Genomic DNA, 62335 nt, shown 5'->3' on the forward strand with positions numbered 1-62335 from the left:
CTAAATATTTTTTGACACATAATAGGGAGTATTCACTCATATGTAGAAAAAGCGTTCAAGTCGGTATTTTACACGAACACGGTAAATACCTTTAACAGAACATATTGCCTCATAACCATGAATTAGAAAATCAAGCATTCGTATTTTGAACTGACTTTTACATGCCGAAGTAACAAATAAATTGCAGAAGTTAATGAAAACAAAACTTAATCTGAGTTTATCTTCAAATCCCTCAACTGACCACAAAGCAACAGCGCTTAATATTGGCTCTACAGGTGACTGATGATCAAGACTTGGAAATGTTCTTGCAACATTTCTTGAACTATTTCCAGTCACATATATGTGATAAAGTCAAGTCTGACCACAATTCCCATTCATACATACCAACACACAAAGCTATCCATGTCCAGATTTTGTCACATTTCCCAATGCCAACCCCTACAGGGTAAAACATGGTGACATTTATTTTTTGCCGTAACAGTATTAGAAAGGTAGGAGGAAAGAATAAAGCGGCAATTTTATGGTGTAACTAAAAACATTTTGTCAGCTTATCTCAAAGCGAAAGAGGAGGAAGCTTGTCGGAGTGTTTCCTCCGCCAAAACAAATAAGTGTAGTATTTTACGCCGTCTTTATAGTTTAATGTGTTGAACAGCATATTGCAAACATTAAATTAAAATTGAGAAGAAAAAACAAACACATGCGGGAGGTCGCGGGCTGGAACCCCGGCCGAGTCATACCAGAGACTTACAAAAATAGTGCTAGCATCTGATTTGCTTAGCGCTCAGCATTAGGAGGTTAGTGTTAGGACTGGTTGATCTGGTGTCAAGATATTGTGACCGGGTGGGACATGATGCTACATGTCTGCAGCATAATGCCGAATACTAGGTAGTCACTATAAACTGTCACACTGTGGCCATCGTAGCGATATGACTGAAACATTGATAAAGCAACGTTAAATGTCCAAAGCACACACACACACACACACACACACACACGATTTTAGGAGAACAGTCTGAAGCCTGTAATGTCTGCTGTCTGCTGTCTGCCGTCTGCGGATATTTTTTCATTATCCATGTTTTGTATAAACAGGGTGCAACGCCATTTTTCAGCACAAGATAGGCTATACATGGCGGCCAGTATAACTGGTGGAGGAAGAACCCTGGAAAACCCGGGAACAACCACAGACCCACGAGAAGCTACTGGCAGGCTTTCCCACGTACCCACGCTAGCCGAGCCTTGGACTCGAACCCACGCAGAAGTGAGATGACAGTGATCCGGAACGATGAGCGCTTTAGACCACTCGGCCACTCGGGGACCTATAAACAGAAGGTGTTGTTCACATGACAGATTCAGTTTATATATATTGTGGCTTGTATTTTGCAAAAGATTTGTCCTCAGAGCATAACAATGATGGCGTGGACACCAAACTCATTCATGGAGGTGTACTCATACTCAGTAGTTATTTGCCTTGTTTATCCCACTCCTTCTGGTTAAATATTCCACGTAACGTCTCGTACATTCGTCTCGCATTTAAATTAGTTTAATAATGGATACTGCTTGATTTGCTTTGGTTAATTCCAACAATAATTGTATCACTAAATATACGATAAGACATGAGCTCTAATGAGAGAGAGAGAGAGAGAGAGAGAGAGAGAGAGAGATTTTGTATGTGTGTACTTACCATCCATATCAAAATATTTGAATATAGCGGGCATATCGTCTTTCGTAATGACTCCATCGCCATTGGTGTCTGCTCTCTGGAACAATCCCTGGGCTTCTGCAGGACCGCCTATTTTGTACACGTCGGTCCAGTCGCTTAAAAACTCTCCTTGTGTTACAGTGCTGTCATCTGAATTCGAAATATAATGTGAGAATTGGAACATTATATATTTCCCTTTTCTATGTTGATATAGGAGGAATGTGAAAACATGAAATCTTTAACTGAAAATGTAGCGATAATATCAATACTATCATCTCTTTTCCAATACAAGGCATAGCTTATTCGTATGCCAAACAATGTTCCGCAAGATACTGTCATAAGGGATTCTAAAAATATAAAAGAAGTAACAAACAGAGAATACACAGGGATAACATGAATTGTGTATGGAAGGATTAGATATTAAATGGTGACTTTCACATTGCAGAACATCAACCCTTTTGCTTGCATTCCAGTATTGTTCATTTCTGAGTGTGTTTCGTACAAAACAAACACTTTATATCAATTCAATATTTTCATATGACATCTATTTCTAACTACAATCACTTTAAGAAAATGGAGACGGATAGCCGATACATATACCGTGATAGATGCGTTCAAATAACTATATAAGTTAATGGATACATTTAAAAACTTTATACTTCGCATTTAAATCAACAGTGCAATAAGCCTATTAAACCAAAAGGGGAAGGCTTGAAATGTAAATTTGCTTTAAATGGTGGTGATAAAATTTGAGCACCAACTTATATTTCAATTCATTATATCATATTGTGGCTAGTTGGTGAGAAACGCATGTCCATCCCCATTCCCCCCCCCCCCCAAATACACACACACAGCCACTCACGCACTCACACGCAATTCGAGTCACAGTTGAACAGGCGCAAAAGCTTCAATGACTGTATCGAATGCTCATTTTGCAATCGCTACAGTCGAGTTGATTTGTACCTAAACGAAAATGATTGGCTGGTTGCTCTTTCTAACAAATGACATGATTGATTGAATGATTGATTGACTGACTGACTGACTGACTGACTGACGGACTGATTGATTGATTGATTGATCGATCGATTGACTGACTGACTAACTGATTGATTGATTTATCGATAGTTTGATCAATTGATTGATTGATCTCCTCCGCATTGCAAAGACTACAACTCAGTCACACAAATGCTTCAAGGATGATCAAAAGAAATCGTAGCGGCTGCTTGAAGAAAAAAAACCTAGAAAATATTCAACTTAGAATCCAGCTGTCAACAAGATTATGTGAACGCTGCGCATCATGCACAGAGGTAAAGTAACAAACAAATCTGGCGTTTAGGCAAATATGAATAAATACTCTGAGTATGTAAAATAGGAGTACAAGATTGGAGTACAGAAGCTGGCATCATATCAATAAGTATGCATTATAAATGAGTAATTGGAGTATGGAACATATTGGATATCAAGGTGGTGCCTTGTCAAACGTTTCATGTCGACATGTCGCACAGGAAAGCAACACATATGATGCACAGAGGATGACTATGCATAATTTGACCATTGCTGATAAGAGATAGTAAGTCTCGCGACATCATTCCTAGAAGAGTATTGACATAATCAATTTCAGACGTGTAAATGTGTATCCCGAGTCGATCAATAATTTGGCACCAAAAACCTATCCCGGTTGGGACAAGAAAGCAACATGCTCATATGAAATGATCAACAACAGAAGTACACAAGGTGTGAGAGTGAATATAAACATCATCTTTCACATGTGAAGACAATTTTTACACGATATTGGCAACAACTCGATATGATTCAAGAGAAACTAGAAACTTCCTAGGAACTTCTAAAATCTATTGAGAAATGCGTGTCAGCTATTGTACATTGCTAAGCAGTTTCATTTGTAGTACAGACTATGTATTTAAAAAAAATATGTTTCGAGTCATTTTTGGGGGCTGGGAATCGACTTTGAATCATGAATGATTCAGTGAAACTATTTAAGTCAATTTTTTCAAGTACTCTATACGTGTCAGGAATAAAACCACATTGCTTCGTGTTGTAAACTTGGTTTTGATAGTTGAAGAGACGGAGTAGATATAATGTTTTGTTGCAACATACATAGTTGTTCCAGGAAAAACAGCTTATTTATATATATATATATATATATATATATATATATATATATATATATATATATATATATATATATATATATATATATATATAGCTTCCATGGATAAAACACATACAAACCTAGTGCAATGTCAGTTCGTTTTTATCTAGATAGCCATTGCATGTGATTAAAGCAAAAGCGATGACGTATCTCTAGTGTAAGTATGTGCTGTGGGCTGGGGTTGCATCAGGTTTCACAACCATACAATAAACAGTGTAATGCAATAATGTGATACAGAATGCTCGCTGTGACTGGATTAAAGCCGTACTCATTAACTGTAATATCAGTAAAGCTGAACATTGAACTTACTATCTTGTCTTGCCTCTTTTATCTTAGTAACAATGTTACAGTACTTGGATGCATTGATGCCAAAATGTCTACATTATTCTGTTTCTAGAACAAACTCAGGTTCCAGGAAAAAAAAACCTGTGCTTTATTTTGTAGTCATATATGGTTTCATTAAAATAATATTATTACTTTTATTGAGATTGTATCTGAATACCGACTTTATAAAATACTGAAAAGTTATCTTCAGTAAATAATTCGTTCCTGGTTTTGAAAGACTCAGATGACGCATTTCGTCAGCTGCAGTCAGACATGGACGCGGAATGTCGAGTAATAAAAAACAAATGCTGATATTTATTAAATATGATGCAGTTCATTGGAAAAGACAACGATGAACCAAGGGTATATTCTTCCACCTTGTCTTTTAATATCGGATGTCTGTTAAAAATTCTTATTGAATTGAAAAATCTGCCTATCACAATACATAGTCGTTGAAGCATACCGATATGTAACAATTAACAGAATAAGCCAGCATGCCACACAGCGCCAAAAGCTTCACGAAATCAAGGAAAGCTGCGTACAATTGCTTTCCTTTCATTATCATAACTAATTAGTTTGTTAATCAAAAATAGAGTCATATTACATCCTAAACCCTCTTCAAAGTCTCCCTGTAGTGAGATAATTGAGAATTTAGTAAGTCTTAAATCGGTTTTCAACCTATTTAATAAAGTCTTTTCAAACCTTTTAATATTAATCATGAGAATCGCTATCGCCTTATAACAGCTCGGATCTCTTTTAGTCATTCTTCCTTACTTGAAAATGAAAAGTATTAGACCTTCTTTCACTTTGTCCGGATTGTGCCCACATTTCATCATGGACAGTAATCAAGACTAATCTGATTGCAGTGTCATCATGCTTAAGGTGTTCATAGTTTATATTATCATAACTGCTGGCCTTTGCAGACAGAACACCTGAAAGCACAGGTGTAAGTTCTTCAAGCGTGATAGGATCAATATCCCCATTTACAGTAGTTTCGTTGTACAATTTAGCATACTCACTATTATTTTCATTAAGCATCTTATATTTGCTCTCCAAATTCGGCGGGATATACAAAGTATCAAAATGTGATGACCACTGAACACTTATATCTGTAGGATCACGATAAACACTATCATTAAATAAAACTCTAGCGGCTGTTGACTTGTCTGTCTGCGTGAATTAAAAGTCTGCTAATATAGACTATGGAGGACCTCGGCGTACTTATCAATGTTTTAGTGTTCTTTCTTTTGATAGTCTGAAACACATTTTCTGTGACGTCTTCGAAAAGCTGACTTAGCAACTTTATAAGTGATGAAAAATACATTGTCCTGACAACTATATTTCCCTTGCTATATTAACTCGTGCTTTTTTGCCATGATTTAGTCCAGATTATTTAGCTCATGATTCTAAAATAGCTTTAAATTGGATTTGAGTTTTTAAATAGAAAGGGCTTTTTTGTTTGCAGTATGTATAGCATTAAACAATTTGTTATGCAGTAGGTTCCACTCTTATTTGGGATAAAGGACTCAAGAAGTTCTAATTTACTATCTAATGTCTCCACGTATTCTTTTCGTATACGAGAGTCAACCTTTCCCCAACTGGAATTTAAACGATTGACATTCGATCGACTTGTGTAAAATTCAAATTCTATGGATCCAAGTTTGGGTCTGTGATTCGAAAAATTTGATTCATTATTACCAATGATCAATATCAATTAAAGACATACACCATCATAAGAAACACAGATAAAGGGAACCTAGACAAAGTTCAACATTGTACAACGAAATTAGATTGCTACGAACGAATATGGCCCGCAGCAAATTATTTCTTGTGTCACTTAAAGGGATTCTGAGATTAGCGTTAAAGTCGCGAATACAAATGGTGGTACCATGCTCTGCACACACGCTGTAAATTATATGCAGGTTGTCAATGTACCCAGCTGAGTGCCCATGACATGGTAAATAAACATTCATGAAGAGAAAAAACGTATCATAATATAATCTTAGTCAAATACCGACAATGCGGTCGTCGTCAATCTAATGTATGCGTACCGCGTGATGCCTGCTGTTCTGTGTCAATCCGGCCCGTTTACCTATTCGGTTTTCAAATATTGACAGTGACATGAAAATCGAAGTAAGCCTTGATATTATACATCTCCACCAATCAACATACTTCTACTCGTTCATAAAAATTAAAAAATTCTCCAGAAAATGCTAAGAAGAGACAAAAACGGATTTGAATTTATCTCGGACTTGTTGAGAAGCGTACATCCTTTGAGAGAGGTGTAACACTATAGGCTAATATCGTAGAATATGGAAAATGCATAAAAGGGACTAAGTATGACTTACTGTTGGCATCGAAAAGTCCGAAGATGGCCTCCAGTTCATTATATGTCAAATGATCAGTATGGTCAACATCCACTTTGTCAAACAAGACCACAGCTCTCTCACCTTCGTCGCCTCTGCAAAAGGACAAACTTAACACTTCAGCTCTGTGCAAGATGCAAATTTGTTACTTTGTATTCTGTTTGTATATGTCAGATAAAATGATTGGTTCCTAAATCACTCTCTTGGCGATATATCCAGATTTCAAAATTCTAGGAAAATTATTCCATTTGGCCAATCTGCAGTGCGGCTGTAATTTCTTTTGTCTCTTCCCTCTGTCCTTTCTTTCTTTCCTTCGTTTTGTTTCACTGCGTTTTTTATGTATAAATAGTTGGAAGACATTGAACAGATTTGATCCTGGAAGTTTACACACAAATTCAACTCTAAACTTATATTGGTTAGACAATAAATAAATTCTCTCCATTACAGTACATTATTTATAACTGGGTTTTTTTCAATCTCAAGATTTTGTTTTAGCTACTTAATCTTTTATAACCTTGACTCAGCTTCTAAAATAATCAATAACGGTATATGCTTCAAACAAAAACCCAAAGCAAAGACATCAGAATTAGATGTGGTTCATCTGCATAAACATTGCTCTATTCCATATTTAAAAATGGTGCGTTTGATTTGATTTTATCCATGTGTTAGACATTTCACATTTAATAGCCAATGGGTGACCGATATTCGAGTTAACCGTCACTGGTCTGTGTCAATTTATTCAATAGGCACAACAGTCCCATTTCAACCATGCCCCAGCTTGATACAGATAATTGAAGATAATAAAAAAGATGGCGTCTTACAACTTTTTATATGATCTTTGCTAATTAGAGTATCATAAACGAGCGTTCAATGGATATGTCTGTTATAAAGGGTGTCAAATAACATGATCTGTGAGGAACTGCTTTCAGTGTGTTATAATTTAGTATTCAGAGAGTTTCATAAATTTAAGATTAAAGGAACGCGTAATAAATATTAAGAATTTGACAATACACATTGATGTTGATGTTTTCCGTGCCAATGTTTCCACGGAATCTTAAAAGAAACAAACCTCAGTGTACGAAATGGTAATCTGTGGCTTCATTATTTCTTTATTTGTATGCTGACTACTTTCCTAGTTGCTGCAAGGAATTATGTATGTATCCCATTTCTGAGTCGGTCGGATGGAGTGGTGAAGGCTATTAGCGGCTGCTTAATCTCTATTTATACTAACTATACTGATGTGTGATATGCCGGTAACCCTTTACCTACCTACCTACCCCCCCCCCACACACACACACACACATACATACATACAAAATAAAATAAGATCTTTTAAATATAAAGTCAAATGTTTTACATGAACCAAACATCATCGTGTGAATCATTACAGGGCAACAATGTTGCCTCCGTTAATCGACTCTTACGATATCAATTACATCACATCTGACATATTATGCTTGCCCACAGGAGGAAGTAGATTAAGTAGATATAAATGTATATACATGACGTTTATAAGACAATATGTTCCAAGCAATTTTGCCTTCAACTAATTTATAGAGTTGCCTCGAGTAACTTTATGATTCGTTTCCCAATTATATCCCCTTAAACCTCGTTAATTTTTAGACTCAATATCGTCAACTAGTTGTCAAGGTAAATATACAGGAATGCACTTCTTAGTCTGGTTCCTACCTGATGCCTACTATCAGACAGAGAAGAATGACCAATGGGACCTAAAGAAAAAAAATTAAAGTACAGTAATATAGTACAAATACGAGGAAACAATACATCGTTAAAATATGCGACAAATCAGCATTATGTATGCGTATGATTCAAAGTTAAATCAATATAACAATGGATAGAAATGATCTGAGGAAATGGCTGTTTTACGTCTATTAAAGATAACTTCATTAAAAGCGAGTTGACAAGATTTGAATTATCCCTTTAAATGATGATAAAATGCAAAAAATGAAATTATCCTGACGACGAATCTAATACACCAACTTAGAAGGATTAAATATCTTTAGATTCCATTAAATTTATCGTAATGTTTTTAGCACTGGTCTTTATTATCCTTACTGTTGCTGCAATCGTTTGAGGGTAATTATCATTGTCTGCTTCAGGGTGGTAATGGATCTTCAACACTGTGAATCACATTGACCATAAAATGTACTAATTGTTGGCTATACATGACATATTTTTGTACTTATACTATAATTATAGAACTGATTTGTTTGCATGAGCGGTAAAGAAATTGCCCGCGGTATTAATTTGACCCACGGGCCAGTAGTTGAACAACTCTGGTCTATTTGACATAATGTTTTCTTCAAAATAATTAAGTATTTTTAAGGATACACAGTAATAATTGAAATGATATAGGACATTCAACTGTATTTTAGATACGGCGTCATTGCAACCAATGAAGAAATATGACATTTTATTGCAGTGCAAACAAAACAGCGGAACAGTTAAGAGCTTGTAATTGACATGTTTTCGATATGTTTCGGCTGAAGAAAATTTTATTTCGTGGTTTAAGAACTCTTTGCACATTATTGATGCTTCAAAAAGCAACGCTTTACGTGAACGATATTAGTTTTACATGCAATAAATAAGAATTACACTCCTTTATTAAAACTTTCACATATTTTTACTATTTTATTTTCTCCCTCAAATATTTATTACACAGCTAGTGAGATAACAATGTTCATTTTTCTTTTTTATATTTACTAGCCATAATCCAAATGTGCAACTTAAAGATGATTTTTCCCTAATAAAGAAAATATGTTCCGGACTTTTCTGCTAGTTCTGAAAACAGAAATATATGCTTTCCTCCATTTGTATATCGTTGGAATATTTTGTCCTCAAACTGACTTCTAACTGACCTACAAATATACCGATACACAAAGTAGTTTCACGTCTCTAATGGACAACAGTTATGCAAACATAAAATACACACAGCTTTCACATAACTGATTTTAATTGAAATCAGGAAGTTGAAATCATTAAATTACACGTATTAAATGGAAACTTTCATTATTTTTCACGTATGTTCAATATACTTACCATGATGCTTCTTGTCAGTCAGAGGTTAGAGGTTAGCTATCGACATATGTGGTATATAGCGTGGCTTATCTTTTACTCCATGGACAGCTGTTTGATAACCTCGCTTTTAATCTGGAGGCATCATGTACTCTTCTGCCCACGGGATCTTTAAACTCCATGTCATGAATTTAATAACTTTACAAATACGTCCCTGGGTACCCGGGGTTGCTGATACTACGGTCGTTCTTAGTCAGCTTCCCATCTTCTTCGAACTTTTCTGGCTTTAGCATTCGTGACATTCTGACTAAGCGCTGGGTTCGCACACCTAATCTTCTAATCCCCTTGACTGTCGGTACTGTTAAATTGGCGAACTCGGTTTCACATCGTGTGCGTTGTTATACTTGTAACGGCATATTATAAGCAGGAAACATTGGTTTTTTTGTGTGATTTGGTTTTATAACTTAGCTTTAACAATTTTTCAGTCATATCGCTACGATGTATGCAGTGTAGCACTTAATAGTGATGTCTAGTACTGGGATATCATGCCGCAGACATGTAGCATGATTTCCCACCCAGTCACATTATCCTGACACCATGCTGACCGGTCCTAACACAAAGCTCTTAATGTTGAGAGCCTAGCTAGGTAGCTGTTATTAACATGTTTATATGTCTTTTTTATGACTCGGCTAAGGTTCGAACCCACGACCTCCTAGATCCCAAGCGGACTCTCTATTCACTAAGCCACCTGATCGATCGCCAGGAAACATTGAAAGTGTAAATCATAATTCGTCTGTGTAATATGTACGCTTATGTTTCCACAGTTTAATATTATACTATGAAATTTTTTGCAACTAAAATGTTTAACTAATAGTGTAGTGAACAATATTGTAGTCCGTAAAACCGACAATGCTCACACCACTCTGAAACTGGACTTCTGCGGACTCTTTTGGCTGACTACGCGCGCAGTGCAATGAAGCTGCACTTCTGATGATATTTTTGGTATTAATACGTAATAAATCGAAACCTCTCGTTCCAGTTAATAAGGTATCGATTTATTTAATCCACAGGCATAGATGTATACATATTATGTGACATTATATAGAACTATGAGCTGGGATATGTCAGAATTAGATGTCTGAAAATGTTGTGCAATCGCAATTAAACGTTATTTGCATATCACAAAAATTCTGAGTATTTTATTTCGAAGCATATTCCATGTCAATTAATGCCAATGTGTTGATGCATGCTGATAACTTCAAGAAAAGTGGCTTTAAAATGATGAAGTTATGACGATTTCGGTTTGGGGACCAGGAATATCGTTTGGGGTAGCGGGATTAAAGGAATCGAGAAAGAGTTTATTGGATGGAACTCCTGCTGCAGTTTAAGTGTTTCTAGGGAATAATGTAGCCATCTAACTGTAAAGACAATTTACTCTAAGAATAATTCCGGTGTTTTCGAGCTCCATTTTTCTTTTCTTATTTTTTGGTAGGGGTGTGGGTGGTGGCTAGCGTGAAGGGATGTGTATATGACTTATAGTGGCATACATTTGGTTCTAATCTCTGATAAATTTTTGGACACATCACATGACGCCACACACATTAGTTGCCGACCACATGTAATCGGCACCTGCTGAGTTTGACTAACATCTGGCGAAACGTTAATTATCGTTATGTTCGCTATTGCTTAATAATTCCATGCCAGTTGCGTTCTTGATTTTATCTTCTTGATAAATATATACTGAACTTGCATATTTTGTCTGCTTCCTGAAGTTTGAGCCTATCACATGAAGTATGCACTCTCGTATTTCGTACTCAAATCATAGGTCAGATCTTATGTCTAGGTCACGTTCACATTTCAAGGTTATCAATCGAAGGTCATCTGTAAGGTATTCCTTTAGAATTATTCAATCCTATATACTCCACCGCAGAAGCAGTTGTATCGCACCTTAAGGAATTTGTTGTATATTGTTGTAATTTTCTCAGTTGTTCTCATACAGTGTGATTTCTGCTTCAAAGGTAAAGCATGTCACTCGATATACATTGGAAAGACACCCCACCCACCCACCCTCATTCAATATGTTCGTACTAGTTTTGCAAGGTGCCGTGTTTAATCAGTTGACTTGGGCTCATTTGTGGCGCTGCCTATTCTAGCATGCACATTGCTTGGACAGATATTAATATTCTGTCTTAACCTTCAATCTCTGAATAATACTTTCTTTCAGTACACGGTTCAATTTTATGTTTACAACGCCTTTGTTCACGTTATGAACTGACAATTGTACGTATTCACAAGAATGCTATGTCAGCTTAAAGACGCGATATTTTCCGTAAGGGTTCGTAAGAGACTGGATGAATGCAAAAAAAGTCTCGTGTATCCCCCCCCACACACACACACACACTGTGGATAGCTTCCATGTACAATGTTTACATAGATCCAGGGCCGTCTTAACAACATTGTAGGCTATGGGCAAAGCAATGCACTGGGGTCCCCTACCGGCCCTACCCACCTCACAGGAATTCCGCTAGATGTCACTACTTTTTAAAATTGGGAAACGTGCTTACCACTGCACTTTTAAAGCAAATTAAATTGCAAAAAGATCTTTCAATATTCATTAACAATATGGGCAACATGATGCCCCTAGAAGCCTGAGGCTCTGGGCAACTGCCCAGTGTGCCCATGCCATAAGACGGTACTGCATAGAGCTATCTTTCAGTGAATATTCTAACTATAAAACATCAATCATCCGGTCGCGTTTCTAAACTGATCAGTTAGGTTTAAAAGGGTAAGTAAAATAGCTTACCCATAAGTTCCATTTGATCAAGGAAGAGGAATTTCGCCACTAACAAGATGTTGAAAGCATTGCACCTCGATTAATAGCTAGCCTATATCATCTATACATAGGTTTAGAATGTAGATATTTATGTTGTTTTAAGCATTTCCTTAAATTATGTACTTGTGTAACTTTGAAATTCACGAGGTTTACGCGCCGAGACGATCTGGCAAAGAATCGGATACATACATACAGAGAGAGAGAGAGAAGAATAGACGAGTCATTTAGTGTCAAAGATAGGTGAGATATATTTGCATACAATATATACATATATTTATTCGTCATTTAATTTCACTGAACATTAAAAAAAACTAAGTGACTTAAAATAACTTCCAAGTTGAACTTCTCACATGACCTGCAAAATAATTATAAAAAACCGATTATAAATGTATACCACGCAAGAAAGTAATCCGAAAGAATATATGTATGGGTATATATATATATATATATATATATATATATATATATATATATATATATATATATACGTGTGTCCGGGTGTGTGGAGAGAGAAACAGAGACAGAGTGTACTAGTGGGACAGATAGCGACAAGGAGCACTTTACATTCCTTAAGAAAATTGTGTGCGCGAAAATATTTTAAACCCCGTATTGATACAGCTACGTATTTGAGTCAAGTTTTCTGTCTCTGAATACTGACATCATGAAACGCGGTCAAGTGCACAAAATTACAAATTCGAGATCTCTACATACTGACATCATGAAACGCGGTCAACTGTACAAAATTACAAATTCAACTGTACAAAATTACAAATTCGAGATCTCTACATACTGACATCATGAAGTTCAGGCTAATAAGCAAACAAATCTGCGATCTCTAGCTACTGGTTACAAGAAACTCAACAATCAACACAGACTGACATATCTGAGATCTTAAGCCAATTACATTTAGTTTCTTAACAAACTATACGTAACGACACTTTTGAAATCTCTGGCTAGGGACAAATAAAACTAACTAAACAAATTGTTAATTTTGAGACCAACGAATAAAGACAATAGAAGGAAAAAAAAAAGCACATTGAAAAATTTGATTGTCTTAGATCTCTATCCATTGATAATTGTAAGCTCAACCAGCCGTACAAATTGAAATTCTGCGAGCTCTAGCTAGTGAAAATAGGAAGCTCAACCAGCTGTAAAAACTGAAATTGTGCGATCTCTAGCTAGTGACAATAGGAAGCTCAACCAGCTGTACAAATTGAAATTGTGCGATCTCTAGCTAGTGACAATAGGAAGCTCAACCAGCTGTACAAAGTGAAATTGTGCGATCTCTAGGTAGGGACAATAGGAAGCTCAACCAGCTGTACAAACTGAAATTGTGCGATCTCTAGCTAGTTACAATAGGAAACTCAACCACCTGTACAAATTGAAATTGTGCGATTTCTAGCTAGTGACAATAGGAAACTCAACCAGTGGTACAAATTGAAATTGTGCAATCTCTAGCTAGTGACAATAGCAAGCTCAACCAGCTGAACAAATCGAAATTGTGCAATCTCTAGCTAGTTACAATAGGAACCTCAACCAGCTGTACAAATCGAAATTGTGCGATTTCTAGCTAGTGACAATATGGAACTCAACCAGCTGTAAAAATTGAAATTGTGCGATCTCTAGCTAGTGACAATAGGAAGCTCAACCAGCTGTACAAATCGAAATTGTGCGATCTCTAGCTAGTGACAATAGGAAACTCGACCAGTTGTACAAATTGAAATTGTGCGATCTCTAGCTAGTGACAATAGGAAGCTCAACCAGCTGTACAAATTGAAATTGTGCGATCTCTAGCTAGTGCCAATAGGAAACTTAACCAGCTGTACAAATTGAAATTGTGCGCTCTCTAGCTAGTGACAATAGGAAGCTCAACCAGCTGTAAAAATTGAAATTGTGGGATTTCTAGCTAGTGACAATAGGAAACTCAACCAGTTGTACAAACTGAAATTGTGCAATCTCTAGCTAGTGACGATAGGAAGCTCAACCAGCTGTACAAATCGGTATTGTGCGATCTCTAGCTAGTGACAATAGGAAACACGGCCGGCTATACAAACTGAAAGTGTGCAATCTCTAGCTAGTGACAATAGCAAGCTCAACCAGCTGTAAAAATTGAAATTGTGCGATTTCTAGCTAGTGCCAGTAGGAAACTCAACCAGCTGTACAAATTGAAATTGTGCGATCTCTAGCTAGTGACAATAGGAAGCTCAACCAGCTGTACAAATTAGAATTGTGCGATCTCTAGCTAGTGACAATAGGAATCTCAACCAGCTGTACAAATCGAAATTGTGCGATCTCCAGCTAGTGACAATATAACACTCAAGCAGCTGTACAAATTGAACTTGTGCAATCTCTAGCTAGTGACAATAGGAAATTCAACTAACTGTACAAAATGGCAAATATGAGATCATTAAGATAGTTACAATAGGACATTAAACCAACAATACAAACTGAAAATAAAGAAGTAAAACATCACACGTGTTGATTAAAAATATATTTGTGTCATGCAGTGGTCTTTATTTAAAGATTATTCATCTACAATATTGCAAATACTGAGAAAGTTTTGAAAACTATCCTCCGGCTTATAACAGTCTATCCAAATTACACTGATTCACGTAGATCTTCTGGTCATTGCTAATATTTTTCTTCATCTCTTTACAATTGCAATACACGTCCTCGTAGATTTATAGCTATATCATTAAAGACCCAGAGGAAATTATTAATGAAGTAATAACATCGGTCAAATGGAAAATGGGCTTAGGATGCAGAATAACAGTGCAGTGTGTGTGTGTGTGTGTGTGTGTGTGTGTGTGTGTGTGATTTCAATTTTTAACGTAGCTTTAACAATTTTTCAGTCATATCGCTACGATATTTGCAGTGAGGCAGTTTAAAGTGTAGTCTATCACGGTGACATCATACCGCAGACATGTAGCATAATGGACAACCCAATCACATCCTGACACCAGGCCGACCAGTCATAACACTAGCCTCTTAATGCTGAGAGCCAAGCGAGGCAGCTGTTAGTACCATTTTGTAAGTCTTTGGTATGACTCGTCCGGGGATCGAACCCACGACCTCCCGCATCTGAGGCGGACGCTCTAACCACTGGGCCGCCGAAGCGGTCACAGTGCAGAGAGGTAGGTGAAAATTAGTATAATGTGTTATGAATGCAACCACATATAAATAAAGTTTAAACACTCTGAATGACAGATAAAACTTCCAGAAATCTTCAGGTTATGGGTTTATAAGAGTGATTTGTCACATGTAACCAGCTAATACATTGTGAAGAGCGCAACAGACAAGTGTCTTCGCTAGAAAAGGTGAAATATGGCGGGGTGGACTGGGGCTCATTTTTTTCGTACCTATTAAATGCCTGAAGAAAGAGATGTTTCTTATACATTGACTTTGATAAAAGGAATATTTTTACATCTCAAATATTTGTTTTTATACCAAGAAAGATAATATTGACTCTCCGTCTTAAAATAGTAATCATTTTCTTCAGCTCTTTTTATATAGGAATATCTAATGATAATTTCTGAAACATATAGTTGCATGATTCACTTTGACATCATATTTAAATTAAAAAAATATATAACCAACGTCCACATAATGTAACTGGGTATTCTTTTCAAGGTTTTGTAAATAGTCATTATTTTTTATTACATAATATTAAATAAACGTAAAAATAGAAGTACCATTACATAAGGCAATTTAAAATTATACATGTAAATAATTATAATTAAACTTCTAAAAGTTTGGTTCATATAATTCAAATGATTTTCAAAAATGCAAAGGTCTGACATGCGCACATAACGGTTTCCTCCAACTCGACATCATGCTTTACATTTGCTAATAAATGTCCGTCATAATGTAACGTATTATGTGTTTTAATTCAAGTTTATGTTGTTTCCTTCTTGAAGTGCAATACTCGGGATGCAGAAATCGTTGACATATTAATACACTAAATATTTATGACAGTTGAAAGTACATACATTTTCATTTCTATGACACCACATGCTCGAACTTAACGGAAACGGAGTATCAGAAATATGAACTGGTAGACAGCACAGTATGTCTTCCGAAATAATTGTAACTACGCAAAATATGAAAACTATCCGAATGTTTCAAATTCGTCATTTTTATCTCCATTAAAATAATTCCGTAAAAGTATGGATTGTTTCTAGTTCTGAATATTATTTACCTTTAACCCATTTTTTACATTTCATCTCAAACACTAAGTTATACGTGATTCAAGAATAACGTCGTGGGAATACACACATACTAAAGGTTGAACATTTTCATATAACCTTTTGGGGTTGTGATCCCTGGTTGCGAAGCTATCATAGTCGTTTGGGCAGACATATATATGCATGGTCATGTTAATAATTATTTGTCAAATGTGTTGAGCATGAGCCTATTTGAGTCCAAATTATCAATAATGCACGGTTATTTTGGTTGATGATCAAACATCCACAAGGACATGAAGGAGCACTTTAACCCCAGTACTGTTAAGGGCATGATTTATATTAGTTTGATAAGTAGGTCATTACAAAGTTTAGTCTGCAAGCACACACATGTCTGTGGTTGCAATGAGGGTTTCAAGACAGACACTACGAATCACGAATCGGTCTGGCTGGGACCTTGTTGGTCGTTGAAAAAGAGCGATAAGATGCGGTCCACTTTCACCTTTAAAGAGTCCATCAATACCACATATGTGTGCTAGATTTCCAGTATGGTTGCCCATATGATATGAACTAATTAAGCAATTTAATTTGAAGTCATATTGTCATGTTCTCCTCAAACATTGTGGATACATTTTTGTAAATACAAATATAGAGAATAAAATGGATTTAGACTGAAATACTTTTTATAAGAAATATACCATAGGCACCATTAATCCATGCAATTACAGAGTTCAGATAGGAACCGAAATCAAAATATGCCATATCCACATGCTCTAGAAATACAATGAACAGAAAAGGGTTGAACAATCTGAGCATGTCAACATTTGGTTTCGATCAAGAGGGATAATCGTTCAGAACACTAATGCATTCTCTCGCTGCCCAGAAGAAAATAAATAAATCAAACTCTATGTCAATGCCAATTATTACATTTTCACTCATGTCACCTATATTTTATTTAATTTATGTTTGATTTAATTTGTGTTTGATTTGATTTGATTGTTTGTGGGTTTTGGAATCTTGTTTATTTTCTTTTCATGTCAACGTAATGTAATTTTGTTGACTAGGAATTTGTAATTTTTCAGATACTTCAGTTTGACCTGAATCCTACCATAAATATCTAATAATAGAAACACTTATTTCTATTTTTGACTGAGTTCCTGACCTTGATTGAGGGTCAAGTAAACAACTTTTATTCGGGAGTAAAATGATTGGTTCTTGTCAAGGACATACAGGGTCTACGTGGTTTTATTTGATATGTAAGCATGATCACGTGATCCTTTTTTTCGCAATAAGGCATTTCCGAAATTGCGAAATACTTAGTATCAATAGTGATAATTATAGAAGGAGATCTCAGAGTCCGAGCTTTTAAAGACTTGATGTCAAGTTGTTTTCTTCTGTTTTGGCCAGTATTGAAGTTTTGATGTGATGTGATGTGATGTGATGTGATTTTGATTTTTAACGTAGCTTTAACAATTTTCCAGTCATATCGCTACGATGTCTGCAATGTGGCAGTTTATAGTGATGTCTAGCACTGGGGCATCATGCCGCAGACATGTAGCACGATGTCACACCCAGTCACATTATCCTGACACCAGGCCGACCAGTCCTACCACTAACCTCTTAATGCTGAACGCCAAGCGAGGCAGCTGTTAGTACCATTTTTCAAGTCTCTGGTATGACTCGGCCGGGGATCGAACCCACGACCTCCCGCATCTAGGCTTTTGAGTTATATGTTAATTTTTCTTCAGATTATTTGCACTCTAAAAGATTAATTCGTTTCCCTGAAAATATTGTTGTATTTATAAGGAATTCTTGAACAATGACATTTCTTGAAGTTTTATTTGGATTTCCAAGACCGGAGAATTAATTATTGTGTTATTACATGGAACTGTAGACTTTAACACAGTACACGTTACAGCATACGTCATCGCCTTCCATCTTGGATTTTTCGTCGGGACTGGAACGTGGAATCATTAGAACATTTCAATATTTGGACTTCAAAACGTTATTCGTGGATTATTCTTGGATTATTTTTGGATTTGATCCTTGGAATCGTATGTTCATATATTTTCATTTTTTGCAGAATTTTTCCAGGGAATTAAATTATTTGTTATATTTTTCAAAGCTTGTTGGTTTCACTCTTTCTTGTGTTACTGTTATTCGAGCCAAAACACGTAACACTCAGCATTGAAAGTTTAGTTCTGGTGTTAATGTAGCTTGTAAGCATATTTTTTTTTTGGGGGGGGACGACTGCATTCTGTCTCAAAGAGCTAGAAAACACAATTCTCATCGATTTTTTAAAATGTTATAATGGTTATTTTTGTGTACTAATGTTACCTGTATGCATATGAAAGAAAGTACGAATATATATCATTTAAATTATTTAACATGCGTAACTCACTATGAACGTAGACATACAAGATTATTCGAGCTCTCAAACTGACAAGGGAACTCTCTACAAAACAGAACTATTTCAAAGATATATAAGTTATTCGGTGTGACAGTGAATTCTCTCTGGATGAGGATAAATTTCGTATAAATGTGCAATACGGTTTGTGTCAACTGCTCCAGTGACACCAAACTGGACCCATTGTTGTCTTAAAGTGGGAAGAACTGTCACACAAACCCGTAAAATTAGAAGTTTAGGCGAAATTTGTTGCGAAGAGTGAACATAGATTATGCTCCTGAGTATACAAAGTCGTTGCGATTTTAAGGAGAAATATTTGCTCTTGCATGATACCAGTGCTCCGTGGAAAACAAGCTGTCATACATATGCTGATGTATTTTGAGAATATAAAGCAGTCAAGATATAGATAACACGTATCCATAGAAACCAACCGAGCGTTTAGGCCGGTGGAGTAAAAGTGGAAATATAAGGTTGAGTGATTATCTCCTGCCCTAAACATTCACCCTCCCCAACCTAAAGTATCTGATGAAGTGTATGGAACTTCGTGACTATATATATATATATATATATATATATATATATATATATATATATATATATATATACATACATATATATATATATATATATATATATATATATATATATATATATATATATATATATATATATATATATATATATATATATATATTAGTGCAATGGCAAATTAAAGGTGAATGCCTACTAATATGCCTTGTTCTTGGGGTCATTACAAATTATATAGTATTCGGCTGAATAATTTATATGTAAACAGTGCAGTACGAAATTTTGAAGGTATTCAATTTTATATAATTTCCGAAGAAGTTTTATTTATATCTCTCTGATATCAGTGTAACTCGAGTTGGTAACACTATTCTTTATCTCTAAATGATACGTCAGACTGTTTCTGTTTTGCACTTCACGAAATTATTTGAAACAGAATTTCAGTATGAGGGATGTAATAAGTGTTACATTTGAATACTTTAACAATGAATCCGTACAAATAATTTTATTAAGTGAGACCATATATTTCATGATTACCTCCCTTCAATTGGTTGGCAACTACATGAAATTAACTGATTACTCAAGAACATGAAATGATTTCTGATGCATCGGGTGTATTTTGCTTTATTATTACTTTACAAATTCTACAAGTCTGTGAAAAAGATGCTTAATATTGACGTATAAAGGTGGTGAACACAATCGCCATGGCATTTTAATGTGTCTGTAACTGAAAGTTATACATTTTGTACTCTGTTAATTAGCGTGTATCAGTACTGGCTAAGACTAGGATTGCATCTGGGATTTTTGTTACAATTTGATCAGACATACTTATATATACTGTGAACACTAATTCTTTCAGAAAGATAGTGAAAACAATAATTCCTTGTAACATATACCGAAAAGAGATAGTGTGCAAAGACTGAAAACATTAATTGACGGTAATACATTGTGCAACAATGTAGCATATACTGAAAAAAGTATGCATTGTAACCAATAGCGAAACAATTTATTGTAACAGTTATTGGAAACAGTAATTCATTGTAAAATATATTTATTGTGAAAAATACTGTAAACAATAATTCTAGCAGATCTTGAAAACAATCCATTTTAACAGATACTGAGAACAGTAAATCATGGTGACATACACTAAAACGATAATTCATTGTAACAGGTACTGAAAACAATAATTCATTGTAACATATACTGAAAACAATAATGCATTGTAACAGATACTGAAAACAATAATTCATTGTAACAGATACTGAAAACAATAATTTATTGTAACATATACTGAAAACAATATTTCATTGTAACAGATAATGAAAACAATAATTCTCTGTACCAGATACTGAAAACAATAATTCGTTGCGACATGCGCTAAAAACAATAATTTACTCTAGCAGATCTTGAAAACAACAATTCATTGTAGCATATAATGAAAACATTAATTCATGGTGACATACACTAAAACAATAATTCACTCTAGCAGATACCGAAAACAAAGATACTGGAAACAATGCTCTACTGTACCAGATACTGATTGCTATTATTCATTGCAACATATACTCTAAACAATAATCCATTGTGACAGTCACTAAAATCAATAATTCACACTAGTAGATACCGAAAACACAGATACTGGAAACAATACTCTACTGTACCAGATACTGATTGCTATTATTCATTGCAACATATACTCTAAACTATAATCCATTGTGACAGTCACTAAAAACAATAATTCACTCTAGCCGATACTGAGAACCATATTTCATTGCAACAAATACTGAAAACACTAATTCATTGTAACCGATTACGCAAACAATAATTCATAGTAACAGATACTGAAAACAATAACTCATTGTAACATATACTGAAAACAATAATGCATTGTACAGATACTAAAGAAAATAATTCATTTTAACAGACACTGAACACAATAATTAATTGTGACATATACTGAAAACAACAATTCATTGCAACAGACCCTAAAAACTATAATTCACTCTAGCGGGTACTGAAAACAATAATTCATTGGAACAATTTATGCAAATAATAATTCATTGTAACAAATACTCAAAGCAATAATTCATTGTAACATATACTCAAAGCAATAATTCATTGCAACAGACATTAATCGACAGATCGCGGTCCTTTAGGTTTTAAATGTTATATTACTAAAACTACCAGTACTATTACTACTACTAGCCCGTCAGTGAATAGCATCACTGGTCATGGCCAACTATCCCGTCAGTGTAGAGCATCACTGGTCATGGTCAGCTAGCCCGTTAGTGAATATAATCACTGGTCATGGTCAACTAGCCCATCAGTGAATATCGTCACTGGTCATGGTCAGCTAGCCCGTTAATGAATAGAATCACTGGTCATGGTCAGCTAGCCCGTTAGTGAATATCATCACTGGTCATGGTCAACTAGCCCGTCAGTGAATAGCATCACTGGTCATGGTCAGATAGCCCGTTAGTGAATAGACTCACTGATCATGGTCAGCTAGCCCGTTAGTGAATAGAAGCACTGGTCATGGTCAACTAGCCCGACAGTGAATAGCATCAATGGTTATGGTCAACTGGCACGTCAGTAAATAGCATGACTGGTCATGGCCTGCTAGCCTGTTAGTGAATAGAATCACTGGTCATGGTCAACTAGCCCGTTAGTGAATAGCATCACTGGTCATGGTCAACTAGCCCGTCAGTGAATAGCATCACTGGTCATGGCCAACTAGCCCGTTAGTGAATAGAATCACTGGTCCTTGTCAACTAGCCCGTTAGTGAATAGAATCACTGGTCATGGTCAACTAGCCCATCAGTGTATAGCATCACTGGTCATGGTCATCTAGCCCGTCAGTGAATATAATAACTGGTCATGGTCAACTATCCCATCAGTGAATAGCATCACTGGTCATGTTCAGCTAGCCCGTTAGTGAATAGAATCACTGGTCATGGTCAACTAGTCCGTCAGTGAATAGCATCGCTGGTCATGGTCAACTAGCTCATCAGTGAATATCATCACTGGTCATGGTCAGCTAGCCCGTTAGTGAACAGAATCACTGGTCATGGTCAACTAGCCAGTCAGTGAATAGCACCACTGGTCATGGTAAACTAGCCCGTCATGAATAACATCACTGGTCATAGTCAACTAGCCCGTCAGTGAATAGCATCACTGGTCATGGTCAGCTAGCCCGTTAGTGAATATAATCACAGGTCATGGTCAACTAGCCCTTCAGTGAATATAATAACTGGTCATGGTCAACTAGCCCGTTAGTGAATATCATCACTGGTCATGGTCATCTAGCCCGTCAGTGAATATAATAATTGGACATGGTCAACTAGCCCGTCAGTGAATAGCATCACTGGTCATGGTCATCTAGCCCGTCAGTGAATATAATAACTGGTCATGGTCAACTAGCCCGTCAGTGAATAGCATCACTGGTCATGGTCAGATAGCCCGTTAGTGAATAGAATCACTGGTCATGGTCAGCTAGCCCGTGAGTGAATAGAATCACTGTTCATGGTCAACTAGCCCGTTAGTGAATAGAATCACAGGCCATGGTCAACTAGCCCGTCATTGAATAGCATCACTGGTCATGGTCAGCTAGCCCGTGAGTGAATAGAATCACTGTTCATGGTCAACTAGCCCGTTAGTGAATAGAATCACGGGTCATGGTCAGCTAGCCCGTTAGTGAATAGAATCACTGGTCATGAGCTTGTTTAGGTCAACATGATGAACTCCTACAAGGAGAATAAAGAAGATACATTTTGTATATCACGCTGTTTTCTTTTCTTTTAAGACCACACTTTAAGCTACTAATATATCTCAATATGTATGTATGTATGTATGTATGGATGGATGGATGGATGGATGGATGTTTAAGGACCATTAACTTGGGTGTTATTTATGCTTCGAGAACAATGTTTTGTGCGAACGAATTCTTTTATACATGCACTAAATAAGAAATACATTCCTTTCATAAAGATACAACATATCACTTACAACAAACTATAAAAACCATTTTTTTCACAGCCGTTATTCTTTGTCTCATATGTATGGAGTCAAAAACTAAATATCTAACACAAATAATCATTTTTATCGATATAATGAAACTATCTTAATTTTGGTAACTGTTTAAAATAGAACTTCATGCTTTCGTTCAAAATCATATCGTTGGAACAATATGTCCTCAAATGACCTTCTAACTGATCTAAAATACGTATATTGCAGGTAGTATCACGCCCTTAAGAAATTCTATCTCTTAGAAACAGTTAACCAAACATAAAATACACTCCATCTTCACATAACTTAATGTTGCTAAAATAAGTAAGCTATAATCATTTAAATGGAAACGTGCGTCTTTACACATAGGTTGAATATGCGTACCACGTATTAACGGTTAGCTATCGACAAATATGGTACATAGCCGCCTGGTTTATCTGTCACACCTTGAACAGCTGTTTGATAACCTCGTTTTCAATCAGGAGATGTGTTCTCTCCCGCTCAGTGGATTTGTAAGCTCAACGTCATCAATTTAGTAACTGTACAGTTATGTCCTTGAGATACCGTTAGTTTTTTTTTTAAAAATAATTTTCTACAGAGCAAGTCTGTGAGTACCAGGAGTTGCTGATAGTATGGCCATTTTTAGCCCAATTATATCCCCTTAAACTATGTTAACTCAGCATTGTAATATTGTTGTTCATGTCTTATAATTCAGTTTTTCTTGCTTTAGCACTGGGTTTATATCTGTGACAGCCGGACGAAGAACTGGCTTCGCACACCCAATTTTCTGATATCTTCGACTATCGGTATTTACGCTTTACAGGTAATATATTTTTGCTGCTGACGAGGCCAGCAATGATGCACAGCTTAACATTCCACTTTGAAAACTTTGTGCAACGATTTTTATAACAAATATGGAACAATTCCGTAAAACCGACAGTACACACGGAATTCCGTAATCCGTAAAACCGACAGTACACACGGAATTCCGTAATCCGTAAAACCGACAGTACACACGGAATTCCGTAATCCGTAAAACCGACAGTACACACGGTGCTCTTAAACAAAACTTATACGGATGTTTTGACTGACTGCACTCTAGGTGCGAGGAAGCTGTACCTCTGTATATATTTTTCTGTAACAAAACGTAGTAAATCGAAACCTCTCGCTTATCTCCCTAAAGTATCGGTGTACCATATTAATAGAGCATTTCCTCCTCAAATGCAGACCCAGTATAAACCAAACTTTTTCTTTCTAACTACCCTCTATATAAAGGATTTCAGTGCCCTACTGTAGTTTTACAAATTGCACCTGTCTGCACATAACACTGAAGAACGTTGAAACTTCTTTCTTATCGTGCAACAGGCCACATTTTCATGATAAATGTCAAAGGTCAATGTTTAGCTTATAATGGATCACATTATATAAAACTTGAACATATATTAATACCTTAAATCAGTATATAATACTTTCTTTCAGTACTCAGTTCGATTTTGTTTTAACAAAACCTTTGTTTTAGTTACTAAAATATAATCTTACGCATTTGCACGAGTATTATGTCATATATTGTCAATAAGGGTTGATAAGACACTGGATGAATCCAAATGAACCAGCCGACCCCACACACACACACACATACGCACAATATTTGTATTAGGACAGAATGTTTTAGTACAAGTAACAAGATTGAAAAATTCCTCTAAATTGTATTATGAGTAAGTTTTGATTAAATTGTATTAGAAGTAAATTGATAAATCATATTGGAAGCAATTTTCTACTAAAATATATTGAGATTGAATCCATTTATTCGTGTACTACTATTCAACAATGATTACGCTATTATGATCAAGTACGAACCGTCTTATACAAAACATTACTTGTATCTCAGACTCAGCACAAAAAGGGTACATTCATTAGGTTACGTAAATAGTGAACTAGACAGATTCCAAAGATTCCTATAGAGGGCAAATGTGCTGATCTTGCAGAAGTACCTACGTAATAATGTACATAGACCTAGACAATAATCTGTAAGAGACTACGAAGCCTCGCTTTGAGGTTCTGGCCAACGCAAGGAGCTAGGAACGTGCCATATTTGGCGTTGTCTTAAGAAAGCGGGTATAAAAAGTCCCAGCCACGGGCCGACACCAGTTTTGCTGGCCAGAACCTCAAACAGGCTTTGTCTTTGCAGGTAAGATAACCGTCTATGTACAATTTTTCATAGTATAAGACTTTTTAGTGTTATAAGAATTTTTAGTGTTAAGATGTTAACCTAACATCAGTATGTTTAAACATTAGATCATTTTAATATTTCTTTGCTATTATTTAACCTAATGTATTAGAAAGTTTAACTGTTTGAAGAACTTGTATTTGCTTCTAATTATATTATTGATTATAGTAAAAGCAACGTTCGCTACCAACTTCATACTCAGTAATAGTTAATTTAGAAATAAAATACTCTTTATATAATAGAGTGTAATATGTTGACATTTTAGAATTAATTCAGTAAAATATATTTTAATTTTGGTATTAGTCTGAAATATTGAATTTTAGATTCTTTTGCTATCGTGAATTTATTCGATATTTAATTATCTGTATTACATTCTAAAACGGCAGTAATTATACAAGTATGATGTCGGTAAATGAAAGAATATCGTAGTTTTATATGTATTTCTTATATCCGTAAATTGAGCTTGTTGTAGTTTGATATTGAAATGTAAGTTTATATGTTGAGCATTTCAATAAAGTTTTGCTGGCCAGAACCTCAAACAAGCTTTGTCTTTGCAGCTCGATCCCGAGTACCTTCAATTCCCCAAGAATGTAGTCACGTCTTCATCATCGAGTGACACTTACATTAAATGACTTGAACTTCCTTCCTTTCTTCTCTCTCTCTCTCTCGGAATTGAGAAACGGATTGACTTAGAGTTTACGAAGCAAATCTTCACATAAAACCCGAAAGAACAAACTCCTTCGTAAAATTTGTATCGAGCTCTGTTTCAATTATTATATTTACATACATAAAATCTTTAATTATCATTCACACAACATCATTGGATCGAGTTTCTAAACTGGTCAGTTGGATTAGAAGGGGTTAATAAAACATCGTAGAGAGAAGTTGGGATTAGTCAAGTAGGCGGAAAGTTGGCGTCAAATTAGGTATTGTAAGCCTTAAACCTCGATCATATATATATATATATATATATATATATATATATATATATATATATATATATATATATATATATATATAAACAATACAAATCATATGACGAATAACAGTCCTTTCAAGTGCATTGGATCCAGCAAGGGATCACGTTTGTCAGGGATTGATTAAGATAAATGTGATAACTGACTACGAACAGTGCACAACTAATATCGTGCTAGCCTAAGCGCTTTTCATTCTTAATGCGTCTTTTTGAAAGGCAAATACAAAACATCGATTTCTAGGTCAATATAAAATATCTTTCAGCATCCGCAACAAGTCATAGTCATGTAAAGTTTTACAAAGATAACGGTTTGTCTGTTTTATTTGTTTGTCTTGTCTATATTTTGTATTTGCCTTTGCAAAAGACTCATTAAAAGCGCTTAGGCTAGCTAGATACTAGTTTTACACTGTCGTAGTAAGTTTATTACATTTGAAATGTACAGGCCTATTTGTCAAAAGCATTTTTTTAATTATGTTGGTAAATCTTTGTCCATATATGAAATTAACGAGATTTACATGACGAGTCGACTTGTAGATAGCTGGAGAGAGAGAGAGAGAGAGAGAGAGAGAGAGAGAGACTTATTGTTGACGATGTTGATATTTAAATGCATTCGTTTGACACAGTACACACATATTTATTAGTCATTTTATTACACTGAACATTTTCAAAAATATGAAGTTGAAAAATAACTTCCACGTCGGGCTTCTCTCATGACCTGCAAAATAAAGATGCTAATTGTATAGCAACTGTATAGCAAGTAAATGTGTATTATTAAAATATATTGGTATGGCTACATCAAAGTATACAGCATGGAAATATGTATGGAGAGAGAGAGAGAGAGAGAGAGAGAGCGATGTGTTGATATGTATGTATGGATGGATTGATGGATGGATGTATGTATGCACAGAGAGAGAACCAGATAAAAACAGACACACAGTACTTAACATTTCTCAAACAATGCTGAGGTTCCAGATGAGAAATTAAATTTTGCGGTTTGTCACCCATTTGTAAACCTGTCAACGGGGCAGTAGTCAAGTCTCAGATCTCTAGTTACGGCCAACATGAATCTCGGCTAACTGTACACAATTCTACTTTTGAAATCTGCTACTGACCACATGAAACTCGGTGAAAACTGACAATAGGAAACTCAGTCACCAGTCCAAACTTAAATTTTGCAATCTCCAGCTATTGACAATAGAAACTTAACTAACCAGTCAAAATTACAAATTTAAGACCTCAAGACAGTTATAATTTTAAATTCAACCAACATTACAAACTGATAATAAAGAAGGATAAAACGCACCTGTTTATTATAAATATGTCTGTCTTTTACATTGCGTTTAAAAAGACACCTCTTTACTATAGCTAAGTATGTATTATACAGTTGGTTTAAAACACCTATTTACTATTGTAACGCATGTGTGGTGTACTCTGTGTTAAAGAAGACACGTCTGTTTACTGTAGTGTTATGCAATGCGTTTAAAACACACATATTTATTGTACATACGTCTTTGTTATGAGGTGGGTTTAAAACGCACCTGTTTACTTTATGTACGTTTGTATTATACCATGAGTTTAAAGACACCTGGTTAATATAGTAAGATCTGCATGATGCAGTGGGTTTTAAAACACACCTGTATGCTATTCATACGTCTGTATCATGCAGTGGGTTTTAAAACACATTTCTATACTATACATACGTCTGTATCATGCAGTGGGTTTAAAAACACACCCGTATACAATACGAACGTCTATATCATGCAGTTGGTTTAAAAACACACCTGTATACTATACATACGTTTGTATCATGCAGTGGGTTTAAAAACACACCTGTATAATATACATACGTCTGTATCATGATGTTGGCTTTAAAACACACCTGTATATTATACATACGTCTTTGTTATGATGTGGGTTTAAAACGCACCTGTTTACATTATGTACCTTTGTATTATACCATGAGTTTAAAGACACACCTGGTTAATATAGTAAGATCTGCATGATGCAGTGGGTTTTAAAACACATTTCTATACTATACATACGTCTGTATCATGCAGTGGGTTTAGAAACACACCTGTATACAATACGAACGTTTATATCATGCAGTGGGTTTTAAAACACGCCTGTTTATTATACATACGTCTGTATCATGCTGTGGGTTTAAAAACACACAAGTATACTATACATACATCTGTATCATGCTGTGGGTTTAAAAACACACCAGTATACAATACATACGTCTGTATCATGCTGTGGATTTAAAAACACACCAGTATACTATACATACGTCTGTATCATGCTGTGGGTTTAAAAACACACCAGTATACTATACATACGCATGTATCATGCTGTGGGCTTTGATTCAAGAGTCTTCATCTGAAATATAGAAAATGTATAAAAAATTTTAAAAATAATATCATGCAGTAAAGAAACGTCTATCCAGATTGTACATAAACATAAATTTCGAACTGGACCTAGTTCATATTTTCTTTTCATTTCTCTTACGTAATTACGTTTTTAGAATTCAACGTCCTCACATATTTACAGCTACAACATCGCAGACAAAACTACCAGGAGGAAATTATCTTTGTTTTAAAAAATGAAGAATAACGGGCCAGGACAGGAATGGAGAAAGCCTGTCTTTCTGTGCCCACTAAGTGCGAAGAGAGAGAGAGAGAGAGAGAAAGAGAGAGAGAGAGAGTTGTTCTTTATACACTGACCTTGATACAAGCAATCTACATTTCACCTTTATACCTTTGAATAGTTTGTATACTAAGAAAGTTATTATTGACTCTCCCTAATAATTTCTCTTCAGATATAAATATATCCGCATGCAACCTGTCGGCATGTATTGAAACGTCAACAGCTTATGCATTTATTATTATTATTAGTAGTAGTAGTAGTAGTAGTATACAAGTTATCTATATTATCTAATGATAATTTCTAGAAAATAGTTTTGCATGTTTGGCGTTGACATCACAGTTAAATAATAATTTATGGATAAGGAAAATATGGAGAAAAAAAAAAACGGTAGTATAAGAAACGAAGGATTACTTATATAAACTTTGGATCCAAGTCCTAACTGTGTTCAATACTTGTGTGCAATGTATCACGCATAACGCGCACTTGACTGTGAACAGCGAGGAACCTGTCTTCCGACACATATTACACAGGCAAAGAAGTCTCTACGTTCTTCTATCACATTTTGGTTTCAGGCTATCTCATTGTACTCTCTTATATTCTTGCACATTTCGGCTTCTATACTGTGCGCTAGGATTGAAGCGAATCTCGCATTAGTCTCGTTTAATTGGATTTGTGTTACTATGTGAGATCTCGGCTATGCGAGGTCCCTCGTTTGGCAGAGATCTCACATAAACTGGATTAACATGACTTACATTTTACACCTGTATGTGTATTATGTGATTCTAGATCTGGTTCTACGCCGAATTCAGTTGGAAGTCAGTTGTGGGGAGTCATAGAGTATAAAAACCTACCTGTGTCACTTCCAACATGGCAAGTTTATGGTCATCTGCAAAATAGAAAGGATCTCTTTATATAACGTTGCCCATCTTTCATAGTATGCAATTGTTTTTATTTTAATTCCTGTATACGATTCGACAACCTAGCTAAACAAGACCAAACCCAACAAAGCTACAGAAGCATCACTGAACTTAGTTTGTATTGGATGTCTAATGGGAAAAAAGCCAAAATTAAATTCTTTCCGTCACTGTTGTTTCTTTTACCTGCAATGTATTTATTGAATCTATAGCAATGTGTTCTTTATGTCAACTTCGTCATATTCTGTTCACGTTAAGGGCCAATCTTTAGTCAAATTCACCTTAGGGTTCCAATTTTATTCAAACCCACTTTAAGGGGAACATTTTAGTCTAACCGATCCCCATAAAAAGGATGCATTTGGCAACATAGTTGTTCAGTTTCATGCATTTCAATCTAGCTAGTTAAACACTATTGGAACATTTAATTTCCTTAACATTATGGTAAGATATATACTTTTTAAATAGGCACAAAACATAGATATCATTTTTGTTAGGACAGTTGAGATCATATCTTTCAAGATGATGACAACAACGTCGCTCATTTATTTCATAAATGATATTTGTACGTGTCTTTACTAACGTTTTAAGATAATCAAAGGACCTTCTTCTTCCTCGTGTGGGCCATTGTTAAATTATAAACTTCCAAATTTTATCCCACCAGTGCAACATTCGGAAATAAACATTCTAGACTACTCGGCCATCGGCCCTTATACTTCGCATCTACAAAATTTGACACTGTATGCGCATGTGTGTGAATTGTACACTAGCTTAAATCACAGCAATTAAACTTACGGTTGGTGTCATATTTTGTGAACAATGTCGGCATCTCAATGGTAGGGCTGATGTAACCGTTGTGGTCGGTATCTAGTTTAGCAAACACGATATCCGCATCCCTGGATAATCCGAAATCAGACGAATGCCAGCCATTTTCAAATTCAGTCTGTGAGACGAGGCCGTCTTCTGCAGTGGAAAAAGCAGATTTAACGGTCTGATTGTTAGTTTTGGTCCTCTAAAGCAGAGAAGGACTATAAAGCTATATCCAGACAAATAACCGTTTCCGAGTAGAAAGTATGCTGGGAAATCTCATAATGAATATCACGTGGCATCGATTCAAAAAGTGCTGAGACATAAATTATGATTCTGAGATGAACAAGATTATGTGTTTGTACATAAATTGAAAATTGTTTTAGAAAGTGTCATATTGGCACGCAATATTGAAAGCAGACATATAAATAGTATCTATCGACTCAAGGTATGTTACTATTGTTGATGTTATATTTCTTGAACTAACTACCGATCTCGACAACTTCAAATGCTAGTAACATCGATTAATTTTAGAAGCCGCCAACCTTATTCGTTTTGTATTAATAATAATAATAATAATAATAATAACAATAATAAAACTCTTTTTAACAAGGAAAACACATTTTGTCACGAAGGACCCATCTGTCAATTAGCCTCCAATGTTTGTATGTGTGTGCGACTTGGATTTTTAACGTAGTTCTAACAATGTTTCAGTCATATCGCTACGATGTATGCAGTGTGGCAGTTTATAGTGATGTCTACACTGGGGCATGATGCCGCAGAAATGTAGCATGATATCCCACCCAGTCACATTATCCTGACACCAGGCCGACCAGTCCTGACACTAGTCTCTTAATGCTGATCGCCAAGCGAGGCAGCTGTTACTACCATTTTTGTAAGTCTTTCATATGACTCGGCCGGGGATCGAACCCACGACCTCCCATATCCGAGGCGGACGCCCTAACCACTAGGCCACCGAAGCGGTCTCAATGTTTGTCACCGGTTATGTTAAACAAATCATATGCATACTCATGTATCCTAACACAGATATTCACGCAGCAATATCTTGACACGGCCAAGTGGTTTAAAGCGCTCTCCGTTACGGATCACTGCCATCTCACCTCTGCGTGGGTTCGAGTCTATGATTCGGTCAATGTGGGTATGTGAGAAAGCTTGCCAGTAGCGTTTCGTGGGTCGGTGGTTCTTCCCGGGGTTTTCCCGGGTTCTTCATCTGCCATTAATACTGGCCGCCATGCATAGCATACCGTGTGCTGAAAAATATCGTTAAACCCCACAACACAACAATAGTTTTGCCTAATTTTGCATCCAGTGCTAGCAATATATTTAATTAAACGCCAGCAATATCTTTACCTAACTCTGAATATAATGCTTACCTAATTAATTTCAATCACATTAAAAGGGAAAGCAGCATAATTAGACACGTCACATCCTAAAATAGGCTTGCAATTCTGGACTGTTTCTCTTTGTGTGTACGTGATTTGCCAAAAGGAAACTCTATAAAACTAGCTTATATGGAGTTAGAGACAGATAAGTCAGTTTTTATTGTTGTGGGGTTTAAAACCATTTTTCAGCACAAGGCAGGCCATACAAAATAACTAGTGGAGGAAGAACCAGGGAGGAACCATGGACCCACGAGAAGCTACTGGCAGGCTTTCTCACGTACCAATGTTAGCTGGCCCGGAGACTATAACCCACACAGACAGGGATGAGATGACCGAGATAAATCAATTATGCGATACATACTGTTTGAGTCGAAGGAAGAGAAATACAGCGAGAATTCATGCTGAGACAAAAACTCATCTCTGTTTGAATCAGCTCTCTCGAAGAGGACAGCGAAAGGGGACTCCATAATAATCTGTCGGATTAAAATAGAATATGAACATAATGTTAGAATACGCCGTTAGAAGAATTGTTAACACACGATATTAGAAATATTATTACAATAGATTAGAAAGATTGTTTACGTGAATTATTAAAAGGATTGTTAACATACAACATTGGAATGATTGTTTACATGCAATTTAAAAGAACTGTTAGTACACACTATTTGCAGGATTGTTAACATACAACATTGGAATGATTGTTTACATGCAATTTAAAAGAACTGTTAGTACACACTATTTGCAGGATTGTTAACATACAACATTGGAAGTACTTTTAAAACACAATATGAAAAGGATTGTTTACACACAATATTATAAAATTTGTTTACTTTCGATATTAGAAGGAACGTTAGCATACGCTGAAAGAATGATTATTTCGATTAAGTACAATAAGAATTTTTTGGATTAAGTACCAGAACGATTATTGGATTACATACCAAAAGGATTATTGTTATAAAACATGGGGATGTGAAAATACATTGTTAGAAGGATTGTTTGCATACGTAATGGCAAGTGTTAACGTAAGACAATACGGTGCTATAATAAGACTTTACTAGTGTTCGCATAAAACATAATATATTACTAGTGCTTAAAAAAGACGTTACGAGTGTTCACATAAAACACAAGGCATTATGAGTGTTAACGTAAGACATTGCTAGTGTTAACGTAAGACATCACGAGCGTAACAAGTGGTAATATAAACATTATGTTACGAGTGCTATTATAAGACATCACGTGTTACGAGTGCTACCATTAGACATCAAGAGTGTTAAGAATGTTAACATTATACATTGAGAGTGTTGACATAAGACATTATGAGTGTTAATGTAAGACATTACTAGTGTTAACGTAAGACATCACGAGTGTTACGACTGTTAACATAACGAATTATGAGTATTACGAGTGTTAATATAAGGCATCACTAGAGTTACGAGTGCTACCATAATACATCAAGAGTGTAAAAAGTGTTAAAATACGACATTGGGAGTGTTGAGATTAGGCATTGGGAGTGTTGAGATTAGACATTGGGAGTGTTAACATGAGACATTAAGAGAGTGTTATGAGTGTTAACATAAGACATTAGGAGTGTTACGAATGTTAACATACAACATCAAGAGTGTTACGAGTGTTAACATTAGACATCAAATGTTACGAGTGTTACCATAAAAAGTCAAAAATATTACGAGTGTTAAAATAAAACATCACGAGTGTTATGTGTGCTATCATAATATATAATCATTTATTAATACTTCAAAACGCTAATGAGCATAATGACTCTGTGTATCGTAAATTATACCGCATGAAATACATATCCGTGATCAGATGTATATACCCAATAAATTATATGATAGTATAAAGACATGCATGCACGTTCAGCGAATTCATAGCCCAATAGAACTCTAATTTACTAAATAAATAGATCTCAACTTTGAAAACTATATACATTACACTTAGCCATTCTCTAAAGAAATGTTTAAATGTATGTAGGTTGGGTAACAATTGAAAATAAGCATGCAGTTAACCTTTCGTCTGTTTGATATTATATCGATTTGTCAAGTGACTGATAAACGTGCATTTTCTAAAAGTGTGAATGAGCAAATAAAATAATGTTCTGGAAGAACTTTGAATCCAGGAACGTGTACCGAACCGTATCACTACGGTTACCACGTACCGCTACATACAGAGAAACGACTAATACATAATTTTAATCTGAAACAACATTAACCTACTTACATCCACCCACTTATCCCTGAATTCATTTGGTGTCACAGAACCGTCACCTTTAAATAATAAACGGTACAGTTCATTTATATACTCAGAATAAACAGATATTTATCTTCTACACATTTAGTGAAAAATCGTCTTTCCATACTTTTTCAACACTATAAATATTTTCATTTTCTAGGTTTTAAAAGCTTCAATAACCAAAAGCATCTGGTTCAATTAAAAAGCTGAACTTTTATATTTTACTGAATTCATGACGAATTGTTGAAGCTTGAAAACCGATTAAGCACTGCATGAATAGCAAAAGTGGATGCCTTAATTTTAGTCTATAATTGATTTTTCATGATTCATGGCTTCATGAATCCGAGCAAAAATGATAATTAATTCTTCCATTTACATATAGTTTTAAAATATTATAATACAACACATCAGGAACGAAATAAAATATATTGAATGCAATGTTTACTGGCATATAGTAATACTTAAAAAGTTTTTATTATTGGCTTATGGGTATACGTAAAAGTAGCTATTATTTCCTTTTAGTAACACTAAAAAGTGTCTATTGATAGCATGTAGTAATATTTACAAGTGTCTATTATTGTCATGTGGTAATACATAAAAGTGTCCATTACTGGCATGTAGTAATGCTTAAAACTGTCTCGTATTTGCATGTAGCAATACTTACAATGGTCTATTTTTAGCATGTAGTAATACATAAAAGTACCTATTCTTGTCATATAGTAAAACTTAATAGTCTCTATTATTTGCATGTAGTAATAGTTACAAGCGTCTACCATTGGCATGTCGTAATACATAAAAGCGTCTAGTATAAGAATATCATTGCAGTGAATATAGACTAGTAAACCTAACTTTTGAAGATTATCATATTTGGTTTTAGAGCTAATTCATAATAATAATAATGTACCATTCAGATCAAAAACATGGTACAATGGTCGAAGGTCCTTATTATCAATGACTGCGTCATCAGTCAGGTCAGCAAGATGGAAGAAAGCCATAGCAAGCTCCATGGGTTGTTTCGTCAGAAGGACCCATAAACCGGTGAACTCTGTTTCATTGACAGTACCATCGCCTGGAATTATACGACATACAATTTAAAATGCATTCATAGTGTGTTCTTTGTAAAACCGAGTTCGTTGTGATTTTATAAGTTAATTTCATCACTAGGAATAAGCAGTTTTTAAGATAGATAAAACCGGGAAGCATGGGAATGCTGCCAATCCTGCCAAGGTCTGCCTCACTCACAGCACAAGCCAAACAAATATATAAAATTTAACGAACTCTGGTTCCAAGCAGCAAACAACTTGTAAAACTTTTTCTGATCTAACATTGCACACGATCAATCTAAACAACTTATCCATAAGAACACAAAAAGACATCTGTCATCGCAAAATTAACTCGACTAAAATCACACAATGTTTATAGCCGATGGGAGCAGTTCAATCGGATTTTAATCACGGAGAAACAATTATTTCCCCACCCATTTAATTTATATCGCCGGTTATGTCGGCTAGGGCAAGTGTGCCCGACCTAAAATTTTAATGTTTTCACGCTCAGCGCCTTGCAATAAATAGTGTTTTTTTAAAAATTAAATCAGACTCAATATATATGTCTTTTTTTCAAACTGGATCAGTGTTTTGCCCTTCTTCCTTAAGTCACACACCTCAAATATTCAGGAAAAAATGCACCGAGAGCACAAGCATTTTTTTAAAAACAAATTGGCACTGTCGCCAAGCACAAGTCACAAGGGACTGATAATCTGTATCCATTTCGGAGAGTTTTTCTATGCTTCCAGGCAAAACATTTTATGGCGACACGATTTGCCCTTTGCAACTAATTGTACTGATGTACCCATTTCAACGCACTTTGCGCCATTACGCCACAACCACCAATAGTCATTATAATAACTAGGCGAGCCATAAAATAAAGCCCTGGATTATATTCTACCTATCAGTCTCAACATCAAATAATTATTCAAATCATGTGCAAATACATATTGAGATATCTTTATTGATATTGTTATTATTATTCTTATTGCCAAATCTTTTATGGGATTTCCATAAATTCAGTATAACACTTATGAACTTAACACCGTATAGTGGGAGAAGGGGTGTTGTCAAAAAATATTTGTCAATGGTCGCTATTCACAAATGCACAGATTTATGTATGAAGTTTTCAACCCGCTGTGAAAGGAGTGCGTCCGTCCAAACTATAATTATGGGATTTTAATAGTTAAACAGAGTAGGGTGAACGAGGGTCTTGGTCAAATCTGTATCAATATAATTTATGCAACGTTAATCGGCTTTTATGTGTGTCAAACACACATACTTTTATAACGGTTCTTCTCTACTTAATTAAAAACTATACAGCCAAATTAATAAACCTGGTATGCAAAGAATTTCATGGCCAGCAATCCTAACTATTTTAGTTCATTCGAACTTAGTTGTTTGGGGCAAATCAATCATCTTGCCCAGTTCTATCTACCATGTGTCAAAAATGTAACACGCTGCTTCAATGACCGACATTCTGTCGAATCCCAGCGCCCTCAAAACAATGTACTTTTTCCTGTATCATTGCTGCATTACATCCGAGATAAAATGTCTAGCCTTGACTGAACATTTGAAACCAAATAAAGCATTTTTCTTAAGAGCAAATAAATATATCTGCTTTCTCACACAAAATATAGCGAACCAAAAATGAATATTTTAAAGGAGCTCTATCTTTGTTATAACTTTTTCAAAATTTTATTTTATATGGCACGTTTGTCTTTCTAGTGCGATCGAATAGTCTGTATCAAACCAAATCACTTACAACTATCACAGAACCTTTCAAGCATCCCACCGCTGCCACCATACATTTTTTCAAACATGTATAAATATGTATTAATATTACGTTTACAGTCGAGTTGGTTTTTGTGAAGTTGAACAGGACCTTAACTTGTGATATGTCACATTTATTATTTGACGTTTCCGTTCCTTGCACTAAGGGACCGGCCATTTAATTTTCTGAGGTGGGAGTCATGGATCCCATTAAGGAAAACATAAAAACACCTGCCCTCCAGTCGATGCTAAATACATTGCTGGCTTTTATTTATAGGGGAAAACCTATTATATCCATTACATGAGTTGAAATTCATAAATCATCTTGAGATAAATGTGAAACAAAATATGGGCTAGACCGAAAATACAACCCCGCCCCCCCCCCCACCCCCACCGCGAGTTAAATGGTCTGTCTCTTGACTGGGACGAAAAATTCGCTCTAACTCAGATGTAATCGACTTTTAATTCACAAAGAACTGTCTTAATGTTGGTCAGTCTTAAAACAGGGCATGAATAGGTCAATGAAGTGTGGTTGGTGTTAAAGGTTTGTTTCTAAAAGGTTATGCGTGTGCATGCTGGTGTGTGTGTGTGGGGGGGGGGGGGAAGGTAGCCTTGAGGAATGCTTATATAATCAGGCATAGATGATAAAAACGTTTTATACGTTTTTTATTTTGCCTCGAAAAACGCGTTTTTTTTTACGTTTTTTTATTTTTTTTTTGCGTTTTTTTTATATTTGGTACTTTCAAACAAGTTTCGGTTAGGGTCTTAGCACAGGTGACGTCCGCCTCCGCCTGCGAGAGAAACTGGTCAACATTTGACTTCCTTCACACGAAAAAGCGAAACCGTTTGCAGTGAAAGAGAGTGTGACATGTAGTGTTTGTGCATGCAAATCTTCGCCTAGAGTGGTCAGATCAGTCAGATGGTGATAACGACATTGAGTGAAAAAAAATTCAATGTTATCTGGACTACGGTTTAAAACTTTTGACATTTTTTCATATTTGTATCATTGAAACTTAAAAACTGGTATGTATCGTGTAAATAAGGAAAATATTGACTTTTGTGTTGCCTAAAAACTACTGGAAAGTTTTTATTCGTTTTTTATTTATTGAGAAAAAATGCGTTGTTTTACGTTTTTTATTGTAATTTTAACGTTTTTAACATATATGTAATCATGGCAGCAAAACGTTCCAACATAGTCATACTGACCGCCAGAATACCTAAATCGTTATCAAACATTTATGTTCTGGTGAGACTTAGGGCTAAGCTTGTTAATTTTAGCCTCTGTACACCCGTAATCACCCGTAATCGCCCGTGTATGAAATTATTTGGTCAGATAGTATTGTAGCCTTTACATTCATTTGGCACTTAGATGATAAAAACGTTTTTTTTTCGTTTTTTATTTTACCTCGAAAAACGCGTTTACGTTTTTTATTATTTTGCGTTTTTTATATTTGGTACTTCCAAACAAGTTGCGGTTAGAGTCTTAGCACAAGTGACGTCCGCCTCCGCCTGCGAGAGAAACTGGTCAACATTTGGCTTCATTCACACGAAAAAGCGAAAGCGTATGCAGTGCAAAAGAGTGCGAGATGTAGTGTTTTTGCATGCAAATCTTCGCCTAACTGAAAAGCTGGACAATAAAAAGTATATGGAGGAAACCATAGAGTGGTCAGATCAGTCAGATGGTGATAACGACGTTCAGTTCAAAATTTCAATGTTATCTGGACTACGGTTTAAAACTTTTGACATTTTTTCATATTTGTATCACTGAAACTTAAAAACTGGTATGTAGCGTGTAAATAAGTAAAATATTGATTTTTGTGCTGCCTAAAAACTACTGGAACGTTTGTTTGTTTTTTTTCGCTTTTATTTATTGAGAAAAAAATGCGGTTTTTTTACGTTTTTTATTTTAATTTTAACGTTTTTAACATCTATGTTTGGCAGATATGTTTTCTGTTTTACCTTGCCGATCTTCATTGCTGTGAGTATTTAGTTGTGTTTATATTTCGAGTATATATAAATGGAAAACAGAGTAAAAAGGAAATAAATGTGTTTTAATCACTGAAACAGTAAATTCTAAATTCTCAAGACTTTGATTTGATTTAGTGTCGTTAGCGCCATATTTAGTCATCGCTTTCTTTATGAAACTTAAACAGTAAATTAAATGTGAACAGGGAGTAGATCCAAACGCCAATTTATTTATCCGCATGGAGCTGGAGAATGGCTTGAGGGAGAAGGGAGGGGGGTATGTACCAATATGACATTGTCATGCATTTCTTACCGTTCTGGTCAAATCCATGGAAGACATCATCAAGTTCTGGCTCAGTTATCTGTCCATCAAAGTTTCTATCCGCCTTCAGGTACAGAATGTTGATCAAGCCATACATATCAGGTGCTCCACTTGGTAATAAACCAAAGAGAAAGTTAATTGTGTACACAGCAATCTTCAAGGTGATACTTAACATTTAGTAGAAATGACTAACATTGTTAGTACGCATTCACACACATATTACATACGAAAATGTAATGTTTTCATTGAAATCAATCAGATAATTTTGACCGTTAATCTCAATGAACAATGTAGTATATTCCACAACGAAATCTTGGCTATGAAATTTGACGAGGAAAAGTCCATTCTGTGGGTCAATGTGCATTTCGATTTCGACATTTTTAAGGTTTTAAATTGAGATTCATTTGATTGTATTCTACATTTAAGGACGATTAACAAAACAACGTAAACTGTTTTTTATATATATTTCTCATGTATTCCATGGATATAGGAAGTGAGAAAATATTACAAACCGTAATTGATCTTCACCGGGAATTCCAGCTGCAGTCTTGTAGATGTAAGTAATGTTATTATATACATCAGTTCATTTGTTTTAGTACCTCGTTAATTATCAAGTGACTTTATAACAGGATACGAGTATAAACATGGCAAACTTACATCTTATTTTGTGTTGAAAAATCTTTTGAAAAAGGTATAAATAAACAGTGAGACATTTAATATAAGAGGGGTTACAAGAGAGACAACCAAGCAGCAGCAGAGGGGTCGAATCGGACATTTTGTCCAAACGTCATTTGGTTTAATTAATACCTTCTGCACTCAGCGGATCCGGTGTCGTCAGCGCCCGGTAAAAAAAAACGACGACGTCGTCGGGGGGTAAATCGAACGTCATTTAGTTTAATATACTTTCTGCGCGCCGATCCCAGTGTCGTCAGCGTCCGGTAAAAAAGCGCGACGACCGCGTCGATGTCATCGCCCCCTCTGCTGCTAAGTGGCTATTTACAATGATCTTACAATTTAACCGAATATTTGGTCAAGTCCGATACGATATCGTGTCCGAGGGTCATGTAAATTTATCGTTACAAATCCATGTGGGGTCGATTGAGCATGACTAAAAAAGTTTCGAAAAACATTAAAGTCCATGTCACCGCCGCACCATGTCTGCCAAATAGTTCGTAGCGTGTGTGTATCAACGCCGTTGAATACAGCAAGAATATTGCAGTTGTCTCTGATTACTTTTGGAATCTGAGTGTATCGTTGAGTGACATATATCACGTCAGTGTTTTTATGCCTGCCTCTGGAAAATATCCTAGCTGGGTTTTTTTGATTGTCTAACATAACATCATCGTACACGACTAGATTGTTAACGTCGCCATCAATATCATCGATACCTGGTGCATCATTGATATCTGTAATAAACTCAATAACATTTTTTTCAGCGATCGCTGATGCATTCTCGTTAAAATCTTTCAACACCTCGTAGCATCGTTGATCATCTACGCTAGGGGCAATTAAATACAACTTGTCCCACTTCATCCATCTCATTATTAAATTAAGTAACAATTGCGTCTTGCCGGATCCAGATGGTCCGATGATAATCATCCGGATCGAGTTTGGTAACGCTGCAACATGCTTAACTGGTTCTCTTGTTTTAGTCGCCGAAAAATCAATTATATTCATATCTCTATACATAAATTATGGATTTATATTGTGTGAAGTGTAGAGTGCGTACTGGCACAAATGATATGACAACCGTTACAACAAAAAATAACAGATCGGCACTTACTGGTAAGTGTGTACAATGCGGTATAAAGAAATTTAGATTTATTTCTATTAGACCCGGGGACGCTTTAAAAAAAAGTGAGGAGGTGATATTACAGCCAAGTTATCAAAACTCCCCGGAACACCGTGGGCAAAGTATCCAGGAGAAAAGCACCTCCCAGGATACAGCTACTGTGGCCCCGGAACACGATTAGATATCAGACTCGATGATCAAAATCAGCCCAAACCCGGTGAGTATCCAATAAACGCTATCGATAAGGCGTGTCATGCTCATGATGTTGCTTACTACAAAAGTAGCGATCTGCAACAGCGTCATATCACGGACGTAAAATTAATTCACCCGTTAAATGCTATTCCTGATAAATCCTTCAAAGAAAAATTGGCTTCATGGTTGGTAAAATCGGCTATGAAAGGTAAATTAATGATGGGCGCTGGTAATTAATAACAACATGGAATCCATCTATTATTCTCCGAGAGGATACTGGAAGGGGAAGGCCGCAATTGGTAAGCTTGCAAGCGCTGCAAAAGTAACGAGGGCCACTGCGGCTAATTGGTTATCCAGACAGGCTATATGGCAAATCTATCTACCACCGCCTAAACAAATCAACTTCTCGCGCTTTGATGTCAGCGTACCTAATGAAGTTCATCAGGCTGATATACTATTTTTGCCGCATGACAACGGTTACAAATACGCGCTAACCGTAGTTGATGTTGCGAGTCGATACAAACAAGCGGAGCCGTTAAAAACAAAGTCAGCAACTGAAGTAGCCGATGCGTTTGGGCGAATTTATCGAAGAGGTCCTCTGCGCTGGCCAAATCTATTACAAGTTGATCCTGGCAATGAATTTCGCGGCGCTGTTTTATCAGCGTTGAAACATCATAGCGTCGCGATACGACGAGGTCATACTGCGCTACATCGTGATCAGGCAATTGTTGAACGATTCAATCGGACTGTTGCTGAACGGTTATTTGGATATCAGTACGCAAAAGAATTCATCCAAGAAAAACGATCTCGTGAATGGGTCAAAAGGTTGCCGGGCGTAATTGCCGCGTTAAATAACGAGATTACCCGAGCAATCAACATGAAGCCCAGCGACGCGATTAAAAAAAAGTATATACCCGGAAGATCAAAAATAGATAGCGTTTCCAAGCCGATTCTCGGCGATGTCACCGTGAGATATCTGTATGAACCAGGAGAGCTTGAAGGCGGTAAAAAAAGAGCTACTGATCCTATTTGGAGTGTTACCACACATAACATATCAACGATAACACGATCAACTGGTAGACCACCGATCTATAGACTGGATTCAACTGCCCCACAGCGGGGGTTTACACGCGAGCAACTACAAGTGATACCTGACGATACTCAATTACCCCCGCGTGGTCTTAACTAGCGCCGTTGCGTCTATTGCACTCAAGACAGGTTAACCTCACATTGTTTTTGACATGACCGAGACTGTTATCGATCCTGTCCACGGTAAATTGGCGGGCGTCTTTATCCGAATAACGCCAGCGCATTACACAATTACAACTCGCGCAGTGATTATTCTGTTGTTGTCGTAACGCAATTATTAATTCGGCATCAATATCAAAATGCCGCTGTTTTTTTTATCCTGTTGCCGGTAACCCGAGAGTTTTCTATCGATGACGCTTGCATCGATGATGTCGTTGGTGACTTTGTCGGTGACTCCGTCACTGGCTTCGTCAATAACAATTCTTCGAAGCTGATTTATCCTCCGTACTCGGGACACTGCAAGATAGACTAGATTTGACCATTCGATGCGATTATCAACTATCCAAACAATTGTGTCCGTGATGGTTAGTCCCTGCGAGGAATGTATTGTTGTTGCGTATCCTAGCGTCCACGGGGATTTATCAGCACGTAGCGCGTCCTCGACGACGCTGATATCAACGAGCACGATATCATTCAGCACGAGAACTTGTTTTTTTGTCCCTGACGCCGTCGGGCCCGGGATTTCAACTTCAATGTTCTGCCGCCGTGTGTCCGCGGGTCTATAGCATAACGGCACTGGGCGCGTTGGAAACTTTTCCTTATGCAACGTAAACAACTTTTGCTGAAGTGTGTCTCTGACTATCTTTCTACTCGCTACAATCAAATCGTTTGGTCTCCATGTTTCCCAGAATTCATTTAACGGCGTTTCCGGAATCACCTCGCGAATTATTTCACATTGAATTCTATCCGGCTGTAATCTGATTAATTTTTTAACCTCGCGCAGTTGTTCATCAAGTGCTCGGTAATCAGTATCGGTTTCTTCATAATAGTCCACAAAACCCTTTAACCAATCATGTGGACCCTCGCCGACAAATGGTGGTGGTTGGCCATGGTCGCCACACATTATCACCGCTGTATTCGCGCGCACCAACCACTCAAGAAACATTTGTAAAACATCTAACGAAACAGTACATATCTCATCCCAGATGATAACCTCAGGAATAAATTTTTCCCCCATTCGATCAGGAGTCCACTCACCACCGCTGTATCGAAAAAAGCTGTGATAAGTAACGGCGTCAACATTTCGTTGTTTTATCTCTCGCGCTAGTCTATGGGTTGGTGTAAGCACGATTATACTTGCCCGCGTTCGAAATAATTCAATTGCCCGGGTCGTCTTTCCTGACCCGCCACAGCCGCTTAAATAAACAGTTTTGTGTCTACAAATTGGATCAGAACACGGTGATGCATTAGACCATTCTGATAAATTATCACCGCGTAAGTAGTTGTTCTCAACGGTGACATCTGCTGATGGTGAATAATCGCGTCGTATTTCATTTTTAATTCTCCATGTGCCCCAACTCTCGTCCGGACTAGTAAACTCGGCTATGTTTCCCTTATACTTTACGTCAATATAAAATGAATCAATCGCAACTCTAACTGAGGTGTCGGGAAATCTATTTATCATCGAGAATAAATTTATGCAAGCATAACCCAGCATAGACGCCCTCAAATGCGGGTATGCTGGGCTGTCTCCATCGCTGTAAGTAACAACTGTACCCAACCTTGTTCCATTGGACAAGAAAGCTGTTTTACAGTTCACGTATTTATTTTTCGCCACTGCGTCCTTAATTACGAAATCATATTCTGCGTCATCTATAATCAGCCGTGAGCAATATCGTTTGCAATCGCAGTTTTTTCCACCTTGTGTGAACTTACCAATTATTCTTCTACCGAGATCTTTTGCCTCTCTGTTTCGTTGGTTGAATATCTTTTTGGACCATTCGACGATATATTCCTCGTCGGCATCAATCTGTTTTCTGGATTCGTCAATTATACTATCTAGACGCTCCGGTTCCGGTAACCAGACTTCAGTCTGCGCCCGGTATGATATAATCGCGTCACTGACAATCAACGAAACTAGCATTTTACAATCAATCATATACCGTAGCAGCGCTATTGGCAGCCACTTCTTTTCAGACATGTGTCTACCGATCCAAATATAACAACAGCGATGAAGTCCTGCTGCGAATTCAAATGATACTATGCGAGCGAATCCGGTTAAATCAAAATCAGGCAGTGGTCCATTAATAGCAACACGAGTCATTTCATGTCTGGGGTGTCCAAATCGTTTAAAGTACTCAGCGGCGGATCCATACCCGAGAAAACTCGCTGGATAACAGGCAACCATATCAACGGAAATCATAGCGTCGCGGTTGTATTCAGTGTTCCATAGTCCACCTGATAGTATTCCAAAAAACTGGATTGCACATCCGGTAGAAATTCCTTGCGTGTTGGACTCCACGCATTTTTCTTTGCTGCAACATGAGCCGCAACCGATGGAATCGTAAAACAATTTGTTAGCAGTTGTTCATCATGCTCTTCAAATTCCATGGCGGTTTTTTTCATCTTGTTGTGAAACGCTTCAGTGCGATATAATTCACCGTTTGGTCTTATAAACTGATCAAAGGTATCCGCATCGTTTTCAGCGCTGCGAAGTAACCACACTGATACAGGGTCGTTTTTACACAAGCAGGCAATAGCATAAAATAGTTTCCTCTCCGCGAGAAAACCGTCCTTGGAGAATTGTTCTCCCAGGAATTCTTCAGGTATATACTTTACTGTTCTATCCCGTGGAAATACTGTGATCGCGGACGTCCATGCGTGTTCGTTATGATTAATAATTTTGATTGGGGCTCCCTTTGATTTATGCTTTGATTCGTATAATACTTCACCGGTTATCGTTGTAACGGTTATTGGAAATCTCAGCGACGTTTCTAATCTCGCTACGTCGCTGATGGTTGCTCCACGCTCGCGCACTGTCTCCTCCCACTGGTTGATTTTGCTACGTCGTAAATCGGTCAGTTTATTTCCTCGACATGCATTTGTAAAATGCTCTATTACTCGTTCTGCTACACAATTTATCCCCGTTGACTGTTTCATCGGCGCTAGTTTTCCGATATCAGGTTTCTTATTTAACGGGTATATTCCATAAACAACTGCTGTTTCAGGATACGCTCGTTCATAGTATGGTCTGTCAATTCCGGTTAACAACCCCGGCTTGGAGTCGCGGCTAACAATAACTGTTTTCTTGTCGCTGAGAACTGGTTCAAATTTATCACGTATGATCCAATTACCTGATTCCACCCGGACAATGAATTTTACTCTGAAGAAATACTCGCTGGAGCCAAGTTGTGATGTTATCGTTGCCGCGCGTTTCTCGTTCATGGTAGCATCAACAACACCATCAATTCGAAATGTTGACCAACTATGAGATGCACCATCACTCTTGAATTCATTGATACAATCACGGATTTTATTCAACAGGGTTCTATCGTTTATTAACGCTTTTGGTGTGTCCTTGAGGACTCTATCGAGATTGAATTTAATATTTTTCCAGGGCTTAATTGCTGCTAATTTCTTGAACTCCTCCTCCATATCATTAAAACAAGTATTTAAATGAAAGAATATAGTATAATGAATCACTGCAAATGGTTGATGATTGGGTCGACAACCCCGTGCAATAAATAATGTAGAGGTGAATTCTGCGGGTATCATTTACAAAGCGTTCGTAATGGTTCTCTTGGCCCCCTCCCGTGCTTGGTTTGCCACGTTGGTGTAAGAGTAAAATCGCAGTTGTGTATCAATTGTGGCGGCAAACGATACAGGGAACTAAAACGCTATTATGACAAGCGAATTAAAAACGCCGTCATTGACCCCACCGCTGACTTCGTCAAGGACAAAATCATCAAAACTCCTCAAGACTACATTGAAAGGTTTATAATTAAACCAAATAATGACTTAGACAAGTAGTATTATTATACAAATGGACCAAGAGTTCAGACCTCACCCTGTGTTTGTTAATTACGAGGCATCTCGCGACGGCGTTGTTAGAAACCGCAGACTGAAGAAGCCGGTTGGTACCGTAAATAATCACGGATACTTGCGATTTAATGCTGGGAAAAAAATCTGTCTTATTCACAGGATGGTATATGAAGCGTTTAACGGACTGATCAACGACGGTCTCGTTATTGATCACATTGATGGATTTCCTCAAAATAACAGACTGTGTAATCTAAGAGCTGTAACACCGAGTCAAAATTCCAAATTTGGAAAAACAGGAGGGATGAGAAAGGCAAAACCCGTAAAGTCATTTGATACAATAACGCACGAAGAAAAAATATTTCGCTCTATGAATGCGGCTGGTAAATACTTCGATATTTGTAGTAAATCAGTTCGAGATGTTGCAGAGAATATAACTAAACCAGCGATCTCAAAAAAGACCGGACACAAAATTCGATTTTCATATTATCTGAATGGGCATCAAGGGAGATAACTCGTTTTGTGATAGCGTCGCATGACAAGAGTTACGTCCCTTGAAGTCCAATTAATGTTACGATTAATTAATCATTTTACGATGAAAACTAATGAAATACACGCTGTTATCTAACAGCTGTATTCTTTTTTTTAATGTTTTATTCAAATATTTGGTTTCACTTAAACGCTGTGAAACACCATTAATAAGTATTTAAGGACTTAACGATTCAAGGGAATTCAAATTAACACACACCTTGTGACTGACGCGGTTGTACTAGTCACCTTATATATAAGATGACTCGTTATAAGCCTGGGGCTTTCGAAAGCCAATTCAACTAATCAAAACTAACCCACGCTCTTGACCCGGGCGTGTGGTTGTCTTTTGTTCACAATCATGCAACCGGGTTAATTTAATTGGGTTGCTTTTGATTGGTTGAATTGGCCGTAGAGTTCCGCCCCGCCGTTTTATGTTTGTGCTGTCTTGTGCCGTCCCATCATCCATCAATCATTTCATTGTAAATATATCCATCCTTAATTAAGTACATGTAGTGATGTCCCCCCAAGCATATCTTCTGGGCGGTCTACGATGACGTTTGTCACCCTAGGCCTCCCTCCCGGAGATGTATGTTTTGGGGTTCCCTTGGGCTCAGATGGATGCGAAGGCACCCAAGGGGTTCCAAGATGTGTTGTTGATGAATGTCCTTAATTAAGTAACCGATGGGCCTCTCTGACGTCATAGGGCGCCAGCGGGGTTGCCAAACGGGTCTTTTATGTATGTGCCGTCCAATCATAATACTCTCTGTTAACACGAAGATGCGGTGGCAACTTTATGTTATGTTATACTCTCTGTTAACACGAAGATGCGGTGGCAACTTTATGTTATACGAGTCCATAATCACGCACATATTTCTCTAGGCAGTAAAGATGTTAACAGCACCTTTATGTGTCTAGAGTTCATTTTGTAAAACATTTTTTTATATTAGAAATAAAGATGTTTATAAGAATATGAATATCGAAGACATCAATAACATTTTAACTGAAATTTCAAAATTAAAAAATCAAGGAATTGTATTATCTGATAAGCTTGATAACCAAAAAATATTGTCCGATTATGAAATTATTAACGAGCAATCAAAACAAGGTCGATATACCTTGCCACGTGAGTATTCTTTTATAAAGCGATTACAATATACGATCAATGAAAACCTGTATGGCAATGACGTAAATGCATTTATTGGATTGTTTACTACCGTTGAAAAAATACGACGAAAACTCGGACAGGCTTTTGAACGGCGTCGAGAAATCTCTAATAAAATTAAAAACATCAGGAAGATTCTAGACGAAGACGCTGCGGAGGAGAGAACTCTCTCAATTGAAATCACCGATTATACTCATTGAAGTTACTTGTGTGTACAAGTAAAAAAAAAATAAAACGTTAAAACAACATTTTTTTTTTGCCATCAGCGAAGTCATATACGTGTGCAGGTATATTTCTACATAGGATTTTCTCCTCCAAGAATTCTTATCAATCTGGATTTTCCTATACAACTATGTGCGTACTGAATTAACTGTTTGTGGTCGCAGATAATTACTGCGACACCGCCGTTTTCACGTAGTCGCTGATATTGCTGTGGTGTTAGCAAGAATCTATCATCACCGTGTTCAGCAACCACTAGTTTAAAACCCTCCCCGTGATTATTTTTGAAGCATTCCCGGATTGCGTCGTATAGTTTGACTTTGTCGTTGATGGATACTTTGACCTGGTAGTACATTATTAAATAACTTAGTACTTAATTGCAATGACGTGTTGGGGGTTTGTATTATAAAATTAGAAGAATTTTATTTATAATAAATGGTAGGTGAATCACTTACAACGAGATTAGCACGTGAAAGACTAGCAGCGCTTAAAAAGTTTATACCGTTACGAGACAGAGTGAGAGAGAAACTTCAAACGCGGCAACAAATGCAAACTGATTTTACTGTTGGAAGTGAACAGTTATTTGTCCCGGTAACTAAAGCGACTAAGGATGTTACAGCGGCAACAGAACGAGCAATATATGGAGATATTCCTAAGGAGGGCGAGCGACGAGAAGTGCCTCTTCTTCCTGTACTTGAAAAGATAGCAGCAGAGACCGAACAAACAAAAAAGTCTCTGGAAACACTTCCCGTGGATATAACAACTACTGGACAGCAACAACGACAAAAAGAACGAGTACTAGAAGAACTACGACGACAAGGTGATACTGAAGAAGAGGAAGAAGACGTTACTATAAAAAAATGTATTCACCACAAAGTATATTTACACACGATGTATACAATAAAATTAAAAGTTTAGATGTCACTGAATTAGCTAAATTCACCGCGCTGAATTTTTCACATGATCTAAGAGAAAACGCTGTAAACAAAATGTATAAAGAGTATATAAAAAATGACAAGAATTGGATAAAAAAAGTATACCTGGCAAAACGTGACAAATTTAAAATCACAAAAAATATCCGCAATGATTTCGAGGATTTTAAAGAGATGGTATTGAGTAGAGTGGATAAAGAAAAGTCAACTGGATTTCTTGGTAAATGGGACACAACTAAAGAAACAACTGGAGATGGATATTTAGGCAGCGGCTTAGTTGGAAACGCTAGTGTTACTTGTCCTGGTAATGTTCTCAGTGATATATCACGGTTAGAAGTACTTATCGGAGGGAAACGAGCCGGAAATAATTCCAGAGAAATTATTAATGAAGCCGCTGATATTTGCAGGCGGCTATTTGCCGGCGGTGTAATGGGTATTAATATATATCGAATGCTCATAAACGAACTCGTGGATGGTTTTGATGACCACGGTCATCACAGCGATTGATCAATCACTGGTGATCACAATTACTAATTGGAAAACATTAACATGATAATAATAAGATGATCATACACTACAACCATGATAAACCAGTACTCGTCTACGTGGTAAACTCGCGATTGCCTGTTTACCGCGCGTACTATGGAGATGGTCTCGGTAATACCATTGCGGGGTTATTTACAAGAATGGCTCCAAAAGTAGCGCCGTTAGCCAAACAATTAGGAATGAAGGCTATTGATGTTATTCGTGATAGGGGTATTAGTGCTATTGGAGATGTTGCCGGAAAGGCGTTTTCTGCCGCACGAGATAAACTAATGTCGTTGGTGAGAAAAAGAAAACAGAAACCACCGGTGATGCCATCAACGACAGTGATGCCGGCAAATGTCAGTAAAGTAATAAATAACGCCGTGGAAGAAAAACTAGAGTCATTGGCGGCTCAGTCATTGATGACGACTCCGTCGTTGGCGGCTCAGTCATCCACCGATGCAACAACCAATGCGCTCATGAACGCGATAGCGGGAAGTGGCCTTAAACAGAATTCAAAGAATTTACGACGAAAACGACGTTGATGGATTTCAATTGAAAACACCAACATGAATAATAATAAAAATGTTTGCGCGAACCGCTGATCCCGCTTTTGATATGGATGCCCCAGTGCGCAGGGATGATTCTGTCCGTGATTATCAATTTTATTCCTATCAACCACCACAAGCCGACCTACGATCGCGAATTGAACTTCAAGTCCAAGATACCAGTAAATACTTTTTGCCGTGTGAAGCGTTTATCGAAATTGAGGGAGAACTCGTGACAAATGTTGCCGCTAATACACCGTACGCAGATGACGATCGTGTTCGAGTTGGTTTTGTCAACAACGGTATCATGGCGTTATTTGAGAGCGCCAGATATCTTATTGACGGGCGAGAAATTGAATCAATAGAACGCGAGGTTGATATTGCAACAACGATAATTGGGTTAGCGAGATACTCGGATGATTATACAAAATCGGCGGGCCCATCTATGATGTTCGCAAAGGACGCCACTGATAACGCTGATCATCTTCAGTACATTAACGTGCTGACACCACAAGATACTTCAGTTGCTAATCAAGCTGAAGCAGCTAACCCAGACCGCAGGGCAAGACCAGGCGCTGATTTCAATATTATAAAAAGTGCTAACAATAATTACAATTTAGGATTCGCAACACGAGTAGGGATGTTGCAAAGACCACGCCGACAGTTTTCATGCGCGATTCCACTCCATCACATATTCGGATTCTGTAGAAATGTCAGAAAAGTTATCTATGGGGCTAAGCATACAATCGCGCTAACGCGAAGGGGCGATGATAACAATGCAATATGGCGTGCTGCTGGCGTCGATAACGGTAAAGTCGTTTTAACTAAAATAGCATTGTGAATGCCGGTGTTGACTCCATCAGTTACCACGGAAGCACGATTGTTATCATTTATGGAACAGGGAGGGAAATCATTATTGAGTTGGCTAGCGGTAACAACTGATGCTAAAGAGGATAATGTCGCTGATACATTTACATGGCACTTGGCATCAAAACAGGGTGTTTCAGCCCCGCGTCATATATTCATAGCGCTACAGAATAGGGAACGATTGGGTAATCAAGAACGCAGCCATATGATATTTGATCAATTAGGAGTCAGGGATGTTTCGCTGAGAATAAACGGACAACAGGAACCATCCGAGGATATACAGCTTAATTACGGCGACAACCATATCGCACGTGTGTATCATCGATTGCTGTCATACATGGGTCGTGATCAAAACGTCGACACTGGTTTGCAAATATCACAACTTGATTTTAAAAAACTGTATCCGATTTATTACTTTTCGTTGGAACATCTTGATTTAACGAGACAATCCGTCGTTGATATACACTTCCGAGCTCGTATAGCCCCGGGTGGTGCCGATTATAGAGCGGTTGCTGTCATTCTCAGCGATAAATCAATGCTGCTAGAAGGTGTTGGTGGACGAATGAGAATCGTTGATGCGCCAGTGGAAAACATGTAATTGAAAACACAAACGCGTTTACAATAAAATGTCGTATAGTGTTGTCAGTGTAGAGTTGACTGATGGTCAAGTCAAGAAATTACGATCAAAGTCGGCTAAACAATGCGGGACCACAATAACGCTAAAGCCGTCGCAGATGGTAGGTGGTAATCATAAGATATCGTTGACGGCGCGTCAAATAAAACATTTCAATGATGCAATGAAGAATAAAAAGGGTATTCAAATAGATTTCTCGGCCGCAGCGATTAAAAACATGGAAAAGACCGGTGGGATATTTCCGCTGTTAGCTGCGATTCCAGCGTTGATTGCCGCGGCCGCACCAGCAGTGGCTAAGGCGGCGGCGTTGGGGGCCGTTGGTACCGCGGCGGGGATGGCATTGAAGAAGGCAACCGGAAGAGGCTATAAAAAAAAGAAACAAGGACGATCCGTGGCCGGAAAGGGTCTAAGACTACCGGGAACCCCGTATTCATGGTATTCGGGAAAGGGTCTAAGACTACCGGGAACCGTTTATTAACGCAAGAGTCAATGACTGCTATGTCTAATTTTGATTTAATAGATGCCGCCGACGTGTTAGCGATAAAAAACTTCAGAGGTGTTTTTTATGAGGGATCAATTACCGGCGGCACCAAGGAATATTGAAACTGGCATAATTAACCTCGATAAATCCTCCGGAGCGGGAACTCATTGGGTTGCGTACGCGATTGATCCGCGCGCGATCGTCTATTTTGATTCATACGGGTTAGCCCCGCCGAACGAGTTCATGCGGTATATCCGGGCGTGTTCAGCCCCGGTTTTTTATTCCACGCTGCCAACACAGCAATTAAGCGACCCACCGATATGTGGCCGTGAGGTATTGAACGTACTCGCGGCGATTTCATCATCGCGAAAACCACCTCATGTGGTTGTAAACGAATACACTAGTGGGGTCGTAGAGGCCCGGCGGGTTAATTAAAAACACCGTTTTTTTTACAATAACGATGATTGATATTTGGGGACGACCTATTTCGGCGCTGAAAGAATCCACGGAAACGCCCGCCACCGATGACATAAAAAAACTAATCGAGGATGAAATCGCTGAGACGTTGAACCTAACAAGTGTTGACCCGGGCGAAATAGTTGTATTTCAAGACCGCCAGGGTAAATTGAAATCCAGTAATGTGTCGCTGGATGACGTTTTAACACGACAGCGTGATGCCGCCGAGAACGCTATCGCGCTGTATATCAGCGACGGACGACTCAAACCGGGTGAACATCTACTGACGATAACGAATAGGGTAACATTAATCCAAGACGGTTTTATAAGGTTGGATAGATTGGTGACCGAACTTGACACGCAGGTGAAAAAATCTGTCACCGAGGTGAAAAAATCTGTCACCGATATACAACTCACTACCGCTAGTTTTTTTGGGACCCCGACGGTAACCGAACCGAATATTACAACAATAAAAAATACTATTTCGGAGTTTACAACGCTGTCGGGCCAATTTTACACGTTAGGAAAAAATGTTAACAGGATCGATGACAACTTTGATAAATTTTTTGGTAAAAAAAATATCAAGCTGGATGAGATTACAACAACTATAAATGATATCACTGCGTATGGACAGGAAATAAAAACAATCAAAACTGATGTTGCAGCGAACAAGAATAATGTAGACGCAAATGGACAGGAAATAAAAACAATCAAAACTGATGTTGAAGCGAACAAAAAAAATGTAGACGGGCATACACAGGAAATAGGAACGATCAAAACTGATGTTGCAGCGAACAAAAAAAGTATAGACGCGTATGGAGGGGAAATAAAAACAATCAAAACTGATGTTGAAGCGAACAAAAAAAGTATAGACGCGAATGGACAGGAAATAAAAACAATCAAAACTGATGTTGAAGCGAACAAAAAAAATGTAGACGCGTATAGAGGGGAAATAAGAACAATCAAAACTGATGTTGCAGCGAACAAAAAAAGTACAGACGCGTATGGAGGGGAAATAAAAACAATCAAAACTGATGTTGCAGCGAACAAGAATAATGTAGGCGCGTATGGAGGGGAAATAAAAACAATCAAAACTGATGTTGCAGCGAACAAAAAAAGTATAGACGTGTATGGAGGGGAAATAAAAACAATCAAAACTGATGTTGCAGCGAACAAAAAAAGTATAGACGCGTATGGAGGGGAAATAGGAACGATCAAAACTGATATTACAGCGATCAGAACTAGTATAGACGTGCATGAACGGAGAATAGGAACGATCAAAACTGATATTGTAGCGAACAAGAATAATATAGACGCGCATGGATGGAGAATAGAAACAATCAAAACTGATGTTGTAGCGAACAAAAGGAATATAGACGCGTATGGAGGGGAAATAGGAACGATCAAAACTGATATTACAGCGATCAGAACTAGTATAGACGTGCATGGAGGGGAAATAGGAACGATCAAAACTGATGTTGCAGCGAACAAAAAAAGTATAGACGCGCATACAGTGGAAATAGAAACAGTCAAAACTGATGTTGAAGCGAACAAAAGGAATATAGACGCGCATGGAGGGGAAATAGGAACGATCAAAACTGATGTTGCAGCGAACAAAAAAAGTATAGACGCGAATGGACGGGAAATAGGAACGATCAAAACTGATGTTGCAGCGAACAAAAAAAGTATAGACGTGCATGGAGGGGAAATAAAAACAATCAAAACTGATGTTGCAGCGAACAGAAAAAGTATAGACGCGCATACAGGGGAATTAAAAGCAGTCGACAATAATATTACAGCGATCAGAACTAATATAGACGTGCATGAACCGGGGATAAAAGCGGTCAAAACTGATATTACAGAGATTAAAGACAGACTACCTGGAATGACAGAGCAACTCGAAAAAATGAAAACACCTCATGGGAGCATCGGCAATAGCGTATACACGGTTCAACACGGATCATTCGATTGGACTCCTACGCATGATACAGTAAATATCACCGCAACTGTTAAGGGCATTTATCGATTGACATTGATTTCAGCGATGCAGTTCAGTATATCATCATCGAGTTCATCCGGGTTTAACAATACAATATCAACAATCGTTGACAAAAATGCAACCGAACGGTTTATAATTAGAGCCGTTGATAGCGGTCTATTTAGGACAAACATCACATGGTATGTGGAATTTGTAGTGGATCTAAGTAAGTAATTGAAAACACTAGTTTTTTTAAAATAAAATGACCACCAGGGTAATTGAATCAGAGGTATCACCGACGTCACATCAATATCGATTCGATACCGCAAAAGAATTCTCTGCGAACTTGAAAACGCTTTCCGAACAATACCGCGCAAAAATAAAAAAAATACCGTCGTAAAATAACCGCCATCGACGTGGCCGTGTACTCGGTGTCCGGTATAGTAGCCGGTACCGGTGTCATTTTATCCACGGTGACCATGATAGCCCCGATCGCTGTTCCAATCGCTATCTCCGCGGCGACAACAATTGCTGGAGTCGCCAACGCAATCACTAGAAAGATATCATCGTGTTCTCAGAAAAAACTCAACGAGTATACAGTAAAACATCAAATAGTATCCGACGCGTACTCGAAATTATCCGGGTTGATCTCGTTGTCGATTGATAATTCGTTCATATCCGATGTTGAATTCTCCACGATGGTCCAGTTGTATGGCTCCGCGATGTCAAAAATCGAAAATTTTCAACTGGAAGCCGGAAACCACGTCGCTGAAACCACTTCAATGGGCTTAAAACATTCTTCTGAAAACAAGCAAGTTGTTAATATTCGGTGTTGAAATTAAACACTAAAAACAGCAAATAATAATAATGTCGCTGAACCCCGAAGGGTTTCAATTACTTCAACGGATCGCGGAGAACACCACTCCGGTACAAACAAGTATGATATCGATAACGTCAACGAAACCCGAATTCAGTGTGAACTTCCCATCACCGGTTCCAGTAAAGGAAATAGCACTGGCAAAATTGCGAGTATATCACAGTTGGCCTAATATCCGAGCGGACGCATTTAACGGACAACAACCTAATAACTCGCTGGTTTTTGCATGGACAAATAAACCCGATGGAACCCCAGACTAGAAGGAGGTTACAATACCAACTGGGTCATACCAAATAGAACAAATCAATAAAGAATTTCAACGCAGGATAAAATCGATCACAGGAAAAGAATCAAAAATCGCTATTACGGTTCATGAACCGACGTTATCGTCGACGATTGAAATAAGCACACCGGGGTATATGGTTGATATTTATAACAGTTCAATAAGAGCCATACTAGGATGGCCTAAGAATCCACCTCATGAAATCCCCGCGGACTTGCACACGAATGCGCAATCGTATCATGAGACTAATCCCAGTTATCGAAATGATTTGTCTATTATAAAAAACATGTTATTACCCAGCAGGTTTATATTTCAAGACAGGAATACCATGCAATGGTATTTTCCGTATAAAGAAACTCCTGAATCGTCCGCCGTGGTCACAGTTAGTTTAAATGATATCACTGGTGCGTTTGCCGAGATTAATCGTAATTACCGATCACAACTAGAACAGCTACGGAAAACAAAAGCACGAAAACACGTTGAGGTGTTAAATCAACTTATATCAGACATGGAATATATTAATGAACGAATCGTTAAGACAACATCTGCTAACAGCGATGATAATAAACAAAAATTCCTAACCGAGTATAATATCACAGAAGCCGATTTACCCGATTTCAAATTTCCAAGTTACAACGCACCAGAAATAAGTTAATCTCTTAATGATTTTCTCGCCCCATCAACTATCCTCAGACACGATAACGGAGAGGATGGTAGGCATATTGCTCCATACAACGTAAATATTACGTCTGTGATAGCAATCAATCTAGTGTGTGATGTTATCGAAGGGAGTTACCAGGTGAATACCAAGCAATCAAATCAGGCTCAACAGGGGTATATCCTTTATTCATTTTCACCAACAGCCCCTCCGGGATTTTTAATCGTTGAGAGTCCAATTAATCCGGTCTATATGCGATGCCATAATCGGTTTTTAACAAGAATTAATTTCAGACTTACCGATCAGTCAAATAACCTAATTGATCTACAAGAGGAGGAGTTAGTGATCACTCTGTTTGTAAGATCATTGTAAATAGCCACTTAGCAGCAGAGGGGGCGATGACATCAACGCGGTCGTCGCGCTTTTTTACCGGACGCTGACGACACTGGGATCGGCGCGCAGAAAGTATATTAAACTAAATGACGTTCGATTTACCCCCCGACGACGTCGTCGTTTTTTTTTACCGGGCGCTGACGACACCGGATCCGCTGAGTGCAGAAGGTATTAATTAAACCAAATGACGTTTGGACAAAATGTCCGATTCGCCCCCTCTGCTGCTCACGCTCTCCTGATGTTTGTCTTCTGCTAGAACACATACATACAATAAAGTAATTATTGGAAAAGCCAATTGCAATTACCTACTTTCCCTACTATGAGAGTCACATTTATGCAAATAACATGCTAACAAGGTTAATATATATATATATATATCGTGGCTAACCAGGAGTTCTGTCAATACGACAAAAGCCTTTAAGCTGAGCCAAGCTGCAAACAGCAAATTAATTAATGCGAAGACAGTAAATCACAATGACGTTGAGATCTAGTCACCAGCTTCATCTGTGGTGGTATAAATGATGCAAGGAACACACTGACTGCGTGATGCTACTAGTATGCGCCATTTATGATTATCTGTCAGAAATAGCACCGAAAAGCTTACGGAATGTGTAAAAATTCCGCATAAAATATGCTATCCCAGCCTGTTTATTGGATAAATCCCTCCAATATTTAAAAAATTCACCATTCTTGCAATTGATGGGTGAAGTCTTAACGCCCTTCCCTCACCCCCCCCCCCCAAAAAAAAAGAAACGTTTCAGTTTTTGTCAATAGAAAGTGCATCGTTTCCTGAATATATCACACCTGCAGCTGAACATTTGCCAGAAAGACGCAACGTTCATGCTGCGGTTAACCTGCAGCATCCATTAATGAAAAATAAATAACTCTCGGTGACCTATATTCCTCTGGGGTGGTTCAGAGAGATTCTAGAAATATTTTGATCCGGTTTTGATAAATACACCTTGCTCACAAATGAAACGTTTACTTTGAGAACGAAACTTTCGCACTTGGGATTAATCTTTAATCACCAAGTCATTTGAAATAATAGGCTATTGTCACATACATTCCCCAGGCATAGTTCAAAGACATATTGTCACGAAACACTAATACATAGAGCTGGCTGTACAAAAAAAAATTGATATTAATGTGACTAAGGACAAAATCAATGCCGACTGAAAACCTCATGGCTATAAAGTTAGCTCTTTTGGATTTCATAAAAGCGAGCGAGATAATATTTAATATAGGGGCTGCAAGCAAAACAAGCCGTTAGTTTTCTATGTCCTTAAATTCTCTTTAACATCACAATGAGGTGAGGTAAGGCATATAAAATGCATGACAGTGCTGGTTTTAATGAGTTACGGAAAAGCGTAAGGAGGTAAGCCTTATAAAATGCATGGTAGTGATGGTTGTAGCGAGTTAATTACGTTTGATATTTATTGACAATTCAAAATGGAATAATGGCGCTTGTATGGACAGTTATTTTGAGATTATGCATCCATACTGTATCATCTGTCAGCTTTCAATGGCAAATATCTTTCGCTTTGCATGCTTTTGCTGCGCAATTTGTATGTCACCTTTACTGCCGGTATTATCAATTTCTGTCTGTCTGTCTGTATGTCTATCTGTAATGTTAATGTCATTTAAATAACAGAAGAAATATTTTTCAAAAACTTGGCAAATATAAAAAGCCCAGTACACGAAGCATAGGTGGTGGTGATGTCTTTCACATAAATTTTAGACTCACTCGTCTACTCTTCCACTAGAGTTATCAGTTCGGGCGCTAGAAAAGGAGTTAATGACAAAAGAAAAATGGAAGTTTTGTGTTATACAGGTTCATAAACGGTTTCGAGACAGAAAACATAACAGTCTTCTTGAGTAAGAAAGAGAGATAAGAAAACTTCATTTGGCCCTAAATTTTACAATGCTTTGATGAATCAATTCTAGACGGACACATACATACATGCAGGCGTACATGCACGTACGCACGCACGCACACACACACACGTACGTACATACATACATACATACATACATACATACATACATACATATATAGATAGATAGATATAGCTTTTTTACATTTGTAAAGAATACATGGAAACAAAGACTTAAAGGTGTTATTGTAGATTTTCATACACATAATTCATCTACTCTACTGCCATGCATTTAAATAGATCATTTGTGAAAGCGGTGGTCACGATACTTAAAGACATTAAAAACCCTTATTCTTTACTCTCATTCACCCCCCCCCACCCCCGCTTCATTTTTTACAACGTTTTTAAAGGTGTACAAAGCATATATATTCTTTTTTCTTTCCAGACTCCCAATATATTAGTTTACTAAAATATTTAGTCCACGTATCTGTCCTGACCTATTGTAGTGCAGATTTACCTTTGTATAGATGATACAGCCAGGAGGCAAAGCACAGCGAGAGTTTGAGAGAGCTGAAAAGAAAGGTAACGTCGTTGACAACATGTAGTTAAATGCTCAGTATTGTTTCCCCAGTTTTCACTTAGTATTCACTCACTTGACAATTCATACTCTGTTCAATATCATTAGTGTCATGTTTACTGAATAGATGGGTGCAATACGAAGAAGTAGCCCAAGATGCACATAAGGAACGATTTTCAACGTACGAATGTTAGCGATTTGCTTACCAGAAGGTCTAATAATCCCCCCCTCCTCTCTCTCTCTCTCTCTCTCTCTCTCTCTCTCTCTCTACATATATATATATAAAGTAAGAATAAAATCTGACGGTTATTTATCATTCTTAAGATTAATGTTGTCATGTAATGAGTTTGATCTGTCAGTGCTTCTATTCTCTGCCGAAGTTTGAAATAAATTTGTTCCTGTATTGCATATACCTTAAAACATTACACATTTCCAGCAGCTTTTGTTAAATTTCATATAAACCTCCATCATTAAATTATATATATATATATATATATATATATATATATATATATATATATATATATATATATATATATATATATAGGGAGAGAGAGAGAGAGAACGTGTATTTGAATTATTCACAAACGATCTTACCATGTTCGAGCTTGTGGCTGCTAACAATTTGTAGATAAGAAATGGGAAACGTTGGAGTTCCTCCTGCTTCTTATCTTATACTCAAACTGAACTGTCCTGTGCTGGAACAAGGGTTAATCTGTAATGTTTAGGACACATTCATATATATTGCGGTCTATGTATAATGCGCTTGCGCTAAATATAGAAAAGAATAAGATTCGCAGTAGATTCCATCTTTTAATTACCCTGTGCCGTAAGAACACAACATAAAAAAGCAAAACACCATTCATCCCCCTCCAGCAACACGCATGTACGTATGCGAGTACCAGTCAGATTAGGATATATATATATATATATATATATATATATATATATATATATATATATATATATATATATATATATATATATATATATATAATGAATCTCTCCATGTGCCGGTTAATAAAATTAGTTAATGTATCAGAAGATCAGACAACTGTTGATGATGATGAGCATTCATTCATATATATATATATATATATATATATATATATATATATATATATATATATATATATATATATAAGAGAAGGAGATAAGAGGAAAGAAAATACATTGGTAGATTGTCAAATCGACCATCTTACTAATCGACAGTGTGAGCTAGATAGATCGATTGATATCTAGATGCGATATTTAGAGCGAAATGGAGCCCAGGAAGAAAGTAATGCAAAGAAACTGTGGTGATATATATATATATATATATATATATATATATATATATATATATATATATATATATATATATACAGAGAGAGAGAGAGAGAGAGAGAGGGAGGGAAGCAGGGGGATAGATAGAAAAATAGATCCGGTTCAAAACACCTCAATGATCCCGTACAATTTACAAGCGTCCAGAAAGTTGTGATTATTGTTGCAAATCTTGGACAACCACGATAGTTTCGTATTTTTAACAATGCTTCTGGACGTATGTCCGAGATAAAAGCTATTTTCTAGAAGATAGCAGATGATGAGTATTAACTTCCTTAAAATAGATAAAGGTTTCCAGATTATCTCCGTTTGAAAGGTAATTTCCCTTGCAGATAGTTGCGTCTCAGATGTTTACACTGTCGATATTAATTGAAAGTTTTCTTTTAATTGATGAATGGTGGCTATTCATCGAGGAAAGAAAGTCCATCAATAACATATGAATCGATCCAGAGAAGGAATATATCATTAATCAAACAAAAAGTCAGGTAGCATATTGATTTCGATAACTATCGATCCACTTCTGCCATATGAATGTTTCCTGGACCTTTTCTTTCGATATAGTTATGTTCTCATTTAAGCTTTGTTTTCCAAACAGATTTCCAGTCAATTTTGGATCCGGATTATCTAGCATAACCATTTCTCCCATCAGCTCAACCCTGATCGTGTTCAATGTTAGAATAATAAAACTACTAATACCTGCTGTAACTAGAATACATATTTAAGGGGGTTTAATTTAACTCTTTTTTTTCCCAGAAATCATTTGTATCTTTAACACACGAAAAATGTTTCCGATTCTCAGGTTTCAGTAAATTCGGCAACTAGCCTTGTCTCACGTAACAATCTGAAACAATGGGCCAACATGGATGAGCTTTTCGTGTTGTAGTCCAATTTACTAGATGGATGGAAGGATCAAAGAATAGATAGATAAATAGACAGGCTGGAGGGCTTGTTCCTGGCTCGTCACACTTAGAATTCCCGTAGTTCAGTATATCTTGCAGGGGGCTCTTAAAGAGCGGAATTCTAGAGGTATGAAACTGCATCAATAAAGGCCTTCTGTCTGATATGCTTAAGACAGACAGACAGACAAACAGACAGCAGACAGT

General features: G+C 37.0%; 2 protein-coding genes across 2 annotated transcripts in view; both read right to left on the minus strand.

Annotated features, from left to right (window-relative positions):
* The window catches only part of LOC149777884 (insoluble matrix shell protein 5-like), a 10482-nt gene extending 769 nt beyond the window's left edge, over positions 1-9713 (minus strand). The window contains exons 1-4 of the mRNA XM_089938283.1: positions 9620-9713; positions 8249-8289; positions 6542-6654; positions 1682-1849 (exon numbers count right to left, since the gene is read on the minus strand). Of these exons, the coding sequence (XP_089794409.1) occupies positions 1682-1849; positions 6542-6654; positions 8249-8289; positions 9620-9622 (325 nt within the window). The 5' untranslated portion in view covers positions 9623-9713. The remainder of the gene's footprint in view (positions 1-1681; positions 1850-6541; positions 6655-8248; positions 8290-9619) is intronic.
* A 17649-nt stretch (positions 9714-27362) lies between these two features.
* Positions 27363-60626, minus strand: LOC149777885 (uncharacterized). Its single transcript, XM_089938284.1, has 11 exons — positions 60507-60626; positions 59850-59902; positions 59203-59238; positions 39855-39973; positions 35665-35829; positions 34749-34795; positions 32875-32986; positions 31099-31266; positions 30244-30278; positions 29086-29125; positions 27363-27464 (listed from the first exon to the last, which is right to left on the minus strand). The coding sequence occupies exons 1-10, from the start codon at positions 60507-60509 to the stop codon at positions 29093-29095; spliced, it is 771 nt and encodes a 256-aa protein (XP_089794410.1). The 5' UTR covers positions 60510-60626; the 3' UTR covers positions 27363-27464; positions 29086-29092.
* Positions 60627-62335: the final 1709 nt, after the last annotated feature.

The sequence above is a fragment of the Sinohyriopsis cumingii genome, chromosome 17 (genome assembly GCF_028554795.1).
Source record: "Sinohyriopsis cumingii isolate HCF-2022 chromosome 17, ASM2855479v2, whole genome shotgun sequence".
Lineage (NCBI taxonomy): Eukaryota > Metazoa > Mollusca > Bivalvia > Unionida > Unionidae > Sinohyriopsis > Sinohyriopsis cumingii.

Coding starts and splice junctions, on each gene's coding strand:
- LOC149777885 (XM_089938284.1), bottom strand. Junction 59,239..59,849: donor GCTGTATCATCTATACAAAG/GTAAATCTGCAC, acceptor CTCCTTTTCTAG/CGCCCGAACTGATAACTCTA. Junction 31,267..32,874: donor CTCTTCCTTCGACTCAAACA/GTATGTATCGCA, acceptor TTTCCACTGCAG/AAGACGGCCTCGTCTCACAG.